This window comes from Lygodium microphyllum, chromosome 5 (assembly GCF_053477565.2).
Source record: "Lygodium microphyllum isolate KBCC chromosome 5, Lygodium_microphyllum_v1.1.10, whole genome shotgun sequence".
In the NCBI taxonomy this organism is placed as follows: domain Eukaryota; kingdom Viridiplantae; phylum Streptophyta; class Polypodiopsida; order Schizaeales; family Lygodiaceae; genus Lygodium; species Lygodium microphyllum.
The window spans coordinates 25,991,806-26,063,894 of NC_141139.1; positions in this window are offsets into that span (position 1 = coordinate 25,991,806).

The following is a 72,089-nucleotide window of genomic DNA, read 5'->3' on the forward strand; positions in this document are numbered from 1 at the left end:
TCAACATCGGAATCATCCTCGATGATCATGCTAATCTTCATATTTTTGGCCTTGCATTTGGACTTATGATCGGGTGACCATTTCTCTCCACATTTGTAGCATAGACCTTTAGCATACATATCTTTGAGCTTGTCATTCGATACATGTTTGCCTTGAGTAGGGACTGAAGTTTTGGCATTTATATCAGTCCTCTTTCCATCAAATCTATTTTCAGCATTAGGTCTGAAATTACTGCTTTGTTTTGACCCAAACACAGTAGGAAAAGTGGGTATCTTGCTGTAGGTATTGCTGAAAGTATTTGATGGCTTCCCAATATGCTGAAAATCAGTTTTAGCATGCCCATAATGGCCTGATGTCCTCGAGAACTGCGTAGGCTGAAAAGAATGCCCTGTTTTTGGCTGAAAACCCTTGTATTTCTGCCCATAACATTCAGCCAATTGAATGGCAGCTTGTAGGGATGTAGGATTCATGGCTCCAACTTCAGAAGAAAGAATAGGTTCCAAACCAAATATGTATTTATTCAACTTGGCACTATCGGAGACCCCATGAACATACATCGAGAGGTTCAAAAACTGATTTGAGTACTCTCTAACCGAGAGACCACGTTGCTCAAGTGCATACCACTTTTTCTCTAACCGCTCTTTTTCAATAGGGGAAACAAAGACTTCAATCATAGCATTTTTCAATGCATCCCAAGACAAGAAGTCATGTCCCATCCTCGCCATATATCTCCACCAAGTGTGAGCATAGCCTTCTAGATGAAGGGCTGCAAATTTTACTTTGGCATTCTCGGGCCTTGGGTAAAGGGAAAAATACATCTCTAACTTGTCAAACCACTCCTCCAACTCCGTGGGTGAAGGGTTCTCTCCCTTGAAGTTTGAGATAATTATTTTCTCCTTGTACTCTCTCTCGTATTGAGGAGGTTGTCCATTAGGGTGCTGCTGCCCACTATGGTTTTGTGGCCCAAAAGAATTGCCAAAAGGTCCTTGCCTAGGATATTCATTATTTCCATGCCCTTGTGCATAAGGAGTTTGCTGTCCATAATGCATACCATGACTTTGTGGCTGGAAACAATGTCCTTGAGGATGAAAGTATGTGTTGCTCACATTGGGAGGTTATCCATGCATCGGTGAATTGAAAGGTGGTTGCTGCCCATTATTTTGCTGATTCCAACCATGATTTGACATGGGACTTGGCCTATTGGCCTGCACTTGAGAAGAGAAATTATGTTGTGGCTGTCCAAAAGCATTTGGGGCTGAATTCACATGTCCATGTGGCTGCCCATAAGAGTTTGGGGCTGAATTAACATGGCCTTGCTCATAGCCACCAACATTTGCTTGAGGGTAAAATTGCTTGTAAAAAGAGTTGCACCCATGGATGTCTTCATCATGCTTTGAGTTTATTTGCACTCTTTCTTGAAGATCCTGCCCATGTGGCTGAAAGTGACCCTTTTGTTGATGGAATTGTGGCTGAAGTGAAGTGGGATGAACAAAATCCTTAGCTTTAGATGATTCTCCAACTTCAAATTGACCTACCACCTTAGGAGTAAGTGGTTTAGGTGGTTCTTCAGCCCTATGCGGGTGTGGGATATTAAGACCAGCTGTAGGCAACATTTTCTCACCAAGAAGTGCTACAAGCTTGTCAATACCCAACCTCATACCCTCGAAACCTGATTTCATATCCTTTATGTCATTTGACAATTGTTGAAAACTGTTTGAATTCATTGAGATATGAGACGTCTCTATGGGTTGATTGGTAGGGGAGTGAGTGGAGCTTGCATCGACCTCATCGTTCTCATAATGCATTCGGTAAATGGCATCTTGAGAAGTGTCATGATGTTCACCCCTTTCCTGTTGATGTTCATCCCTTTCCTGCTGATATTCCTTCAATTCTTCATTGATAGTATCCAAAACAGGGTCTCTCTTCTTATTCCTGGCCATGGGTTGATAACTGTACTGAATTTCCTGCAATAGAAGAACTTGATTATCTTCACTTCTAGAGCTCCAAATTACGAGGTCTTTGGCTCTGTTCAAAGCTTGAAGAACCCTCTATCCAACGATCTATCAAGTGCAGAAAATGGATGAGTATAGAAATTTCTGTAAGGGATTTTCTGTTGCTGTCTGAAAATTCCTGCAGGCAGTGAATACCCTGTTCTAGTCAATTAATGGCTTGTACCATCAATACCAAGTATGTACCAACTTCATAACCTTGTAGGAGAGTCTCATACGTCTGCCCATACTGAAAATGACCTCAGTAACCAGTAAAATGGTTGTCTGACTCAAAGTAGACTGCAATCTTTAATGAGGGTATGTATACATACTCTGTTCCAATCTTTCAGGCTGAACCATAGTGTCTTTACCATAGGATGCATACATTTTACTGTAGCCATATGTCTTCATACATTTGCCATACCATTCATTTGCCAATATCACAAAAACTCACTGTCCATAACTCATGCTGTAGGCTGATTTCAAGTGCCTTTGAGATTTGTACCTGCACCTAAACTTGAAAATACGTGGGATCCGAGACCCGAGGGGTTTGCAAAGTTCCCTCTCGGGCCGGGTTGCGCTCCCCTTCAGGGTCCTCGTCGGTAGGGGAGGGTCACCTCTCTTTTGTCCTACCGACTCGCCTGGCATCCACTTTTCCTCGTGGGCAAGTACATGGCAAGTGAATTCTAGCTCTAAAAATCAGTATGATATGCATGGAATAGGAAGGAAATACAATTGCCTTTCATTTGCCCTTTTCATGATATGCAAGATTGGAATTGAAAAGGCTGAAATGTAAATGAGAAATGGGGAGGTATTTACCTCTGCAGTGACTCACTGCTTACAAAGCTTTTCTCACTTACCAGTTGGGTAATGATTTTCTTATGATCAATAGGCAAAATAGGCAATCAATTTCATGTCAGGGTTAGGCAATAAAGGTTGAGTAATGAAGCTCGAGAAATTACTGATTTCAGTGAATGAAAGTAGATGGGTAATGCTCATTCATTATGGAAGATTTTGAGACATTTAGAGATGGCCATTTCAGTAAATTGAAGAGGTTTAGTAAAGACAATGATTGAGATAACCTATAGGCTTCATGTAATGCATTAGGCTATGAATGAAAACTTCATTTAATCCTCTTATTTCTCTTCAGCAATTGGAAATGAGATCAGCAATTGGATGTAAAGAGAAATTAAGAGTGATTAGAGTACCTCATTTAATTGATTGGAGAAGAGCATTGTTGATGGAAAGGCCTTCAATCCATAATGCTTGACATAGGTGAGTTGAGCTTGATAATCCTTCTTCAATCAGTCCAAGAGATCTTCAATATTCAAGAATAATCCCTTCCTTGATAAGCTTCAGCTTCATGAATTCCATGAAAGCTCCATGACTCCATAAATGCTCCAAATGTGGGTTGATGAAGACCAATTACCTTCTCTACTTGAAGTAGGTTGCAATAGGTAATAGAGAGGGCTTCAATGTGTCCAAGAAATCCCCAAATTTGAGAGGGAATGCCAAAATTTAATGGCATAAAAGCTTCATGCTGTCCATTGAACACCTAGACCTCCATTGGCTTCAATCTCTTCAATGTCGGTCCAATGTTGATGGATTCTTGAGGGGGAATGGTTGAGGAAGCTTCAGAGATGCTTTGCCCACAAAAGCCCCATGAATTGCTTTAAAAATTTCAGGAATCTTAATGCTGTCCCAGACTGTTACACATAGAGTTTGCAATCTCCATATCCAAGCTCCAACAAAGCTTCAAGCTTCAAGATTAATCAATGTTGGTACTAGGATGTATGTAGAAGCCTCAGGGAGTATAATAGAGCAAAAACCCTTTGATCTTGATGAAAAAAATCTGAGAAATTTGAGTGCTGTCCAAAACTGTCATAAAACTCCATAACCAGGGTTTTGAAGAAGAGGGAAAACTCCAAACTGATAAGGATCTTGAAGAAATTGGTGAGAGATCTCTTGCCCAAGGCTTGAAGATCAATAGCAATGCTCAAGAGGCATCATCACCCTGAAATTTCTCACGTAGTATAAGAGTATGTACTGGCGGCGCAAACAGCGTGAGTACATACTCACGTACCAGAAATCAGCAATGGTGTTAAGTAGCTACATTAGCTACTCCACTTGAAGCTCTTGAGGCAGGGAAAAAGGTCATCCAACACATTCTCATGATAGAAGTGAGAAGGAGAAGATCTGATGTTGTCTTGGCCATGGATTCTTGTGGAAAGCTTGAAGAAATGAGGAAAGGGAAGAAGAAACCCTTCCTTCTCAAAAGTAACCACAGTTAAAATGTCCTGTAACCATTTGTTTGTACATTTACCCCAAATTTTGGCTCAATCTTGATCACGTCCTGCTATTTTGGCTGGAGCCTTCCATTTCTTCCATTGGTAATGCCAAGAATCACCATCTTCATCCTTGTTTGTAGCAGACCTTCACATTTAACTCCGGTTTAAAATCTTCATGTCCTGTCAAGTCCTGTCACTCAAATTCCTAACTATGGTTTGCTCTCTCTAGCCTAGGAAACTGAATCTAGTACTTGAAAATGACTTCTGCAAGGATCTAAGCTACAGCTCTGATACCAATGTAATGAAAGCAATCAACCATGGAATGAAATCTAACTGAAATTGAAAATTAACTAAGCTACAACAAAGAATTAACAAATCTATTGCACCAAGACATCCTCATCATGTATTAATGGTTGGGGATTCAAGAATACATGACGGCCATGGCTGAGTGCTTCATAGGCTAAAAGAAGCTAACTCCAAGAAATGGTAAAGCCAAGATTATTGAATGATCAAAAGATGTCTTGCCTTTGGCCTCTAGTCCCTTTTATTCTAACCCTCTTCCAAACTTAAGGGCTGTTCACACATGTACACATAGGCTAAAGCTAAATTTACAAAGGCTGGAATTAATCCAAAGTGCAAATATTAATGTTGTATTTTTCCTTCATGACACTGGAGAGTTAAAGCAACAAGATCTTCCCTTGTTTTTTTCTTACCTTACTTGGAGCTTCTTTCTTCTCTTTAATCCAAGATTGCATATATCTACTGATGCATCAAGGATTCAATAGGCTTCCTAATAGCCCCTACATAATCTGCTTTCTCATGTCTTGAAAGTTGTTCATTTTCAGCTTCCCACTTTTCAAATTTTAGCTTAGACACCTTTGAGTTTTTCTCTATTAGTTTAATGTCTTCTTTGTCCTCATTCCCTCCCATGTGGAATTTTTGTATTTCTCTCTCTCTGATTAGTTTTCTTATTCCTTTTCTTGTTCTTGTAAGCTGGGTGTTGGGTAAGGTATGATGTTAGCTCTTGCAACGATGCCAAGATGAGACAAGACACCATCATAATTTATGATGGTGTTCTTTGCCTCCATGATATTTATTTTAGAGGTTGTACCTCACCCATAGTCCAAGTGCGTCTTGGTGAGAGACTCAATTATGCATTCCAACCATAATGCATTCAGGTCTTGATTTATAATATGACTTTTACTCCTCATCCTATACACCGGGCAATAGCATCCTCTTTTGGATTACAACATGGTCCTTCCATGGTTATTTGGTACTGCTACTAGCTCCCGTGAATTTATATATTTCCCTAATTTCTCTTTATGCCCACATTTTTTCTACTATTTCCAAGGTGAATTCAATGATAGTCTCCTAGAAGTATCCATTATTTATGTCAAATTTTAGCTTGAAGGCTTTCTTTCCAAGGAGGTAGTAGCAGATTGTGGCTTCACATGTGATGTGAAATGGATGGGGTTGGATGAGACTGTATCATAGGTGCCCAATTCACATTTTGCTATCAATTCTCAGAGTCACCAGTGTTGTGTTATTAGATTGTGTAGACTACTTGTACTTTGGAATTGAATGTATCTCACTCTATATATGCTTACTTTTATGCCAAAGTTAGTTCATTGCAAGAAGGAGAATATATTATTGTCTATGTTGAGAGGATCTTTGATGAGAATGGGCTTGCTTTCCTGATTCTTGGCTATTTTAATTCTTGTAAAGCCAAAAGAAGTATTCATGAGTTATGTTTTTTTCGTAAAATCTCAAATCATGCTTCCATATTCATATGTGAATTAATTTTGTATCAATACTCCATACATGCATATTATTGGGCAATTAAAAGTCACAACTTACCCACCTCTTACAATCTTATTAGAATCATTTTTACTTGTTTGGTAGCCTTTGATAAGTTTCTTGTTGGTCATTTATCAACATGGTCATTGGCACTCAGTCTCCCTTCCTCTTGCAAAATTGAGTCAAGCTTCCCAACTTGGAAGAAGTGGTCAAGTGTGTGTGATAAAAGTTTTTAAAGCTTTTGATTATTATAGTGTTATTGTTATATATAAAAGAATGGGTGGTTTTATTTATGTATAGTAGGAGAGGAGTTCAAAATCCACCAATCATAGAAGCCCATATTATACTCCAATTGGGGAAGAGAGTCTAAGGCGATAGGCTAGACAAGTACCTCACAAAGGTATGAAGTGAGGTCATCCAAGAACAATGTTCCATTGAAATGGCTTATGATGTGAAGCTCTTCCTTGGCCAGCAACTTGTCAATGAGCGGGTGGCAAAGCAGCTCTTTTGGCAAAGTTAGAGAACGAGAGTTGATGATCATACAGAGTGATATGGTCTCCCTCGTCAGGCCATGCTTTAAGATGTTGGCGATCTTTTGGTGCTTTGTTGTGGTGAAAATATTACATCTGAGGGTCACAACTTCATGGCAAAGTGTGTACCATTTATTCAATAAGTAAGTAATAGAGCTTCATAGTTGATGTAAGTTTTCAACAAGCAAGAGTCCTTAAGGATCATATTTTTCATATAGGAAGTATTCAACACATTTTTCATATAGGAAGGAAGTATTCAACACATTTTTCATATAGGAAGGAAGTGTCAATTGATCCAAGACTATAAGACTTTTGCAAAAGAGGTTCTCATGTTCTTTCCATGTATTGAGATGCAAGAAAAGCATGTCTATTGGGGGTAAAGGTGCATGTGCCTAGCTGCCTGTGTATTACTACACTGACAATACCTACATACTTGTACATTGTAGATGGCGAGTGTCCAACATTGTCACTCCATTCTTTATTCTTTTAGTGACATTTGAATAAGGGAAGATTGGTCACACATTGTGACTATTGGAGTTTCCACTTCTTGTATCCCTCTCTCTCTCTTGCTCTTGCTCCTTCCACCATAGCTCTTGCTTCCACTCACGTGCTTCCACTTTGGTTCACTCCCTTCAATCAATATTAGAACCATTGCATCAACACCAAGGAGCTCTTCCCATTCTATTTATTTACTTCATCATACATTTGAAAAGCTTCAACTCTTCAATGATGGTAGCCATGGCATCACTTTCAATGGCATGCATTTGATATTTCCTCCCTCTTGGCTTGCTCTTGCCTCCTAAGGCTTGTTCCAGGGTTGCATTGGGCCTTGTCTCTCAGTGTTTGAGCCACCAAGGTGGTCAACACAATCAGCAATAGGACCAGCACAGTTAGCATGATTTGCACCTACTATGTTGCCCATCTTCTCTGACATGTTGTACTTCTTCTCCAACTCTTGTGTGGCATTTGGCACTCTTGGACACTTCAGGCACACCTCTCATCATAGGACACTTGATTTTTAGAGCTCCCAACTTCCATTACTTATTGTAATATATAGCAGACCTACTATATACATAGGTCTAAATAGGGTTTTGTCAATCATTGGAGCTCACTTCAATCTCTACTAATGCCCGTATGTATATGCATTGATGCTGGGAATTTCAGCAAATGTCTTGAGGAGCTAATGGTTGGATTTGAGCTTACATTAGTTCGATTTTAGTAGATATTTCACTGATGTAATACAACGGATAGCAAGCTTTTCTCAGGGAACACTAAATGCTTATTGCTTTAAGATGTCATTTGGGTGCTTTTCATATAAATGTATCGATGCTTAGTATTGGTCTATGCACTCCAGTATGCTATGGGATGTTCTTGACCTTTGATTTTGAGCTTGAAAACATTCATCTTGACTATGCTTATATGCCTTGGTTCCTTCAATGACTTATGCACTTATGGGCTTGAAGAATATAGTGGATTTTATGCTTTCGGATGTATGCTATATGGATCTTGGATGTATGGATGCCATCATCATGATGTTTTTAGCTTCACTTGCTCATTTGGCATTTGACTTCTATTTCAAGGACAGCTATTTGGATTTATATATTGAGCTACTTACTTGACATTGGATGTTCTATTGCACATTGGATTGTAGTTGAACTTGAGCTCTTTATAGTGAGACAGTGGGATCTTCAGTTCATGCCTATGCTCTCTTCATGTTGTATGTATGCAATGGATGCCTAGTGGGTTGATCTAACATTTGCCTTTAGACCACCGGCACCTACCTTTGTTAGATCATTATCAATTATGCATACACCTAACATGGCTATGTATTGAGCTTCTAGTACTATTTCTTAGTTAGTTGTGCCTTTGTTAGGTCTCTTCTATTACCCATGAGACCTACTATATGCATCATTGTTATGCCATTGGATGTATCTCCCCCTTTGATGCTTTGAGGTTGATAGCTTTGGGTATTGGTCACATGTTTGCTGACTGCTAGTTTCTCGTACATACCCACATTGTGCATGATATACGTGGAAGTTACAATTTAGAGTTCATCAGTAATAGTTCATACTTGGCTTTGATTTCTTACTGTTGTACTCTATTTTCAGCATGCTACAATTGCAATTCTCTGTACTATTTATGAGAGCAATTACCTTGTCTTGATAGTTTCTTGACTAAGTTTATGGACAACTCATTATTTTGTCAGCACCTCTCATTTTTGGCTTGATTTAGCAGTGGTTTTGGGGCTGATTTGCAAAAAATTACAACAACCTCTTTTTCCCTTCTATGCACTTGCTTGGTCTCATTATGGTGGGTGATTCTCATGATAGTGCTATCCTCAATATATTGAGAAATTGGATGAGACCAACTACAACTGCTAGAAGACCCAAATATGACATGTTTTAGTGTAGAAATTACATGTTGGACCACTCAAAAATGAGGGTGCCAAACCCAAAAACATTGCGGCCGTGGATTAGGATGAAGTGGATAAGCTATGCAAGTCCAATCATTTAATCACTCTCTAAGCAGTTTAGTACAATATTGTAACTAAAAATCAGATTGCATATGAGCTTTGGACACAGATTAAGAATCTTTCTGACAAGCAGAGTCCTACATCTCAAATGTATTGGCTAAAACAGTTGATGGACCTTCTCATGAAGGAAGGGACTTCTATGTTTGTACACTTGAATGAGTTTCACTCCATCATTAGTCATTTAGTTTCACAAGAGATCGAGTTCAAGGATCCTTTGTATTCTTTATTTCTACTTGGTACTCTATCTAAGTTGTGGGACACTTTTTGTATGACTTTATGTGCTAAGGATGGGCTGAAATTGTACGATGTTGAGAGTGCCCTCTTGACAAAAGAGGTGAACAAAAAGAATGTGGACGCTTCCCTACATCACATGCATTGACTGTGAGAGGCTGGCAAGATAGAAATGGTTGTGGTAGAGACTCTAACAAGTCTCAACTAGGACACATTGACAATATTACAGTAAGTCTCATGGCTGTAAGTCTGGTCTTACTTATCATTATTGTGGAAAAGCAAGTTACATTCAGCCACAATGCCATAAAATGCGTGAAGAAAAGCACAAGGAAAAGGAAAAGGGTAAAGTGTTATAGGAAAAGAATGATGATCACATCATTGTACCTAGCAAGACTAGCAGCCTCTTCCTTGGACACTTCACAGTCAATTGACTAATGCTTTGGCTTCCTTTCATATTATTCCTCATCATAGAGAAAGATTTTACTCCTATTGCAATATGTCTAAATCTATTCATTTGGATAATGACCTAACATTGGAGATAGTTGGTATTGGTGATATTGAGCAACATTTTGGTTTTTGTAGTATGTTCACTCTTCATGATGTACATCATGCACCGGCTCTTACGACGAAGAGATTTATCTCTACTGGCACCTTGGATGATACAGGTTATGTTATCTCTTTTGGTGATTCCTCGTGGAAGATTACCCATGGTAATGTTGTTATTACACGTGGTGCTAAGACTGCTTACAAGTTTGACATCCCTCCCCAGAATGGCATTGTTGAACAAATAAATAGGATGATTCATGAGAGAGTCCACAGTATGCTTAGCCAAGTAGGCTTACCAAAGCACTTTTGGGTTGAAGTAGTTACTACTGTACACTTGATTAAAAAGTCCCTTTTCACTGCTCTTGATTGCCATGTTACAGAGGAGGTATGGATTGGAAAACCTCCATCGTATGTTTATTTGCATCTCTTTGGTTGTGAGGCACTTTGCCATATTCCCAAGGACAAGCCCAATAAGTTGGATCCTAAGTCCATGAAATGCATATTTCTTGATTATGGGGATGTATGTGAGATGGGCTATCACCTATGGGATCTACAAGCTCACAAAGTTATCCATAGCCATGATAACATTTTCCATGAGGAAAAGATGTGTAGGTAGCCTGAGCACATAGTTGAGGTACACAGAGAGGAGCCGCTTGCTCCCATCTAGCCCATTAGATAGCCTACCATTATTGATACTCCAATGGCCCAAGATTTTCTTGTTGTATAGGATCAACCTGATTTGAGATACTCTACTAGAGCAAGCCATCAGCTTGAGCGCTTTTTGCCCTCCATAGATTATGTTATGGTGATAGATGTAAGTGAATCTCTCTCTATGGTCACTCATGGGACAGGGCTATGCAGTTAGAGTTTGACTCTTTATTGTACAAAAAATATGTGGGATTTGGTTTCTTTGCCTAGTAGCAAGAAGGCATTTCCATGAAAGTCGATATACAAGTTGAAAAGTATCCCTAGATGCCCCAAGCCTGCTTGTAAGGCCAAACTAGTAGCTAAGGATTTTAGAGAGGAACATGGTGTTGACTTTGATGAAGTCTTTTCTCCTATGGTCAAAATGACAATCCTACACTTGATACTAGCATTGGTTTCTTAGCTAGATGTGTGGACCTTTATCAAGTGGATGTAAAGGCAGCTTTTCTACATATAGAGACTTGCATGATGAGATTTATATGTAGCAGCCTAAGGGCTTTGAGGACAAGGGTAGAGAACATCTAGTATGGAAGTTGAGAAAGAGCCTTTATGGCCTTAAGCAAGCACCTAGGGAATGGTACCACAATTTTGATGCTTTTATACACCCACATGGATATAGCCATAGTGCTATGGATTCCTGTTTATACATGAAGAAGGCTCATGGTTGTAGCCTTATGATTTTGGTACTCTATGTGGATAATATGCTTATTGCTAATAGGAGAGCTCGTGATGAGATTGATGCCTTTAAAATTAGCTCAAGAAGAGCTTCAAGATGAGGGATATGGGACAAGCCTCACATATTCTTGGGATGTGCACTATGTGCGATCACTTTAAGAGGCTCCTTTACTTGTCACAAAAGGAGTACATCCAAAAGGTCCTTGAGCGGTTTCATCTACATGATGTTAAGCCTATTGGCTATCCTTTACCTTCTCATGTGAAGGTTATTCAAGCTAATTGTCCACAGCCTGATAAGCAGAAGGCCGAGATGGCCAAGATCCCTTATACATTTGCAATGGGCAGTTTGATGTATACCATGATAGCCACTTGCCATGACATAGTATTTGCAATGGAAGTTGTGGCATGCTATATGGCTATACTTGGCCAATGGCATTGGGATGTTGTCAAGGGTATCATGAGATACGTGAAGGGCACAATAGCTATGTGTATTGGTTATGGTGGACAAGATACTAGAATCGTGGGATACACTAACTCTGATTATGCAAGACATGTAGACAACAGTAGGAACTCCACCTCTTGCTATGTCTTCACCTTTGCTAGAGGTGTTGTTTCTTGGATGTCCAGGGTGCAAAAATGCACAACCCTCTCTCTACTAATGAGGCTGAGTATATTGCAACTACTGAGGCTTGCAAGAAGGCTCTCCAAATAGGTATTACTAATGTAGTCCCTACATTGCATTTGGATTTTATGAGTGCTATTCAATTGACCAAGAATCCAATCTTCCATGCGAAGAAGAAACACATTGAGGTACATTACCATTTCATTAAAGAGGTCATTGAGGATAGGTTTGTTGACCTTGTCAAGATCTCAGATGAGCAAAACCCTACAAATTTTCTCATGAAAAGTCTCTCCTTGAAGTGTTTTGCCTTCCTTAGGAAGTTAATGGGCGTCGGATGAGATGACATCTTTTCTCATCCTATTGTACTTATGTACATTTACTTTGTCACTTTTTTTCTTATTCTTTCCTCACTAGGGACACATTCACCTTTAATTGGGAGGTTTTTGGGGGTAAAGGCACCTATGCCTAGTTGCCCATGTATTACTACACTGATAATACATGCACACGTATACACTACAAGTGGCGAGCATAGATCAATGTCACTTTATTCTTTATTCTTTCAATCACATTTGAATAAGGGAAGGCCAACCATGCATTGGGACTATTGGAGTTCCCACATGTTCTCTCTCTCTCTCTCTCTCTCTCTCTCTCTCTCTCTCTCTCTCTCTCTCTCTCTCTCTCTCTCATGCTTTATCTCACATGCTTCCACTCTGGGCTCACTCCCTTCAATGTCTGTTGGATCAACTAAGTTCATGAGTACAAAAATCCTGGCAAAGGTACCGAATGTTGAGTCCAATTGCGCAAACTAATCTATGATTGATTTTCTAGTGAGTATCAATAAGTCCTCATCCATTTTGTAGAGTGACTGGCATTGTTGCAATCTCTTAATGTGGGCTAGTGGAGGAGGTTGAAATCAGCTTATCCTATATGGGACAGATGTATTGATTTCGAGAGAAGGATGTCCTCTACTGAAGGTAGTGTATCATTTTGCAAGCTCATATGAGAGGCATGTTTTGAGACAATGCAGAAGCTTGATGGGTTGAGTCCTTTTAGAAGGGTTGTGAGGATAGAGGAAGGTGAGGGAGAGAAGAGACTAAGGGGGAACCATGCTTCTTGGTAGGAGTGTGGCATTAGGGTTCTACTTGCATTGGGATGGATGATGTAGTAGAGGGAAGGTGAGGGAGAGAAGAGACTAAGGGGGAACCATGCTTCTTAGTAGGAGTGTGGCATTAGGGTTCTACTTGCATTGGGATGGATGATGCAGTAGAGGGAACCAGTCTAGAGGAAGCTATAGATGGTGTAAGAGTTCTTGATCTGGGGGCATATTAGGTAATGAGAGCATGCAACAGCCCTCATAATAGCATTGTGCATCTAGCAAGGGTTTTGAGATCCAACAATGTGTGATGCATAGGTGGTAGCATGGTAAAAAAATGGCAGCTTTGGTGTAGTTACCTTCACCTGGGTCTCTAGGAGGTGAGATGCAAAGAAGCTTGTGGATGGATTTTTTTGGGTCACAAGCATTGTAGTTGCGAAGGGGGTTTTTGGTGGGGTTGATATGTCAAGAGCTAGGTCACAAGCATTGTGATTGCAAGGGGTGGGCGACATTGTGGGGTATGGGTGGACTAAGGTAGTGCCTTCTTTGGAGTAAAAAATCATTATCACATGAGTGTCCCTAATTTGAAGGGAGATACCTTTGTCAACATAGTTGGCATTCTGATTTATGATAGGCTTGAATGTTTGGTCTAGAAGGATTTCAGTGCCAATGCTCTCAGTGTTTGGAACAACGTAGAAGAGGAGCAGGATGCTCTTAGTCTCAATAGTGACCATCAATTTGCACTTCCCTAGCAAGGAATAAGGGTATCCCTCATATTATAGGTTAAACTTTGCATTGTTGGCTACGATTGTGGTTCACTCCACTAGTAGTAGGGAAAAAAGTTGTAATCAAAACCCTCATCTATCAATGCATCAACCATAAGGGTTGAAGATATAGTGAGGCACAGATGAAGATATGCAACCAAGATAACAAGTTTGCCATCCATGTCTAGACTTGCAATAGTAATAGCTCTGACATGGATTGTGGTGGGGGAAGTTTTGAAAGGTGGTGGGGAAGCATTAGAAAGTGGTAAGGAAGGATAGTGTTATTGTTATTCAAACTGCTCATAGAAAGTTTATTCTATCCACAGTAAGGGGTTGCCTAGATTCACCATGGGTGATTCATGCAAGGGATTTGACATCATCCACAAGGTTATTTGTCTCGTAGACTTGTTCAAAATTTTTAAGAAACTATAAGGATTGTCACACTGTCTAGTTCTTTAGCTACTAAAGGAATCTTTGCTTGGTCCTCTTTGCACAAGATCGAAGAGGGAGTCTTGTGATGAGCCATTTGCTTCTACATTGAACAACATCCAAGGAATGCTATCCATTTCTACTTACATAGTGGCAAGTTGCAGCTTGGTGTCATTGTTGAGATCAACCAAGTGGTTGAGGGCAAGTGTTCCTTGTCCTTTCAGCTCTACTAGCTTCTATTGCAATGCTTCAAGAGTTGTGTTTGAAACATCAAAGCTTGTAGCTTGCTAGAAGCTATTGACTATAGCCTGGAAATAATAAAAACTACCTCCCGAGTTATCCATAGTGTTTGGATGCGGTCCTTGTGGTCTCTAAGCTGACTAGGCTGTTGATGTGATTTATGAGGTCATACACATGTGTGTTTTCTAGGCTAAGAGTGTGACTAGGGATTGGGTCCCTATTGATATAGGTGGAGTATGAAGCTCATGAAACTACTTCTCAAGTACATGCAAATTTTGCGCGGATCCTAGTCCATGGGTTCAAAATGTGTAGCGGTGATTGTCACTTTGATTGTATATATTGAAATGTGTGAGTTCTCTATATGTGCGTTGGTTTTTTTTGTTATTCTCTTTTGTTGTGTTTATTAGTTTTGTGGTTATTTTACTTTTTCTAATTTCATTTTCTTTGAAATAAATTAAAGACAAGAAATCCTTACATGATACACTCTAATTGTGATGTGCAACATATAAGTGTGTGTGCATTGTACAATGAGTGGTTGTGGGTTAGCATGGTGTTGTGCATGTACCAAGGTGTGCAAAGCTAGAAGGACATGCAATGTGTGTAGTGGGTTTACAATGACTATTTGTGGATGCATATGCATGCACATGGATAGCCGTAGATACATTCACATATGCATAGATGGTCACAAGGATACACAAGTGCACAATTGTAACCATACATGTATACTAATGCTTACTCATATTCACTTGTGCCTATAAATGCACCTAAGTACTCGTAGGTATGCAAGTAGGGTGTGCTAGGTAAATTACCCTAAGTGTAATTGCATGCGCTAAGCCTTTAGTACTGTAAGATGAATGCATGGTGTTCATGAGTACTTGATGAATTATGCAAGTGTACTTATGTGTGTGTCATGATGTCTTTATGTGCAAAGTGAGAACTATATGTGCTATGAGTCCTAGAGTGGATGTTGGCTATATACATGAACAAGTACCCACAAGTATGCACAAATGCACATACATGGTTACTAGTGTTTACTTATGTTCAAGAGTTCACCTTAAGTAAATGTCATGGTGCAATGTGCCTATGTGCACTTTGTGTTACTAACGGGTATCATAGTGCATGCTTGACGACTGAAGGTGGATCTATACATGTTAGAGGTGGGTCCCAATTGTGATGCAATGTGGATGGTTTATGCATGTGTAGGTGTGTTAGTGTATGCACTAGGTGTATGTAGGGGGTGAGGATCCTTGGTACACACTTGTGCATGATTTTTCTAGGTGTATCATCCCTAGTAGAGAGGACATATGGATGCATTGTATGTCAATGGATGGATGCATTGTGTACAAGTAGATGTACACAATGGGTAAATGCACAATGCAGAGAACTTGTGGGGTGTGTCACATAGATGCCACATTGGGTGCCCTCTTCCTACTTCACTCCCCTAATATCCATCCTTCCAGTAAGTTGGATGTTGGTTTGTGGAGGAAAAGGGTCTCTAGGTGCACATGTGTGCCTATGTGCTCTTATATGTGCATATTGTATCGTAAAGCAATTATATATGTGTGTATACAAGTGTGTAGTGCAACACAATAGGGTGAATCCTTTATAGTGTACATGGTGTATCATCACATGTGTTTGTGCAGTTATGTGAAATCATCAATATGGGAATTGAGACACACCAATATGCTCCATGTATGCCTTGAATCTATAATATGTGTAAGGTGCCTTTATCTCAATCTACAGTGATAATTTATGGCTATGGCTACCACTTACAATTTTCAATCGAAAATTGTTGCTACAATACTACCATAATTCTAATCATATCTCATGAACCCAAAATCTTGACTATAAAACCCAAATACATGTTTGAATCATGAAACATAATTTTAACTACTTAGAGGCATTTCAAAGTTGGCACTGGTATCCCCTCCTATTCTGCAACCACGAAGCATGCAAGCAACTCCATGGTCAATACGTCCTTGGCTGTGTTAATGGAACCAAAATGATGTGCTTCATACCCTCAATGTATTTGGGACATTTGGACACACTACTATTATTTTAGGAGCTTCAACCACTTAGTCAACAACTACCTCTCACATAGCCTTTTGCACACATGAACATGAGATCCATTTGTAGTGAATGTGTAAAGCATATCCTCAATGATGAAGGATACTCATAGCACACTTTGCAATCCAAGATGCACCTTATAGGTTTCTCAAACCCTTTACAGCCTTTGTCATGCTAGAGGAGATCATGATAAGGCATGACAGAGCACAAGAAAAGATGGAGGCTTCACCTTCTTGATCCCTCACCCTCACTCTCACTCTCTTGCTCTCAATCTCTCTCTCTCTCTCTCTCTCTCTCTCTCTCTCTCTCTCTCTCTCTCTCTCTCTCTCTCTCTCTCTCTCTCTCTCTCTCTCTCTCTCTCTCTCTCTCTCTCTCTCTCTCAATCCAAAAGCAAGAAAGTAAGAACCAAAAGTTGACCCACATATGAATAGCATTTTCCCTTATTTTCCAATCTTTTTATACAAGAAAGTAGCGTTAGGATTTTCCATATGCCCTAATGCATCTTTGCGTATCTTTTGGAACAACAACTAGTCTTCTCCCCTTTCATGCATTGAAATCCATATTCCTATGCTAAGCGATATCAATTTTGATTACAACTTGTACAAGAGGGAGTTTGGCTCTCATTTAAAACAAGTGATTTCTTTTCTCAAAGCATAATAATTTCCAAAAATTTTGAGGCTTCCATGTTCTTCTATTTCTTCATGTCTTCAAGTCTTCAAACTAGTTAACAATCTTGCCTTGGTTTTGTTGTATGAGTAGAGAGCTTATTAACATGCAAAGCCAATACTTTGTCATCTAGTGTACACTTCTTTAGACCACTTATCCACATTGTGCAACACTTTGCATTCTTTAAAACATTTTCTCTCCTCTTTAATGACAATTGTCCATGCAAGAAGTCCTTCTCATAGCCTTGAAAAATTTGTACTATCATTTAAAGAGGCCAAAAATGTTGTATCATTTTACCAAAATTATCACTAATTTGGAGTGGGGCGTGTTTTGCTTTTTGGGGGCACATCAATTTATTAGTCCCTTTATAGCCACACCATGCCTAGGTCAAGAACTTGACCTAACGTGGCGTGGACTTACGTAGGATTATGGCCACACCACAATTACTAAAGTCGTGCCCCTCACTTCATATCCCAAATGGAGCCCATACCTCTCTCTCTGTAATACTTCCACACAATTAAAAGTTAGTTGGTTAGTTCGAAAGTTAGTTAGTCAATTAATATGTTAGTAAGGTTACTAACTAAAGACTAATTAAAGTAAAACCTAACGAACGTTAATAATTAATTATTTTTATTTAATTAAAAAAATCGAGGATCGTAATCCGACATTTTTTTTGGATTGACAAGGATTGTAGCCACCCATCATGGAAGTTACCACGTGAACGAGAGTTATGAGCCAGATAAGTCACTAATGTTAATGTGTATAGTATGGATGGTCCAAAAATATTAGGTTTTTGGACAAAACTAGCAAATTCTAGATATTATTTATTGTAAATATCCTCAATAGCTATGGAATTTTCTAGAACATGATGTCATGTAAAAAAAGCAAGTGATTTTTTCAGCTTGTTTTAGAGATTTAATGAAAAAAAAAAGAATTGGCAAAATCACACGCATCGCGATCGCAATTTACAGGTAGCAAACAACACTTCAAACATGGAGAAGAAGAAGGAGTGATCTGAAAGATTTCTAAGAAAGTATCTTGGAGTTTTATCCCCCTTTTGGAGCTAACGAAACTATCATATTTGTGATTTGAGTATTGCTGATTTTGCTAAGATCCCCTCGATAAAGAGCTCTTCTTCTCAGCCACAACCCTTCTTCTCTAATTCAGCCTATATATAAGAGGCATGGGGAGCAGTTTCAAAAAGCACAAGGAGACCCCAAGAGGCTGTAAGAGAGAGGTAGAGAGAGGGAGGTAGAAGGATACCCCTCCAAGAGGCTATGAGAAGGAGCTTGAGAGAGAGAGAAAGAGAGAGAGAGGAGTTACCCTGAGAGGCTGCGAGGGAGAGAGTTAGCTCAATCTCCCCTGTCTTGGTCTTCAACTAAGCTATATTCTGTTACACTCTCCCATCTCAAATTTATTCCGCCTTCCCTATCTCTCGAACACGCTTCTAGACGATGGCTCCAAAGAGAGACAAGGTGAAAGGACCATGGGAACCACCCCAATCAGTCAAGGTATGGATATTGCTAGAGGTATGGGAGTGCCTGAGGTTGCTAGAGTTGCCACTACCAATGGAAAGCACGAGTAGTAAAGGTGAAATTCCCAATGCGGTCATGCCAAACCAGGTTATTCATTACTAGGTTATTATTTTGCCACATAAAATAATTACATAAAATATTAGCTTCTATATTTTACACTTACACAAATTGATAGTCTCATCTAGAAAGCATACTAGTACATGCATAAACAATTAATTGCTATGATTTGTAGTTAGATTAAGTGAGATCCTAAATCATGGAATCATGATGAAAATAGTTACAAGAGGTTATTGCACATATGACTTTATGCGCACTCAAAATTAGTAAAATAAATTGATATAATTATTTCCAAATGCGATAAGGTTAAGTGTTGACTAACAGTTAAAAAGTGAAACTCTATTTAAAGGTTTTGTAAGTCATCTTGTTAAGTTATTGGCACAATATATTTCTTTAAGGAATTTTGCTTATGTTGGGTAAGATAGCCCGAATGGGAAATTCATGCCTTGCTTAACATGTTGTAAGAGATGTACTCAACACTTCTTTATGGGGAGGAGAATCCTCACTAGAATGTAAGGTTACCTTAGGGTAAGGTCTACCTTAGCTATGGAAGTTGTGAACTGCACGATGGTGTGATTGTCATTGCATCATTTGATATATGTTTGAAAGGACTATTTGTGTTTGTTGCTAGAATCTAGATCTCTAATTGAAAACATTGACAAACAAGATAAAAGGAAAGGTCGCCCCAAGCTAGCTACGAGACCCTACTCCAAGGGAATCATGGTTATCACTTCGAGAGGCTTAGACCGCTCCATAGAGTGAAAGATCTATCCATAGGGATAGTCTCAGACAATAGGAAATGTGGGTGTTAGGGGGGGGGGGGGGGCTCTGGCTATAAATCTTGCATTGTTCCTAGAATCTGATGAGCCACTTCGTGACCCAAGATGGGATCTTGAAGCCCTAAATACTAGTTACAAGGGTGGAATCTTGGTGGATAGAATACCCTCATGGAATTTTGTATATCTTCCGTAGGGTCAGAAAGATGAAAATTGTGATAAACTTCCAATATAATAAAGAAATTTGTTTTACTCAAGGGTTGTTTGGATTGTATGCATGTTTGTGAGATAAATTATATGAAGGAACGTGTGATTTAACAGACTAATTAAGGAAGCTAGTTATATATGTTCCAATAAATGTGTTGTAGGTAATTAAAAAACTAAAGATGATTGTGTCATTAAAGGAAAGTGGGTGGGCATAACCTCGATGGGTTCGTCCAATGGTAACATGGTCCCGGTTAGCTGGGAGCTTTTCTAAATTGGCAATAGAAATAGGAAGTTGATAAATTAACCAACTAGTCGTTCGTAGGTAGAGCCGATGCATTATTTTAGGGGACCGGAATGGGATTTTGCCTTATGGGTAGGAGGGTTGATGTACCGCACTCCCCTCCATCTCCCATTCTCTTTGAACCAAGTGGAATGGCAAGTCCGCTTCAGATTGAGTAATCCTGTAGAAGTGGAAACTCAAAATTACTTATGCTAGCTAGTTGCTAGGAGACCCCTCTGATTTTAGGAATTAAAAAATTCGGGTCCATCCTAGTGGGTTCAGCTGGAACTCTTCCGTTGCGATGTAGACTCTGTGGGATCTAAGTGACAAACCCGGTGATGTTTCCAAGGAGTGCCGAGAGGTGTCATTTAGAAAACCTACATATGGACTACAAAAAGGTGTGCCTTGGAATGAGTCTGACAGATACCTCACACATATACAAACACACACACATACACACACACACACACACACACTCTCTCTCTCTCTCTCTTGTTAGAATATAGGCATGGGAATCCACCCTAAGCAAGGGTCTGTAAGGGTAGATGTATGTGAATGGCCTTAAGGGGAAGGGAAAACCCTAACCCTAGCTTGGCAAAGGCTATATAAATAGCCTATGGGTCATGGAGCCCCAAGAGAGATACCAAGGAAAAGGGGATTCTACTACAAGAAAATCTATCTTGTAACATCAACAATCTTTTATTTCATTCTTTTGATGACCAAAACAAAGAAAACTGCAAATCTTCACGCAACATCGTAGTAAATATCTCCCACGGTTTTGATAAAATCAACCATAATCTTCAACATCTTCATAGAATCAATCAATAGAACAAAGAATATAAAGAATACACCATTTTTTAATGGAAATAAATCACATAGTATTCATCTTCAATGTCTTCATAGTTCTCTCTCAATCTCTCATATACAAATACACTGTTTTGATAGAATTGGCTATCTTTGACTCTCTCTCTCTCTATCTCTCTCAATAGTACATCATCTCCTCACTACAATACTCAATAATGGCTCTCAATAATCCTTCTTAGGTCGTGGATACATCTCCCAAGAGGTATGGGAGGTATGAAAGGGCACCAGAGCCACTATAGTAACCCTTCATATCTCGCTTCTATCTCTATCACTCCAGTCTTCTCTTCAGTCTTCAGCAGCTGCTTCTTCCATTTGTTTTAGCTCTTTTGAACTTAGTTTTATCATTTCCAAAAGTTAGAAAACCTTACCAAAGTCACACATACATTCTACAGAACACTTACAAAAGATCTACAGAACAAAATAGAACAGAAATAGAGCAGAGACAGAACGGAGACAGAGGCTCTACAAAAGGTTTACAGAGGGTTACAGAAGGTCATTAGAGAACATCAAATCCTCATAACACATACTAAAACCATTCCAAACTATAAAAAACTATTCAATAAGCTTTCAAAAGATCTCAACCTTCATCAATCATTAATCCATGCTTCATACAAAAGAAAATCAGAACAAAATAGAAGCTATACAGAAGGTATCAGAACCAATCAAAACCTCAACAGAACCTATCGAAACATCACAGAGCCTCGTATTTCCACTAAAAATCATCATGAACTTCCAAAACATAATCAATATCATCCAAAAAACTCTCAAACACTTCCATTAACAACCATACATCACTGTAAATCCATTAAAAATCAACCATTTAGACCTCAAAAACAACAAAAATCAGTCAAAAATTCAATTTTTTCCCACTCTCAACATATCCCCACACTTAGAAAGGAAGCATCCTCGCGACCTAAGGAAAAGAAGAATGTAATTTCAGGTAAGAGACAATTTGATCTTCTTTAGTATCTTCAACAATCACTCCACCACGACCCCAACTTATCACCTATATATCTAGAAAAGAATACTACTAAAGGAAAACTTCGCTATTCATTAACACATCTGATAAACAATAAAAAGTCATAACAAAATTGTAAAGGATATAAGAGGTTCTTTAGCTTTCCAGCGTAGGCTTGCCATCCACCATTAGTATCAATAGTTGAAAAGAGAGCTCTCGAACAAATTATTCAACCAACACGAACTCATCACATACAAATTAATACAACACACACACAAACACAACCATCTGAATGGCACCTCCAAAAGATGTCTCATTAAGAAGCATAGAAGATACATTCAGGGATATCAATGAAGATGATCCCTCTTAAAAGCTTGATGATTACGAAAGCGATCCAGGGATAAAGACTCATCTACAAAAGATTTTGGAGGATTCTGAAAGAATTGAAGGCAGCACATCCGTTCTAGCAAAACAAGGTATCTGCTAGGTAGACAAAGGGCATGAAAATATAGGACATCCAACTATTGGGAATCAATATTCACATTGACATTCATACAAAGCTTTGGAATGGCCTTTTGATCGTTATGGGAATGCCTATGCATATATGCTAAGTACCAAGCAAAATGGGCTGTCAATCTCACTGAAGGATCAAGAGATTGTGAATATTGTTGAGAAAAATGGAGGTAATTTTGGTATGCTTGACTAGCAGTTGTCTAGTCCCCTGGAATTAATGGCCAATTAATCTGTGGTCCCGTGAGAGAATCAGTTGAGCTCCATCCTCTTCTTCTCGAAATTTGCTGATTGAATCCTTCGTATCCACTAACCAACTGAGGGGGTTAAGAAATAGAAGTGGCAGGAGATGGAAGTGGAATAAGTAAAAGAGGATGAAGAGATGGGTAGGCAAAATCATAAAATGAGGAATAAGCTAAAGAATGAGTGGCTGAAAATTTAAGTGAATAAGTTAGGAAAGGTGTCAATTGATAAGTAGGAAAAGTAGAAGGTATATGGATAGATGGAGAAGGGTATGGCAGAGAAGGGAAAAAGACTCAATCTTCAATGAAAGAACAATAGGTAAAGATTGGAATTTGAGGAAAGCCCTGAGGTTGGAAAAGGAGAGGTAAGATAGCTGCTGAGTTGGATTGATAAAGGGAAAAATAAGCATCATAGAGATGGGCCATTTGTTGACAGTACAATAAGCTAGGAACAGAGGGACCTAAAATAGATTGTCAATGGTAGGCATCAAAGAAGGATGAATCAAATGGATGGTTCTTGGAAAGATAAGCTAGGAGATCCACTCTCAGTTGGTTAGTGCTCTGCACATAAGTAGAAGCTGTATTCTGGCGTTGGTTTAGGACTATAGAATCAATCATTGAATGCCATAAAGTGTCAATGCAAGTAGCCACTTTAGAAGAATAGCACTGCAATATGTCATCTATCCTCAACTCCAAATGGTTGACATATAAGGCAGCTTGTAAGACCACATCCCCCACATACCAAGCCAGATCTACATCATCTGAAATTAACATATCACCTCGTAGATACATATAAGACAACAACATGGTATCCATCATCACGGAATCTTCAAAGACCATATGGACAACTTCTGTAAGAAAATCAGAAGACCAAGCTCCACTCCAACCATCTTCTGGAAGAGGGAGATCCACTTTATCTTGAAATAATGGACATAATGTGGCCTGTCTCTAGAGAATTGCCAAGTCCTGCTGAGATATAGAAGGAATCATAGGAACACTGGGACTTGGAGGAATGGACCATGACTGCCCTAGTTGGTCCTTCAACTATTTAATCTGGGAAGCTTGGGATTCCAATATATTGTGAGCAGTCTAAAAAGCTGACAGTGTCGTATCTAAAAGAGTCTTAAACTCTTGAGCTTCTTTAGATATTTTCTCTTTCTCTTCCAAAAATCTAGTGACCTCTGACTGAGTTTTCAAAGAATATATTTTTTCTCTCTAGGTCTCAATCATTTGTGTTTGTTGCTCCATCTGCTTAAACAGATCGGCAAGAGTGTCTTTAGCAGAGGCTAACTCTCTGGTTGCCTTATGCATCTGGTCTTTGGATTGCGTTAATTCTTCATAGAAAGAAGCATATAACTGTTGAACACAAGCTGTCACTGAGAGTTCAATAGAACTCTGGATGTCGTTACAAAGGAAAGGAATGGCACCTCCTGACACTAAACTCTTCAGCGAAGGAATTGATATTTCCAAAGAACCCTCTCGATGTGCCCTGAATAAGTTGTTGCATGTGAGGTAGGCAGGGAGGTCACTTCCAAAGGTAGCAGGAACTGTTACTGAAGGAATGACTGGTGGAACTTTCTCTGCTACATGCTTCAAGCACTTCCACTGAATAACCAATGGAGGAGGGGAATCAAGATCCTCTATCTCAATGGGTTCTGAATCTTCTGAAGGTGGAGGGGGAGGTACTGGATCGGATGGAGGAGGGGGTAGCACACCCTTCTTAAGGCTTGAATATGTCAAGAAAGCATATAAATATGAACCATAAGTTACGTTGGTAACATTCCCTCTAGTCACTTTGACAAAATATTGGTCCATCTTTGTAAGAAGGTAAGTACTCCAGTCAATGGCAACCCCTTTTAACACCATCCTGGAAGCTGTGAAGAGCTCATTGGACAAATAATGAGATGGTGTCTTGGCAAGCATGAACTTGTCTTGGAAAAATTGGCAGACTAACTTCCAGATAGGATCAGTGATCATTGAGAAAGACACTCCTGAAGTGTTAATCACCTTCTTGACATCGAGGACCTCTTTAGTCTACTTCTGTAATAGCTTGAGAATCTCATCATTTGAGAATAATTGTCTGGATGTAACAAAGGGTTCTCCTTTGTAGGGAAGAGACAAAGCCTTCCCTAACCCTCTAGGTGTCAGAACCATGGAAGTACCATGAATCAAGCCTGATTTCTTACTGTATGTTGCAAGAAACTCATCAGATAGGGATGGATCGTCTAGAATCAAAGGGAGTGAAGTAGCCACGAAAGATACAAGACGAGCTTTCGCGATAGGCTCAAAAGTCAGTAGGGAAGAATAATCCTTACTGATCAATGGGACATACAGAACAGGAGAGGAGGAACTTGAGGCGCCATTCAGATGGAATATACACACACCCCTACCAGGCAAAAACATGGAGCCCCAAGAGAGACACCAAGGAAAATGGGATTCTACTACAAGAAAATCTATCTTGTAACATCAACAAGCTTTTATTTCATTCTTTTGATGACCAAAACAAAGAAAACTGCAAATCTTCATGCAGCATCATAGTAAATATCTCCCATGGATTTGATAAAATCAACCATAATCTTCAACATATTCATAGAATCCATCAATAGAACAATTCAACATATTCATAGAATCCATCAATAGAACAAAGAAGATAAAAGAATACACCATTTTTTAATGGAAATCAATCACATAACATGCATCTTCAATGACTTCATAGTTCTCTCTCAATCTCTCATATACAGATACACTGTTTTGATAGAATTGGCTATCTTTGACTCTCTCTCTCTCAATAGTACATCATCTCCTCACTACAATACTCAATAATGGCTCTCAATAATCCTTCTTAGGTCATGGATACACCTCCCAAGAGATATGGGAGGTATGAAAAGGCACCAGAGCCACTACAGTAACCCTTCATATCTCGTTTCTGTCTCTGTTACTCCAGTCTTCAACAACTGCTTTTCCATTTGTTTTAGCTCTTTTGAACTTAGATTCATCCTTTCCAAAAGTTAGGAAACTTTCCCAAAGTCACACATACATTCTACAAAACACTTACAGAAGATCTACAGAACAAAAACATAGCAGAGACAAAACAAAGACAGAGGCTCTATAGAAGGTTTACAGAGGGTTACATAAGGTCATCAAAGAACATCAAATCCTCATAACTCATACTAAAACCATTCAAAACTATCAAAAACTATTCAATAAGCTTTCAAAAGATCTCAACCTTCATCAATCATCAATCCATGCTTCATATAGAAGAAAATCAGAACAAAACAACAAACACACAAACCAATAAATCAATAAATAAATCAATAAATAAAAAACAAACCCCACAAAAAAAAACAAAAAAACAAAACAAACACACAAACAAAAAAAACAAAAAAAGAAGACCAAAAAAACAAACCAAACAAAACAAAAGCCAACCAACCCAAAACCCAAAAAAACAAATAAAACACAATAATCAATTTAACACAAAAAAAAACAACAGCAAAACCACACCCACATGACCCATAAATGTTATTTAAAAAAACAAAAAAAACTTTAAAAAAACCAAAAACCCAAAAAAAAACAAAAGAAACAAACGACCAACTACTTACCTGTCCTACGTCAATCGCCATTCCCTCTCCTCCATTCGCCTCCTTCATCATCCATCCCATTCCCTCTCTCCATTCGCCTACTCCATCATCCATCGCATTCCCTCTCCCTCCCTCCTCATCCGCTACCTCTCTCCATCGCCATCTCCTCTCCCTTTCGCCTCCTCCGCCACCTCTCCCCATCGCATTCCCTCTCCCCCCTTCGCCTCCTCCATCGCCTGCTCAATCGCCATCTCCTCTCCCTCCCTCCTCTGCCACCTCTCTCCATCGCCATTCCCTCTCCTCCATTCGCCTCCTCCATCATCCATCGCATTCCCTCTCTCCATTCGCCTCCTCCATCCCCCATTGCCATATCCTCTCCCTTCCTCCTCCTCCGCCACCTCTCGCCCCGCCACTTCCTCCTCCTCCTCTTGCCGCCTCCTCCTTCCTTCTCCTTAACCTAGTTAGTTAACTAACCTAGTTAGTTACACTGACTTAGTTAGTTAGCTGACCTAGTTAACTAACATGACCTAGTTAACTAACCTAACCTAGTTAACTAACCTGACTTAGTTAACTAACCTAACCTAGTTAACTAACCTGACTTAGTTAACTAACTTGACCTAGTTAACTCACCTACCCCTAATTTAACTAACCTATCCTGGTCACACTAACCTAACCCCAGTTTCCCCCCTTCTAGACCCTTTTCCTACCATTTCTCCATTACCCCCCTTCTAGCCCCCTTTCCCATCACCCCCACCCGTCGTCACCCCCGGTTCTTATGGGTCCCTACACCACTCCACCCCACCCTCCACACGCAGGCCACTTGCTACCCGGTGGTTCCGTGTGTGCGCGTGTTCGCATGGGTGCTGCGGCTTATTCGCATGATCGGGAGCTGCCAGCAGGTGTTCACGCGCGAGGACGCGCATTTGGTCTTATCCGTGCGGTGGTACATGCGGTCCTCAAGCACACACAACTGTTCACACGCTGCCCGGGTATCTCCTTTGATTTTCCACAAACCCGCGAAAAATACCTTTAAAATACCTTAAAACTCTTAAAAACATTAAAAATTCATAAAAAATCAATTAAAAAATAAAAAAAACCAAAAAATTCCTTACTAAATTGGATAATTTTTCGGTTAATCTTGCTAATTATAATATAGAGAATTAATTGTAAAAAAATTAAGAAAATTTAAAATTATTTTTAAAAATTCACTAAAAATTGAGAAAATTTCATTCAAAATCCTTGAAAATCAAAATTAAATTAAAAAATCACAAAAAATTCCATCAATGCATTTTAATGCTTTTGGAATATTTTCTAAGCTGGCAAAAGCCTTAGCACATGATCATCTTATTATTTTTGGACCCAAATGATAAAATTTTAATCTAAATTCATTAAAAATGTATTTTAAATTTCAAAAATAAGCAACCAAATTACAAAATAATTAAAAAAATTACAAATCCATTGTTAAAGCCTGATGGAAAGTACAATTAAAATAATAATAATAACAATCTCACCCAAACACTAATCAACATTACCTAAACCAAATGTGATCCCACTAACATTGCCTTGATATTTATTTTATTTTTTAAAAATAATAATATGTTTAATTTTTTTTCAGTCTGTGGTTTTTACTTTTTTGTTGGATTCCTTGCATTTGGGACTACTCTGTGCGCCCTCAATCTCTTGCATACACACCCCTACTAGGTATCTATTTTTCATGCTTTATTTATTCTTGGTCATCCCTTAACCACAGTTAATTGTTAAAATGAACTTTAATCACCCACTTTTTCACGCACACTCGCGCCAAACACACATTTCTCTAATAAATTAAAATCAACCTGTCGTTCACTTTGCACGTGCTATGTGCGCTTTAGAGGCACTTTAATTTTAAATAAAAACGAACCAATCGTCACAAAAATGCACGCGCTGAAAAAGAAGAGTGTTTTAAACACATTAGATTTTTAATCAATGAATATGCATTTAGAGACCTGAGTTTGGGGATTGTAGTCCGGTTTCGTTAAAAGCACCGTTTCACATTAATATATTGTAACTAACAAATTAAAAATGAACCGCCATTTTCTTAGTAAGGTTTACAACCTAATAAAAATTTAACCATTGTTAATAATTTATTTAAAAAAATCCTTCCCTAAAATCATTCCCCTCACTGCACTTTTTTTACCTTTTCAATAAATACGCTTCGTGGGATGGGTACACATAGTCCTTTAAGCTGACATTGTTTATCAAAGTTCTGGTTATGTCCTGATTAGATTTTTGAGATATTATGGTTTGATTGTGTGATACGATTACGGGTGCGATTTGTAGTTTTCTTTTTTTTGCCTGATACGGGATCTTGGGTGACTGCTTGTTGCATAGCATGAAGATTTCGGTCGCGTATGTGTAGGGATCATGCCGAATTTTTTCTAAGATGTGGGTCGTTTAGGGTGGTTAGTTGGTTAGTTACGTCTGTGTGTGCTTATTTTGATCGATTTCTTTTTTATAGCTATTTTATTATTTTGCAGGCATTCTCTATGATTGTCTGTGTTTGTGGAATGGCACCTCAAGTTCCTCCTCCTGTTCAGTATGTCCCATTGATCAATAGGGATTATTCTTCCCTACTGACTTTTGAGCCTATCGTGAAAGTTGGCCTTGCATCTTTCGTGGCAGCTTCACTCCCTTTGATTCCAAACGATCCAGCCCTATGTGATGAGTTTGTTGCATCATACCGTAAGAAATCGGGCTTGGTTCGTGGTACCTCCATGGTCCTATGACAACTAGAGGGTTAGGGAAGGCTTTGTCTCTTCCCTACAAAGGAGAACCCTTTGTTACAGCTAGATAGTTATTCTCAAATGACAAGATTCAAGCTGTTACAGAAGTAGACTAAAGAGGTCCTCGATGTCAAGAAGTTGATTAACACTTCAAGAGTGTCTTTTCTCAATGATCACTGATCCTCTCTGGAAGTTAGTCTGCCAATTTCTCTAAGACAGGTTCATACCTGCCAAGACACCATCTCACTATTTGTCCAAGGAGCTTTTCATAGCTTCTAGGATGGTGTTAAAAGGGGTTGCCATTGACTAGAGTACTCAAAGTGCCTAGAATCCATCAATAGAACAAAGAATATAAAAGAATACACCATTTTTGAATGGAAATCAATCACATAGTATTCATCTTCAATGTCTTCATAGTTCTCTCTCAATCTCTCATATACAAATATACTATTTTGATAGAATTGTCTATCTCTGACTCTCTCTCTCTCTATCTCTCTCAATAGTACATCATCTCTTCACTACAATACTCAATAATGGCTCTCAATAATCCTTCTTAGGTCGTGGATACACCTCCCAAGAGGTATGGGAGGTATGAAAGGACACCAGAGCCACTACAGTAACCCTTCATATCTCGTTTCTGTCTCTGTCACTCCAGTCTTCTCTTCAGTCTTCAGCAGATGCTTCTTCCATTTGTTTTAGCTCTTTTGAACTTAGATTCATCCTTTCCAAAAGTTAGGAAACTTTCCCAAAGCTACACGTACATTCTACAGAACACTTACAGAAGATCTACAGAAGAGAACAAAACAAAAACAGAGCAAAGACAGAACAGAGATAGAGGCTCTACAAAAGGTTTACAGAGGGTTACAGAAGGTCATCAAAGAACATCAAATCCTCATAACTCATACTAAAACCATTCCAAACTATCAAAAACTATTCAATAAGCTTTCAAAAGATCTCAACCTTCATCAATCATCAATCAATGCTTCATACAGAAGAAAACCAGAACAAAACAAAAGCTATACAAAAGGTATCATAACCAATCAGAACCTATCAGAACATCACAGAGCCTCGTATTTCCACTAAAAATCATCATGAACTTCCAAAACATAATCAATATCATGCAAAACACTCTTAAAAACTTCCATTAACAACCATACATCACTCTAAATCCATCAAAAATCAATCATTCAGACCTTAAAAACAACAAAATTCAGTCAAAATTTCATTTCTTCCCACTCTCAATAGGTCACTATCGATAGAGAGAGAGTGTACCCAAGTTGTACTCTAAGAAACTTAGTAAGCAAAATTTTGTTCTTGTACTTTGAGCTCTCATCTCCCTTGTGCACATTCTTCTTGTTGCAAACTTTGATTTTTCACACCTCTCTCTCTCTCTCTTTCTCTCCCCTTTGTATTTTTCATCACTACTTCACATGCCATTTTGGCTGGTCAACCAAGCACAAAGTCAATGTGCCACCACAACAACTACTATAATGAACTTTGCATGGCTTGGTGATTGGACTACATGGATGCCTCTAAAGAAATGGATTTGCATCTACATCAACCTCTCTCTCTCTCTCTCCTCTCTCTCTCTATTTCTTTCTCTTTTTTTGAGGTGTTTTTAGGCAAATAAAATGCACAAACTACATCCACTATGATGCAACCTACAAATCTCCTCAAATGTCCTCATTCAAGACCATATATGAGACAATGATCTCTCTCTCTCTCTCTCTCTCTCTCTCTCTCTCTCTCTCTCTCTCTCTCTCTCTCTCTCTCTCTCTCTCTCTCTCTCTCTCTGTGAGATGTTTTTAGGCAAGTAAAAATGCACAAATTACATCCAATAAGGCACACCCACTAGTACTTATTGCATGCCACCTACAAATCTCCTCAAATATCCTCATTCAAGAGCAAATATGAGTCAACTATCTCTCTCTTTGTGTGTGTGTGTGTGTGTGTAGTAAATTGCTTGATTCTCTACCTCTCTCTCCCTCTCTGTGAGAACGTGAATCTCTCTCTCTCTCTCTCTCTCTCTCTCTCTCTCTCTCTCTCTCTCTCTCTCTCTCTCTCTCTCTCTCTCTCTCTCTCTCTCTCTCTCTCTCTCTCTCTCTCTCTCTCTCTCTCTCTCTCTCTCTCTCTCTCTCTCTCTCTCTCTCTCTCTCTCTCTCTCTCTCTCTCTCATCATGTGTAGTAGACTCAACACCTAGAATCCATCTCACTCTCTTAGTGTTTACTAGGATCTCCTTTGAATCTCTACATATAAAACCACCAAATCACAAAAAGTCTATATCTACCTTTCTCTATCTTCAATGAACTACTTGATTGAACCTCTTGATATCCTTTCAAATTTAATAGCCAAATCTCTTCATTGCACCTTTTTCCAATGGAAAATATTCCCATTCTTCTTAGGTGCCAAACAACTCTTCAAACGATGCATGCCTACAATTAATCAATGTAAACACATAGAAATCAACTATGATGTGCACCATGAGCTTCACTCTCTTGACATGTCTCCAAAATTTTCTACCCTTGATGTTTGTTCTTAGTTGAGATCTTGATCTATATGTTTAGAATCTCAAATCTTTGGAAGAGGAAAAAGGTGATGATAACAAAGAATTTGTCCTACATCAACCTCTAATAATGTGGATTGTTGCATGCATAACAAAGCTTCATTGCCTCTAGCAACCTCTCATGTCTTTGTATGTTTAACTAAGATCTTCCATCAACTAGTGGAATCACTACATGTCATTTGCCCATGTGGATGACAGTAGTTTTTTAAGAGATTTTTCACCTATCTATGGCATATTTGAGCTAGTATGCTCACTAGTTCAAAATGACTTGTGATTAGGCCATATTCTTGTCTCTTCACAATATCCATGGTAGAATATCCATAGTGGATTAGAAAGTTACAATCGCTATTCTTTAGATTTCATCATGGATACAATACATACATGTGTCCGATAATTTTGGACATGGGCACTCAACTGTTTCCAAAATCATCATTGAATGTGCATCTTTCCTAAGTAAAAATGGCAAACATTTGTTGCAGTGACCTCAAACAAAGTCCAAAATTATGGAGGTCAGAGTGGGTTTCCAAGCTCTCCATTCATTTATGTGCCATAGATGCCACTCATCTCAAGTTGGACTTTCCTTCCCTTGAAAGTGGCATAGATGCCACTCATCTCAAGTTGGACTCTCCTCCCCTTGAAAGTGGCATTGGTTGATACAATCACTATGGATACTATACCATGATTGTCCAAGGAATTCCAAGCTCTCCATTCATTTATATGCCATAGATGCCACTCATCTCAAGTTGTGTTGCAGGTAAAGGCGCCTCTGCCTAGCCACTTGTGTATTACTACATTGACAGTACCCGCCACTACACACCGCACGTGGTGGGCACTCGTTTATTCATAATTCTTTTAGTGACAGTTTGAATAAAAGGCATGGTCACACATTGTGACTGTTGGAGTTCCCATTTGGTCTCTCTCTCTTTCTTGCTCTTGCTCTCCCACCATAGCTCTTCCAAGCAAGCTTCAATCCTTCTCACCTTTTAACTAGTATCAGAGCATGGATTCATGACTACTCGAGCTTGGTTCATGGAGTCTTCAGCTTCTTGTTGAATCCCTACATTCATTGGGTCTCCTTCCTGGGCAGCCATGGCTTCTTCCACCTAGGTATGTTTGTATGCTTCCATTGCTTCTTAGCTTGCACCAGCCTTGAATAGGCTTGATCTGCCACTTGTGTGGGCTTCTTTGAGCATCATTGGTGTCCCTCCATATGCCCCATAGCCCTCAGCATAGGCAGCGGCAAACCCAATAGCAAATGGTGTGTTTGTGCTTGTTTGAGATGCTGCCTCCCCTATTAGATTTCCTCACTCCCAGGCCCCTCTACAACTTGGAAATGGTCCTTGGCACCTTGACGATGATTGTTGAACATCCCAGTATTCATCCTTTGGATTTGAGCTCAATTTTGACATGTTGAGCTTCAGTCCTTGACTGTGGAAACAAGGCAGATTGTTGTTATACTTCCAGGACAATATGTTTTGTTATGCCTTTGGCTTGCATTATGCTGTGGGGATGCTATTATTATGTATGGACCTTATGTTTATGCTTTGGAGCACTTGTGGGATGCTCTGAGCCACTGATAGCTCATTTTTCACAAGATTTATGGCTATATACAGTTCTGGACAGTAAGCATTTACAAGTGAGTTTATGCCTAATGCCTACAGTTATGGTTTGGGAGCTTCATGATGTACCCATGTATGTGGAGTATGCCACATGTTGCCTTTTCCATTGGATATTGATTTGAGCTTGAATTGAGAACTATTTAGCTCAGTTTTGGACAATGATTTCAAGTTGTTTACAACAAGGCTACTTGTACTTCTCAGTGAATATTTAATACCTCTTGGATTCGGGCTATATCTTGGATGTGTACATTGATGTAGTAACTCTCGGGGATTGACATAGAGCTTGGATTTTCTCTTGGATCATTGGTTGAGATTGAGCTCACTTCGCATAGCATTTTGGATCTCCATCTTTGATGTACCTATGGCATGTACTTCAATTATATTTGACCGGACTTGACATGCTTGGCTATGCCACTACTACATGCCCGTCACATTTTCTAGAGCTGGATGCTACAGAGTCTTGATTTGGCTTGACCGGAGCTTCCTTTGGCTATTTCTTGGCTTGCCAAAGTTACAAGTTGGATGTACTTGATGTCTGTGGATGCTATGTACAAATGCATGGCCTATATGCTCATGAGGTCTTATTGATGCTTGATCTTGGATCTTCTAGAATTGGTGCTATCATATGCCCTTATTGAGCTTCTTTGCTTGATATTTATGGATTTTTTGCCAATGGGAGCATCTTGATACGCTTGACAAACATTGAGTAGGTGGTTTATGCTACTTGAGCATTCGCATACTTGAGACTGGGATCTTTACTTGGATGTTGCATGGTTGATATGTCATGGTCCTCACAGATGTACTTGGGTTGATTTGGGCTTTGCACTCCCTAAGCATACACCTATTTGTGTCAAGTCTCTTGCCAGCGTTGTGTATACTTTGCCCTATTACACAAGGGGTGTGCCAATGTTAGAAGATAGGCATAGGAACCCACTATAAGCAAGGGAGTATAAGGGTAAGATGAGTGTGAATAGCCCTAGGGGCAGGGGAAACCCTAACCCTAGCTTGGCAAAGGCTATATAAACAGCCTATGGGTCACTATCAAGTGTGGGAGAGTCTACCCAAGTTGTACTCTAAGCAACTTAGTAAGCAAGATTTTGTTCTTGTACTTTGAGCTCTCTTCTCCCTCTTATGCACACATTCCAATGCTGCAAATCTAATTTCTAACATGGTATCAGAGCCATCTCTTATCTCCTCAGCTTCCCTCAGCCTCAGTCACTAAGTGCACATGAGCTATCATCTCTTTCACCTTATCCTTCTTTCCTCCATAACTGCCTGCAACCTACCTCCATTGGAGGACTTGGGGAGGACAAAGGAGGCCATATCTCCTTCTAATTTCTTCTGGGGACTTCTTGCCTATCCCAGGGTGACTCAGCTTGGCGCAACAGAGGTGGACATTAGTCGACGTAGGAGCTGACATTGCGTGTTTTCACAAGTGACTGGTTCGCGAGCTAAAGCTCGTCTGATACAAGGCGCAATAATGCCAGCTACCTTGGGGCTTTGATAGCCCCCCTAGTGGGCCATCCTCCCACGAGAGGGCTTCTGGAAATTCCTTCCACAGAGAGAGATCTCTGCCAAACCCTAACTGTGTATCTTGTGGCAGCCATAGCCAGCAAGCTCTAAGCTTGGCATTTTTTACTTTTTTCACTCTGAGCTTTATTAACAGTGATTCTAATCACTGAAGCATATTCTCTTAAGCTTATTCCAGATCTAAAAGCTCTTGGGCATGCTCAATGGACATTACTAAGTGCATCAGGAAGCCGACTTCCAACCAGGTTTCATTCAAGCATTTCACTAAGCTTGACATTAGTGTTTCTAAACACTAATCATTAATCATCTAATCATTTGCTTGCTGGGTATTTACTAAAATCTAGTGAGTGTTATTCCTCTTCGTATATTGTTGTAAGGTTATGTGTACAACTATAAACACATAGACCATCATACACTAGAAGTGTATTGCATACCTTGAGTGACTTTGTTTCAAGTACACTGGTCAATGAAATCAAAAGGATGAGTGTCATTGTACTCTCCTCGAAATCATTAGCAACAAGCATTGAGATCATAGACCAACCTTGTCCAACACAAGCTTCATCCATTAAGCCATACCACAAGGAGGAGCCTAAAGTCCAGTCTAGGTTTACTTCATTAAAACCTAAAAAAACTATTAAACCTTGGAAGAAGTTTGCACATAAGAAAGGACCACCACAGTCATACTTTGAAATATTACATTTGTATGATTTTAAGCCTTTCTCTTTATTTCAACTTTGATTTCAAATTGTCTGATTTGCTTCCGCATTCAATGGAAAATTTGTAAGGGACTAGACACTGCCCTTGTCCTAACAAGTGGTAAGACCTTCCCACCAATGACCACAACATATGCTGATGTCCGTCCTCAAATTTGAAAGTTTGATGGCAAAGATTTCCACCCATGGCAGGTACTTATAAAATACAAAATGATGGAGAGAGGGTATTGGCCTCTCATTCAAGGCAGTAGAGTTGTAAACTCTGCAAATCTGGTTGATATAGAGGATGACCAACGTGCTCAAGCAATCATAATGTTACACTTAGATGAATCCCTGATTCATCATGTTGATCAACTAAACACTGCTAAAGAAAAATGGGATGAGCTTGAAAAGCTCTATGGAGCCACTGGTAAAAATACTAAAATCTTCCTTAAAATTGAATTCTTTAGCTTGGAATATCGATCAGGAGAAGATTTGGGAAAATTCATCTCACATGAAGGGACTTATGGCACATCTTGCCTATGTACAAGCTCCAATACATGAAGAAGATGCTATTACTATTCTCCTAAAAGCTATAAAACAGGTGTTTCCTACTCTTGTAACCACTCTCACCAACATTTCAGATCCTACATTGGCAAGTACCATTCAATCCTGTTTGGATGAAGAAAAGAGGAACCACAAAGAAAGCAGCAACAGTCAGGCATCTTCAACTTCCTGTGATCAAGTATTGGTACATACAGCTCTCACTAGATGTTCTTTCTGTAAGAAAAAAGGACATCTTGTAAACAACTGTTGAAAGAAGTATCCCAAGAAGATGAAATGTAACAAATGCAAGAAGACATGGCATATCACTAGTAAATGCCCCAACACTCCTGATATACCCAAAGAATTGGTGGCCAACTATGCCTCCAATTCATCTGAAGATCGATTGTTTTAACTCTTTAAATCATCTACCTAAAACAACCTTGTAAGCCTGATTTATAAAGGCATCCCAAGAAGGGGAGGGAACATCTTACATGCCTTGTAATCCAATGCCACCCTGGCATTGAGGGGGGGTGTTAGAAGATAGGCATAAGCAAGGGAGTATAAGGGCAGATGAGTGTGAATAGCCCTAGGGGCAAAGGAAACCCTAACCCTAGCTTGGCAGAGGCTATATAAATAGCCTATGGGTCACTATCAAGTGTGGGAGAGTGTACCCAAGTTGTACTCTAAGCAACTTAATAAGGAAGATTTTGTTCTTGTACTTTGAGCTCTCTTCTCCCTCTTGTGCACACATTCCAATGCTGCAGCTCTGATTTCTAATAGCCAGCTTACTAACAGATTCATTTGACATGCTTGGTGTTTGCTCGATGTCCATATGACAGTCACTTGCTGATTTATGCTCACTTGATGCCACTTATGCTTCGGTTGAATTGGCACATTCATTTTGCCTGGCGGTAATTTATTATAGCAAGCAGTTATGCATGGACTGTGATGTAATTTTCATATTGAATCATCTTGATTTTATGTACTTCTGATGGTACTTTGTGGGCAGTATCATTAGATATTAGTTCGTGGTCAATTTGCCTTGGTTTTGGTGAGATTTTGGTTGTTTATAGCAGAAAACAAGCAGTTTTGAACTGTCTGCACTATTTTGGACTGCAATATGGCATCTTCTTCCACTGACAGTGCTATTTTCAACATCACTAAGCTTGATGGTACAAATTATGCCTATTGGAAGACCAAGTGCCTTATGTGCTCTTGCTACTATTTTGAACTTGCCTAATGTAGAGAGTGCTCTTCTGCAAGAAGAGATCAACTGTAAGAACTTGGATGCCTCTCATGTGTCACATGCTTTGATTGTTAGAAGAAGAGATGGTAATGGAAAGAATGATTATGGGAATGGCTGTGGCAAAGACTTGTAGAATTCTAGGTCTAAATTGTGTGGTAAGTCTCGTAGCAAGTCTCACGGGAGAAATGCAAATGTGACATGTCATCATTGTGGCAAGAAGGGTCACATACGCCCACAATGTCATGAGTTGCACAATGAGAAGTGCAAAGAGAAGGGGAAAGACAAAGTACAGGAAAAGTCCTCTGACCGCAGCATGGTACCTACGAAATCTAGTGTGAAAATCAAGGAGATAAATGTCATGCATACTGATGACTCCGATGGGAAGTACATACTTGCAGTTAGTTCTTGTGATGCTACGCCATTGACCGAGGTTCACTCTATGTATGCGCATTGCTAGCTTTTGAATTCTAGTGCTTCATTTCATGTTACACCATGCCGTGAGTGATTCCACTCCTACTGCACTATCTCTGGTTTAGTTTACTTGGGTGATGAGAGGTCACTTGCTATTGTTGGCATTGGGGATGTACGGTTGCAGTTCTCTACTAGCATTACCTTTTTGTTATAGGATGTACATAATGTACCTGCACTTACATGCAATCTCATGACTGCAAGGCAGCTTGATGATGCTAGATTTCATGTTTCATTTGGGGATTCTTCCTAGAAAATCACCCTTGGAAAACTTGTGCTTGCTAGAGATGCAAAGGCTGGCAGCCTCTATCCTCTTGTAGTTGATGGATCCTTTGTTGATCATGTTTTTTCAGTGGGTTCCATCCCACATGTATCTCTTTGGCATGCCTGTTTGGGCCATACATCTTTGAAGGGAATGAAAATGATTTTTGGTTTACCACCCCTTGACTATGCATGTTTTGATTCATGTGAGCATTCTCTTTATGACTGATAGACTAGGAATACACATAAGAAGTCCGGTAGGACACGCATGAGTGAGCCCCTAGCATTGGTACATTTAGATGTTCGTGGGCCCATGCCCTATTAGTCTATGGGTGGGGAAAAGTATTTTGTGACGTTTATTGGCGATTTTTCATGTAAAGTCTAGGCTTATCCCATTAAGCTTGAGTCAGATGTCTTGGTTGTGTTTCAGAGAGATGGCTTGCATTGGTTGAGAACCAAACTGGGCATAGGCTTAAATGCCTTAGGACTGACAATGGGGGAGAATATGTGTCACGTGCCTTTGAGCAACTATGTGATGAGAGGGGTATTAAGTGTCAGTTGATTGCCCCCTATACCCCACCCCAGAGTGGTTTGACTGAGCAGATGAATAGAACCATCCAGGAACGTACACAGTATGCTTAGCCATGTAGGCCTACCACAAAGATTTTGGGCTGATGCAGTCAGTACAATTGTGCATGTCATAAATAGATCACCTTCTAGTGGTTTGGATTTTTAGGTTACATAGGAAGTATGGATAGGGAAACCTCTATCTTATGCGCATCTACGTGTCTTTGGATGTGAGGCATTCTACCATGTGCCCAAGGACAAGCGTAGTAAGCTGGATCCTAAGAGTGTCAAATGCATTTTCCTTGGCTATGGAGATGCAGATGAGATGGGTTACTGCCTTTGGGATCCGCAGGCATGGAAAGCCATCCGTAGCCATGATGTAGTCTTCCATGAAGACAAGATGCATTGGTAGCCTGAGAAGGTGGTAGAGATATGTAGCGTTATATTCCAGGAGGAGCCACATGCTCCTGCACAACCAGTTGGATAGCCTACAACAACAGTTGGTACACATGGCCATGGTGTTGGACAGGATACTAGACATGCAACAGAGCCTACAGTGAGATGGTCTACTAGAGCTAGACATCCACTTGATAGATTTGAGCCCTCGATGCATTATGTCTTGGTTACAAATGTAGAAGAGCCTCTCACCTATGATGACACTATGCACAGGGGTGACAGTCACTCCTAGGAGAGGGCTATGCAGTCTGAGATAGACTCCCTGCATAAGAATATGACTTGGAATTTGGTTGCATTGCCTCAAAGAAAGAAATCTTTGCCATGCAAATGGGTATACAAGCTGAAAAGTACCCCATGGACACCCAAACCGGCTTATAAGGCAAGACTTGTTGCTAAGGGTTTTAAACAGGAACATGGAGTTGACTTTGATGAAGTCTTTTCTCCTGTGGTCAAGATGACCACCCTAGGCTTGGTTTTGGCCTTAGTCGCACAGCTTGACTTGGACATGTATCAGATGGATGTCAAGATTGCATTCTTGCATGGGGATTTTCATGATGAGATATACATGGAGCAGCCTAAGGGCTTTACAGAACCTAGCAGGGAGCACCTAGTGTGCAAGTTGAAGAAAAGTCTTTATGGCTTGATGTAGACACCTAGTGGGTGGCATCATAAGTTTGATGCCTTTATGCAGTCATAGGGCTATAGCAAGAGTGCTATGGATCCGTGTCTTTATATGAAGAAAGCCAGTGATGGCTCATTGCTTATTTTGGTACTTTATGTGGATGATACGTTGATAGCAAGTGTGGGAGCTTTCACTCAACCGCCAAGACCCACAGACCGCTTATTGTTTCAAGCGTTCCAAGCCGAGCACTAATGGCTACCTCTCACATAGCCGACGCGCAATGCATACCTACCGGTGTAGTGAGCTTACCTTGATGCCGTTCGAGTTACCTCCTCTCCCACACACTCCGGTAGCTCCACGATCCAAGTGCAAGCTTCAAGCAAGCTCCATCCTCAAGCTCCACGCTCCAAGCTCCATTGCCGCGAGCAAGAGAAGAGAAGAGAAGAGAAGAGAAGAGAAGAGAAGAAGAGAGGAGATGATGGAGAGCTTCTCCTCCTCGGTCCCTCACCCTCACACACTCACTCCCTCACACTCTCACACTCCCTCCCTCAAGCACAAGCTCAAGCAAGCAAGCAAGAAGAAGAAGAAGAAGAAGAAGAGGAGAGCTACTTTTGGCCACACACAAGAATGAGCTTCTCATTCACTTTTCAACTTTATATACAAAACCCTAAATCCCTTTTGGACGGTCATCCCCTTTTCCCCTTTTTACATGGCCGGCCGTAGCCTAGGCCCTTTTTCCCATTGTCCTTCTATCTTCCTTTCTTCCTTTCCACCGCCCGTCTACCTTTACAAATTGCACGGGTGAGAGCCCGGTGCTCTTTTACAAGATTTCAGGGTGCGCCTTTTTATTTTAAAATGCGCCTTTCCCCTTTTGCCTTTGCCTTGGACTTTTAAGGTTGCCCTTACGCTTTTGGCCTTTTCTCCTTTTCTTTCTTTAGTTGGGCTACCTTTTTTCCGCCTTTGCCCTGCGTCTTTTCCACTTCTTTTTGCTTTCTTCGTGTTGGGGTTAACATTACCCCCCTCCTAGACGAGTGCCAGTCCCATGGCACTCACCGTCGTAGGTAGCAGGCTGTAGCATGCACCGAAGACGTGGGTGGCAAGGACGCCTGTGGTTTCCGTGGAGGAGTGTGGGTGGTGGTGTGGAAGAAGGTCCTGGGGGCCTGTTGGTGGCCAAGGTGGTTGGTGGAAGGTTGTTGGAGTTGATGGTAGGGCTATTTTGTGTTGGGGATTGAATTGATGGCCAGCACAAGTGGTAGTTTGTTCGGGATTCTGCATATGATGATTCGTTGCGGGCTTGTCAAATGGTAAGGGATAAGTAGTCAGATTTTGATGAAGAGCGAACAACACCTTATACCTGCAATTGGAAAACCTCACATGTGGTCTCTCCTTAAGGGGTAGTGCTAGTCTTCTTATCGTGCACAAGACATATTTGATTAGTTTGGGAGACAGGTCGAACTCTAAGCAAGCTGAGAGTATTTCCCTGCACTTGAGGACCCAAACTGTGCATATACTTTGGTGCAGATATTATGTAAGTGCTTGTGCATAGTTAGATATTACGTAGTTAGAAGACCGTGGGCTAGTTTCTCATAACAATGTGTGGATGAAGCAAAGTTATCTGTGTTGAGAAGAAGTACACGTGAAGGTATATGAGACATCCTTTGCATTGTGACTGTACGATGGAGCATAATTGAATACAGGGACACCGCACTTTCAGTAGCTGGAAACTATTGGACTTGCTTGATGAGTACGATGTACTTTTCATGGCCAATTGTGCGGTGCTTATCACCACTGATTGCAATGGTACTAAGGCAGAGTGCAAAAGAAAATTGTGCAAGTGGGTCAGGGTGACATGTCTAACCCTAGGCGAGACAAGCTCTCCAGGTATGTCCTGCCCTTGATGTGCCCTGAACAATTGTGGGTGATTGTAGGGGGCTAGGGGACTAGGGACGAAGCCAGTCGACCAAGGTCACCAGACGTACCTAATTTGAGGACCCCTAGGTGCTGTGCTATGATCGTGGGTGCTTCTTATTTTTCCATTCATTTCTTTTCCTTTTCTTTTTCTTTCTTTTTGTTTCTTTTTCTTTTTCTTTTTCTTTTTTTTTCTTTCTTTCTTTCTCTTTTTTTTTTTTTTGCCTGAGTATAACCATTACAATATGTTGAGGCCATCAGCCTTTCAATGGGTTGGAAAATGTCAAGCTTCGAAGGCTCAGAAAATGAATAGTACAATGATGATGGTGCCCTAGCCTCATTGTTAGAGAAGCAGTTGGCGAAAGGGGGAGATACACTTGAGATATTGCAACCCTCCTTGCGGCACATGCGAGGTGGGTACAATTGAGGTAACGACTGCCATGAGCCAACTATAGAGCTTGACCCAAAAAGGGGCGTGGCCCAGGAATGTTTTGTGGGCCATGCAATATGGGCGGTTGGCAAGGGTGCTTTCGGCAGCGTGTCTTTGTCGCGGCTCGTTGTGGGGTTGTGGGTGTTGTGGTGATTGGGTATTGAACATTTTCGCACAAGGACCTGTATTATCCTGCATCCACTTGTCGCTTCATGAGAGCATATGCATTGTGTATGCCGCAACTATAATAAACCAGTGCAATGCAAGGAGACATCACTTATTTGAATTCTATGGTGTTGACTAGACATTTATCACCTGCGCTTGATTAGCTTTTTCTTTTGCTAAAGGCGTAGCATATATTAAACGCAGATATGATAAGTTCATACAAGTCAGGAACATGTCAACACTTAACAAGTCGGGAACACTCAACCATTTAAAAACAAAAAAGTCCTGGCCAGTTATCATTTGATAAGCCCCTTATGCATTATGGGCTTCTCGATTTGTACGAGGCGGGGCGAGTCTGGATGGCCGGGTGATTGGGGCTCTGCTGGTGTGGGACTCCCGCGGGGGTGAGCAGGGAACATGTCGGCCGGGACATGAATGGTGTAATCCCGGCCCGCTACCGTCTCCAGAATATCTTTAAATAATTCATTAAATTCTTCTTTTTCCCGAGCGGCCCTTTCTGCCTTTGAGCGTCTGGGGCCCGAGCAGGAGCTGGGAGTGCGTACTACTAGTGCTGTGGCCTGTTGCAGGTTTCGGGTCTCGACCTTCTGAACTCGAGGGTTCTTCGGCCTTCGCCCTGGGCAATGTCGCTTAGGGCCCCGCTTCTTGGCATACCTCTTGATGGTGGGCACATAGCGCTCTGGTGGAGGGGCGCGTGCCACATGCTCCCGCCTTCTGCGAAGAGCGTCTTTGCAAGCCAACTCTTCATGATTCTCCATGCGTTCCGCCAAAAAAGGAAACCTGCAAGGTGTGAACCAAGGGTTAGACCTTGATACAGGGTACAATCGTTCGAATGGAAGGGATTTTAGTGTGGTTTATCAAGCGCACATGACAAGTAAATGTGTGATGAGAAGAGGGCTTGAGGAGGTTAGCCTGTTAGAACCAACTCTTCTCCCTGCGCTTGACTATCATTACTTGTGTGTGTTGATATTGTTTATACAAGGTGACACAAAAATCAGTGTTTATTTATATACATATCTATGAATCCATGTCACTTCACGAGGATAAGAACCAAGTGTAGAACTCGGGGTTGTACCGGAGCATGGCACACGCATCTAGTATTCGTGGCAGCTTACTCAATACTGATAGATATTTTGCCACATCGAGTAGCACGGAACCTTGTCCGAGTCTACTGGCAATATGTAACTCCTCCTCAGTGAGAACCTTATCAAACAGAGCGTTCTCTTGGCTAGTTCTAGCTAAGTCCATACCCCGAATGGCAGTCAGCACTCGAAGGGAAGTTGGTGCCACATAGGTTGGGTCCCTTTGGGATCGCCATTTCGCCAATCGTTCCTCAGAGACTGTCATGATCTGAGCCCCTAGTTCGGCCATTACAACGCGGTTTTCGCACCAACGCTGCTCAAATTGACCCTGGCCTGCTAACAGTCGCTTTAGTTGCTCTATGTCTATGAGATTCGGTCGGCAGAGCATTTCATTGAACGTGACGGATAAGCGCAATTCGTCAGCCTCCTCGTCAGGGATGAGTCGCATGCGTTCATGCAGGAACCTGTCGTAGTGCCCGTTAAGATGTTCTTGTTCTTCCCATGTTAGAGGAAAGGTCAAGTAATCTCCAAGCTGCTCCTTGGGAATCGTGCCCACGTCCGCAAGGACGTAGACACGCGCGACCACTTTGAGCTTAGCCTCCAACTCAGTTAAGCATTCTGCGACATCTCTATGTTCAACGAGGGCTTGCTCGGTTACTATCTCATACAAAGTCCTAAGAGTTTCCTTAGGCTTTAGCATGGCTGGGGGCTCAGGCCTAGATGAGCAAGATTGGTCAACGCTAGGATTCCTTGTGCTCTTGGGGTTCTCACGTTTCTCCTGAGGTTTTGTTGTTATTTCGTCATGGTTCTTCTCGGATGTGACTAGTATAGATTTGTCACCCTGTTGTGACAGCGTTGTATCCACTCTTGATTGATCAATGTGAGTTCCATTGTCAGTGGATAGAGTGTTGCAAGCAATTGTTGATGGCAACTGTTGCTTTGGTTTCTCAGAACACACGGATGTGTCTAGGGTTTCACCGCTATTCGGAGAGGCATCAATGAGTTCATTGGTGGATGGACTTGAGGCCTTATTCATCGGCTCTTCGGCGCTCTTCGTCTCAATGTTCTTGGGGTCCACAACCACCTGCAACTGTTGCTATTTTCTCTGCTTTCTCCTCTTTTTCTTGGTCAATGAAGGTGCCTCTCTCAATGACTCAAGACCCTGGGCTATATCAACCGTTGATGTGCTTGGTCGGGCCTCAGCATTTCCCTTCTCTAGTGTGTCCTTACGGGACATAGCCGTGGTTTGCTGAATAGCCTTGCCCGGTTGTGAGGGCACAACTGTCGCTCTTTTCGGAGAGTCTAGCTTTTCAACCAACTCCCTTGCGTTTAACTCCTCCAGCCTAGGCTTTAGGCCCTTTGAAAGTGCTGGAGTTGTTGAGGGATTTGGTTGCGACACCTCCTTCACAGGTAAACTACTAAGGACACATTCCACAAGGGGCATTGTCACGGCCAAGGGCTGTGACTGCTGTGATCCCGGGTTGGAAGTAGTAGCAACTAGTTCAGTAGGCTCGCTACCCTTGGTGGATTGTGATGTCAAGTCCTTAGGGCGATCAGAAGTGGTTGTGTCTTTTGTTGGCCTTTGAGCACTCATTTGTGTAGATTGAACATGAGTTGATCTAGTCGCATTAGGTGGCTCAGGTCGAGAGCTACAGATGGCATCATGTCCCACCTCCTTGACGGTTGGAAGCTTAGATGGAGATAGAGATTGGAATTGAGCAGTCGCCCTAGACAACTGCTGTAGTGCTTCCTGTGTCTGTTTGGGAGAAGAGGGCGTAAGAGATCTAGGACTCTTGGGTGGACTTGGCACTCGCTGAATGATTTGCTTGAGGTTACTAGACGATTGTGCCATTTGCTTTGTTGAGCAATCAGCCTTGCCTTGAGCAATGTTGTGCCTAAGATGTTTGTTCTCCCCTTGGGAAATCAAAGGCTCCTTGGGCACTAATGATTTTTGTGCATGCTCAGTGGCTGCATCTGATGTCCGCTTGTCAAGCACACTAGGCTGAGGATCTACTTTTTGATAGGCCATGTTTGGTTTCTTGATTTCAGTAGTGATGGGCTCAATCACTCCAATATGTTTGGTTTGGAACTTGGCCGTTCATTTAGTTTTCCTCCTACGCCTCTTTGCTTTGGGCATAGTTTGGGCTTCTGATAGAGGTGGCCTAGCAGGGAGTTTGGGCACCCAAATCCATTGGTTACCTGCGTAGTATCCTTGAGCACGTAGCAACGCTTTGGATATCCATCGCGGTGTTGTGCTAACTCTCCATCGACGCCTCCGTCTATAAGGCTTGGGCTTCTTTCGTGGTCTTCTACGATATTTGTAAGTCCAAAGCCCGTCCTTGGCATTGTCTCTTGACCTTCTTGTTTTAGGCCTGGCCTCACTCACTGGTTCTCGTTGTTCGACCTGTGCTTGTATCAACTCTTTCAACAAGTCCTTGCCCTCGTTTGTAGGCTTGACTATTATGTCATCACCTTCCTTGCCTTTCCCTTGAGGTTCGATGAGGTCACCCTTGCTAAAGGTGGTGATTATCCTCACACCCGGTAGTGTCAGGTGTATCCTTTGTGCTATATAGTCAGCCTCACACTTGGTCGCCCTTTTGAAGGGTCTTCCTAGGAGGGTTTCTTTCCTGCAGCTAGCACTTTTTTGAGGAACATGAAATAGGATAGGCAAGCTTTCCGTTTCAATTGTTGCAAGGATTTTGCACTTCCCTATGAGTGCTTGTGGGTATCCCCCATAAGGGCGAAGAGTTGCACTAGTCGGTGTGAGCTCTGGTTGGCCTAGTTGGGTCCATGATTCATAGGTCAAGATATTAAAATCTGCTCCTTCATCAATTAGAGCATCAATAGTATGCTCTCTTTTTGCGGTGAGTTTGACCCTAAGATAAGCAGGTGGTACTATGTCTTCATCTTCCGGGTCCTGGCTTGTAAATTTAAGCCTTCTGACAGATGCCCTTGAGCTCTCGACTGCACGACCAGATGTGGATTCTCCACTGCTGTCTTGGATCGTCAGTGCAGTACTATTCAAGGTACATCTCTCGTCAAGAGTGCCATGTCTAGTCATCTTCGCATTTGTAGCTTGCTGAAGTTGCGTTTTGCTCCGACTAGACACGGTTTGAACACAATGTTTTTGTGTTCTCGTGGTGTGGCCTTTTTGCCCTTGATGGCTAGATTGGCCCATTGCTATTCTAGGGTCTCTGTTTGTCTCTATTTGGGTATGGGCTTTTGGTTGCTCTTTTGCAAGTGAGCATCCATGCTTGTGTAGAGCCATTACTTCACTAGGGTCCAATTTGGGAGGCCTGTCACGGCACGCGTTTTCTCTCCAACCTACTCGGGGGAGGTGCGGAGGGGGCAGAGCCCCTCTACGGAGGTCCGGGGGGGGGGGCAGTCCCCCCGGCCCGCAGGGCCATTACGGTAGACGCCATATGCAATTTGGAGGACCGTTTATAGCCAAATTTTGAACTACGTGCTCTAAATTCTAGCCCAGTTATGGATCTGTGATGTACCTTCAGCTCTACGTAGCTTTAGGGGTCGATCTCGAGGTTTAGATGTATCAGAATTTCTGTTCTAGACACTATCCGATTTTGACAGTTTTTTGTCCGATTCTCAGATGTCCGATTTTCAGGAGTCCGATTATTAGAATCGGACGTCCGATTTTGGGTGGGTCCGATCGGACCAGTGGTCCGATTTTGGTCACGTCCGATTCTGGGACTCGGATCGGACAGGGTGGTCCGATTCTGTCTGGTCCGAGTCTGGGACTCGGACGGCCTGGTCCGATTGTGAGTGGTCCGATTATGGACTCGTCCGAGTGTCCGAGTCGGACGGATTGGTCTGAGCGTCCGATTCTCAAAATCGGACGGGTTGGTCCGAGTGCCACGTGGCACGTCCGATCGGGCTGGTCCGATTCTGGGAATCGGACCACAGTGAGTTGGTCCGAGTGCGTCGACGGGCGGACACGATTCCCGCGCGTTTGTCCCCTTCTCACTGTCTGGTGCACAAAATCACCACAGACTTTCTAAATCTGATCAGGGCACTTGTTGGAAAACATCAGACTCACCTGGAGCAGCACGAATCACCGATGCCTAGGAATCGGGGCAGCGCTTCCTCGTCCTGTGAACCAGAAGTTCTCTCTCTCTCTCTCTCTCACACAAGGCAAACCAAGGAAATGAGGTCTGTCCTGGCCTCCCAAGCCTTTTAAGGTCCTTCCCCAGCACTGCAGAACCTCACAGCCAGTTCCCTGTCCCTGCCTTCCCAGAACTTGAATCTGGTCCCCTGTTTCCCTGTTTTAGCCTGTTATACAGCAACAGAAAACCCTGTTGTTTGCCTGTTTTTTTTCTTCTTTTTCTTTGTTTTTTCCTACCCTAAATGCATCCAAATCACAAAATAAATACCTATGCTACTCCATTCCACAACATAAATCACAGAAAGCAAAAAACCTACTTGCCAAGGAGATCGAATACCATCTTCAACCCCCTCGCTTCCTACCTATCTCAAGCACCAGTTCAGGGAAACCCTTACTTTGATACTCGATTCGAAGCGCGCAAGCGCTCAAGGCTTGAATCCGTTGGTCCCGGCAACGGAACCAAAATGTGGGAGCTTTCACTCAACCGCCAAGACCCACGGACCGCTTATTGTTTCAAGCGTTCCAAGCCGAGCACTAATGGCTACCTCTCACATAGCCGACACGCAATGCATACCTACCGGTGTAGTGAGCTTACCTTGATGCCGTTCGAGTTACCTCCTCTCCCGCGCACTCCGGTAGCTCCACGATCCAAGTGCAAGCTTCAAGCAAGCTCCATCCTCAAGCTCCATGCTCCAAGCTCCATTGTCGCGAGCAAGAGACGAGAAGAGAAGAGAAGAGAAGAAGAGAGGAGACGATGGAGAGCTTCTCCTCCTCGGTCCCTCACCCTCACACACTCACTCCCTCACACTCTCACACTCCCTCTCTCAAGCACAAGCTCAAAAAAGCAAGAAGAAGAAGAAGAAGAAGAAGAGGAGAGCTACTTTTGGCCACACACGAGAATGAGCTTCTCATTCACTTTTCAACTTTATATACAAAACCCTAAATCCCTTTTGGGCGGTCATCCCCTTTTCCCCTTTTTACATGGCCGGCCGTAGCCTAGGCCCTTTTTCCCATTGTCCTTCTATCTTCCTTTCTTCCTTTCCACCGCCCGTCTACCTTTACAAATTGCACGGGTGAGAGCCCGGCGCTCTTTTACAAGATTTCAGGGTGCGCCTTTTTATTTTAAAATGCGCCTTTCCCCTTTTGCCTTTGCCTTGGACTTTTAAGGTTGCCCTTACGCTTTTGGCCTTTTCTCCTTTTCTTTCTTTAGTCGGGCTACCTTTTTTCCGCCTTTGCCCTACGTCTTTTCCACTTCTTTTTGCTTTCTTCGTATTGGGGTTAACAGCAAGGAAAGCTCATGATGAGCTGGACACTCTTAAATCTCAGTTGAAGAAGAGCTTTGAGATGAAGGAATTGGGACAGGCCTCTCACATTCTTGGTATGCGTATTAAGCGCGACAGGCATCATGGACTACTCTACCTCTCACAAAGGCAGTACATTCATAAAGTCCTTGACCATTTCTACATGCAAGACATGAAGCCTATTGCTATCCATTGCCTTCTTATGTGAAGGTCTCATAGGTTGATTGTCCACAGATGGATGAGCAGAGGGCGGGGATGACCAAGATCCCTTATGCATTAGTTGTAGGGGCAGTTTGATGTATGCCATGATAGCCACTCGTCCCGATATTGCCTTTACAGTTGGTGTTGTGGCCTGCTATATGGCTACACTTGGCAAGAAACATTCAGATGTTGTGAAGGATATTTACTTGAAGGGAACATTAGATATGTGTATTTGCTATGGCAGCAAGGATACAGGAGTTTTGGGGTACACAAACTCCAATTATATAGGGGATGTAGATAGTAGAAAGTTCACTTCTGGTAATGTATTTGCCTATGTTGGAGGTGTTGTCTCTTGGATGTCCATGGTTCAGAAGTGTACAACTCTCTCTACCACTGAATCCGAATATGTTACAGCCATTGAGGCTTGCAAGGAGGCCATATGGTTGGGCCGTTTGGTTCATGACCTTGGGGTTGATACTATACCTATGTTGCATTTGGATTCTATAAGTGCTATTCAGCTAGCCAAGAATCCGGTCTTCCATTCGAAGACAAAACACATTGAGGTGAGGTATCTCTTCATACGTGGGATCATGGAGGATAGGTCTGTTCACCTTGTCAAGATCTCCACTGACAAAAATCCTACAGATCTGCTCATGAAAAGCCTCACTACTAAGTGATTTGCCTTTCTCAAGAGATTGATGGGAATTGGATGAGATGACATTTTTCCTCATCCTATTGTACATGTGTACATTGTACTGTCTTTTCTTTTTCTTTTTCCTTTCATTCCTCACTGGGGAAGATTCGCCTTTAAGTGGGAGGTTGTTGGGGGTAAAAGCGCCTTTGCCTAGCCGCCCATGTATTACTACACTGATAGTACCTGCCACTACACACTGTACGTGGCGAGCACCTATCACCATCACTTTATTCTTTATTCTTTTAGTGATAGTTTGAATAAAGGAAGGCTTGGTCACACATTGTGACTATTGGAGTTCCCATTTAGTCTCTCTCTCTCTCTTGCTCTCCTACCATAGCTCTTCCAAGCAAGCTTTGATCCTTTTTACCTTTCAAGTTGGACTTTCCTCCCCTTGAAATTGGCATTGGTTGGTCTATGGATACTATAGCATGATTTTCCAAGGGATTGTTGATGTAGGCATGCATTTTCTACATGTCAATCTTGCTGGCTAGGTTTTGCTCATTATACAAGAGTGATGTAGAACTCCAGTGCCTGTAAACTTTGCCATAGCCAAAGAAGACTGATCGGTCCTCCTTTTGAATTTGGTCATCATTGTATCATAGAATACATTATTTTTTATGGAGGTTATCATCTACTTCCTTGGTTAATAACACCTTTTTAAAGGCATGAGTTGAATACTAATGACATGCGAAACTATAACTATATGCAGCCCTCTACAAGGATTATGGTGAAGAAGATTTTGAGAGATTGAAATGACCTTCAATCTATATGGGAAAGACCATATAGAACCCTAACTTGCATTCACTATCCAAGATATATTCATGTTGTATTTTACACAATATATTGATTGACTATGAGGAGGAGGCAGAGGCCATTGACTAGGTGGCTTCAAATGATTCTCTAGTAGACAAATAATAATGTTTATGGCTTAGCTATAGCACTAGAAATATGTTAGGAGGCTAATGTTCTTAAATAAAATATTATGTTTTGGATCATTAATGCAAGATAAAACAAGAAACTCTAGCTCTCTAAACCATAGCAATCAAGAAGAGGAGTTGAAGGCATGGTCATACCTAGAAAAGTTTGTGGATGAGGGTCTCTTGATTGTTGATGTAGGGAGCAAGGTTGTAGGCTACTCTAGAAAATAGAATGAGCTACCAATTCTTCAGCATGTGTGGAAAATTCTTGTCTCTTTCTCCCAACATCACAAAATGCATGCATGTAGACCAAGCTTAGGCTTGGGCTCTCTCTTACTTGCTCTCTCTCCTCTTTGTTCTCACTCTATATCTATCTCTATCTATCTCTCTCTCACATGAGGTTTTGCGACATGAGGTGGGAGATAGAGCTACAGGTGCCGAGGCCTTTTAGAAAGAGATGGGAAAAGTGACATTTCTCCCTATTTGACTATAATGTGGCAACAATGAAGTAGGCTAATTGATTCCAAGCACCACTATTTTTGGTACTACTGCATGGATCATGCTGAGTCTGAGATTTTTGACCAGAAGTGAAATTCATGCATGTGGTATTTAACTCCATTGACCTAGGTGTGGCTTTGCTCTCACCCTACATTGTTGCGGTTTAGAGTTGTGTTGCCACATAGGGGGAGTGTGGGTATTGGCTACTACCGAGTTAATGAGCCCTTTGCACGCTGGCACAATGTGAAGGAAGTTGACACTTTCTTAGAGTGCTTTTGCACACAAATTATGCCAGTTATGCGGTAAATAGACCACAATTTGTGGAAATTTGGTTTGATATTTTTGGGTTCACATGCCACAAATTGCACTTATGAAAGGGTCTAGATTTTATCTACTCTACAAACCGTCGTCTTTAAAAATTTGTGCTTTGCCTAAGGAGGACAACATATGCATGTGTAGTATGCACCCTCCTCTCTTCTTCTTGAATGCCATTTCCACATCATGATTGTTCTATTTTGAAATGTGACTGCTCCCTATCCCTTTGCGGTTCTCCTTTATAGTCCTCTTCTTGTTCGACTCAAAAGATGAATCGCTCCTTCAATTTTCTTGCAAGGATGTCACTGGGCTTGTCTTGACCAACCCCCTCATTGTACATGCTCGCCACCTTGCCACCTTTCATTCAACATATCCCTTGACATAGGGCTTTCAATTCCAAAGTGGTAAAATGTGATTTTTCATATGCTTGTTTTGAAGTGCACCATCTTGCTAAGGAGATCATTAATCCAATTTGATTGGCATTGCTTAAGGGTTCTAATGTTAGGGTGGCCTTCGTCTAGCAAAACCAAATGGCATATAGGGTCACAACATTACTTATTATTTACATTTCCCTACTCCATCTACTACTGCAAAGTATTCAAGATGTGATCTTTTTGCAAAAAAATCTTCTATCCACATACACAATCCCACTGCTAATTGGTGATGACATGGACTCCTTGATGGCAATTATTGCCTCCTCCTTGTCAACCATGTGTTATACTTTCACCACCACTCCTCAAATGCGATAGAATGAACCTTGGCATGGCCAATAGTACACATTGTTGGTCAAACTACGCCAATTAGTGTATTGAAAAGAGTCATTGGTCTCAATCTTTCTTTTGATTGCCTCCTAGATTGTTATGACATATATCTTAAATACTACATTCATGGCTCTGTCAAAGAAATATTCCAATAAACTTACTCCAAGTTCAAGGTTACCGGAGCTAAAGGTTGCAAATTCTTCGATGTAGCTTGCAACAAGATGCTCCTACAAAGGTCATTTCTAAGTAGCTTGATTGTGGTATTTCAATTGTCTTGGAGATAATCAACTATTTATTGATGCATTGCTTCCTTTCTAGAATCAATTCATTAGGTGGCTAACCACACCTAACGAGATGTCTCTTTTGAAGGCATGCATGCAACAATAATAGGGACTATCTAACTACTGCAAGGCAATAGTTTGTATGCACATTTGCATGCAAAAGCTGGCTCATGAATTGTCAACAAATTAGAATGATTGCAAGGCCAACTACTCCATGATTCTTCAAGGGATCATGGATTCCAATTTGAAGTTCATTAATATTTACACAGCTTTATTTGGCTCCCAAGCGTGTTCTACAAAATCCTTTTTTTCTTCCATCTCACACAATCTAACTCTCAACTAAATGGCCCTCATTCAATTAGCCTTTTTGCTACATCATTCATGAGTACATTATTGGGGATAACGGGTATTAGCAAGTCCTATGGTTGCTTATTATTCCCTTCTAGGATCCTCTTGCACCTTCACAATCATGATACAACTAATGCCTATCTTCAACATAGATGGTTGCTAAGCGTACATTTGGACAATTGAAAAATACATGGTGTGTTCTGAATGGGGTAATTCCGAATCCAAACATCTATCAAGTTCCAATGTTGATAGGCGTTTATTGCATCGTCCACAACATGGCAATTGATCATGGCCTTTTCATGTTGAATGATTGTCGATCAAGCATTGGCAGCTTATTACATTGAGCAACATGATCCTGATAACACTTATGCTACAATCAACAAGGAGGCTCTCACCATGTACCTTGATGAGCTTCATGGCACCTATGAGTGACCATATCCTTCATATTCAATGATTATACACATTGCAATATTTTGTATATTGGTACTTGCAATTGAAATTCAATTTTTCCATGCAATACTTTTGTCTCCATGATCATTAAAGTTGTAGTTATGATGCATTGATTTACCACAGGTGTCTTATATTTTTAAGTAATTTTTTACTTTCTTACAAGCATGTGCATATTGTTGTTGAAGTTGTCATTATTGTTGTCGAATCTCATGTGTTCCAAAACTCGTTTCTTATGTGATAAAAACATGTGCTTCAAAATATATGCAAAATGAATTATATTAATTTGAAGTAGGACTCGAATCTAAAGAAGGGATACTAAGAACTTCTAAAACCAAGCCATGAAAAACTCATGGATTATTGAAATCACTGCATGGAAAGTTTGAGAGGCCAATGAAACTTTGATAACACCAATGCAGAAAATATAGCTAACCAAATGGAAGATGACATGGAAAACTTTGCCTATGGCTACTGCTGCTGAGCATGCTGTTGAGCAAGGTACTACTCCTAAAACCTTGTTATCTACATGAGGGTCTTCTGTATGCCATGCATTTGTTCCACAACAACTGTTGTAAACCACTCTTGTGCAATTATAAACTCCTACACCTACATCCTCTTCTCCTGTGGATGTTGCTACAAACATCACCATAGTATCAAGCAAGTTCTCGCTGATATTGTGAAATTCTTTCTTCATCAAATTTGTGCAACTTTCAAGCTGGGTCCTCTTCTTTGCAGTACAATTCACATCAATACTTGCATTACCGCATTTCTTCTCTGTTGATGCCCTTGCACTTGCAATTGAATTTTTTTTCTCTTTACCCATTCCATTCAAAGTCACTAGAAATCAAAGCATTATAGATGAAATGTTCAAAGTTAAGATCTCCATTTAAGTACATCCAAATAAAATTGAAAAAGTATCATTTCAAAGAATGCAAATGATTGTCATACATATCCCTTTCCGTAGAAGAGTCTACCACCAAATGTCTTAGGTCTACCTAAACATCATCGGTATAGCCAGCATTGATGATGTGGATATCTTCATTGAATGTTTTTGACAACCCTCTTTACTCTTGCTCATCCTTGTCCACTTGATCCCATCTTATGCACCCTGATGGCACTCCTTTATCCAAATCATGGATCTTCTTGTACTTTGGAAAAGAATTGTCTCACAACATTGAAGAGGCGTTATCTAAAAAAATTTACAGGATTATATTTATAAAATGGATTTTTTAATTACAAGTTGAAAAAACTGTAAGTTTAGTGAAGTAAAAAGGGTCATTTAAGGCCTTATAGCATGTAAAGAAAGTGTATTTCTTAATATCCTTTGAACACATGTTATATAAATAATTTCTTCTAGGTGGACCCCTCGAGATTCCATAATACACTTCCATCAATCATTCAACGACAAGATTTGTTGTGAGACTTTGGTAGATGCCAAGCCTTTTTTATGCATCCACAGGCACATAGAACTACTTCAATGACCAAGAATCCCTAGTGCCATTTGACACATCAAAACCAACTAATTTTTGGTATCTAGCCTTCCTAGCAATGTGCTTTTTGAGCTTGCACTTCATTGATAGAGAGGATCCTTGTTGGGCTGGGGATTTTGAAGTGGGAGTTGATTGGGGTTAGGAGATAGAGGGGGGGGGGGGGGGGGGGTGGCTATGACTTGTTGGAGATGGGTGTATGAAGTGATTAGTATTGCGAAAGAGAGGGGGGCAATGTGACTATGGAGCATGTGATTTAGGCTTCGAGACCCTATGGTAGAAGGGCACAACAAACATCGGTATGCAATACAATGAGGGGGGGAGGTGAGAGATCATATTGATCATACAAGATGGTTGTGCTAAAAAGGGTTGAGTGAAACCAAATTGTGATGTCATTGAGGGGAACATAGGGCCTAAAGGATGATGCAAAATGTGGTTGTATGGGTAACCCACCAGAGGGGGGGGGGGGGCACTTGTAATATTTGGGACCATGTGGCACCATTGTAGTGTGTGGCCTCCTCATCTTTGGAGTTGATGAGAAGGTCTTAGTAAGACAACATCCTTACTACCTGCATATGCCAAAGCAATATACTATGCAAAATATACAACTTTAGTCTTGGTACTAGCAACTATAAGATCAAAGGAGCTTCAATCTTATATATGTATGAAATACTTGCTCTACCATGTTCAAGGACTGTAATGTTCATGTAAATTGATTCTACCTTCAAACCCTAAATCTATTACCTAATAAAATGACATATTTATGAAGCAACCATAACAAAATAGGCAAGCTTGTTTATTTATTACACAAGCTTGTTTATTTATTACCACTAACCAACCAATAACCTCATAAATAACCTTAGGACCTCTTAAAGCAACCATTAAGATCTTCTAAAACACCATAAGACATTTTAAAGAAGTAAGCTTGTTTATTTATGGACTAACTAATAACCTTACAAATAATCTTTAGACCTCTTAAAGCAACCATTAAGACCTTATAAAACACCATAAGACATTGTAAATAACCAATAATTTTTATGAAGCAACCACAACAAAATAAGTAAGCTTGTTTATTTATGACTAATAATAACCAATAACATTAAGACTTGAAAGAGGAGAGTTAGATGGGTTTGGAGCATTACTTCTTCAAAACGCCTTAATTTGGTGTTATGGAAAGTACTAATGAACAAATTTCCAACACGAGAGAGGCTTAGCAAATCTAGGAAGATTATAAACCTTTGTGCCCTTGCATAAGAAAGAAGGAAACCATCAAGCATTTACTATGGAAGTGTGTAGAAGCTTGTAGGATATGGAAAGAACTTCAACACGATCCACACTGTAACCTCAACCAAAACAACATTTTTTGGAGATGGGAGCTCTATGAATGAGAGCCCATTGCAAATGTGGAACATCTCAAAGGCAATACGAATTTGGGTCATTTGGCACCACAGGAACAAGGTCTTTGGAAATGTGCTTAGGTGGAAGAATCTCGAAATTCTTCTATCTTTTTCCCTCCTTTTTTGTTTTTTCACCCCTTTCCTTTCTCTCTCCCCCTCTTTTTTTCTTTTTCCTTTTCACTCTCATGTTTTCTCCTTTAATCTCTATTTCTTCTTTTCTCTTTCCTCTTTTTTCCCCTCTCTGTCTCTCCACACACACACACACACTTTGCTTATCTCTCTCTGCTTTCCTTTTCTCTCTCTCTCCATCCCTAATTTTTGTTTTCTCTCTCCTCTTTTTTCTTCTCTTCTCTTTCTTCATTGCTTTTTTCTCTCCTCTCTTTTCCTTCTCTTCCTCTCCTCTTTTTTCTTTTTTTTCTTTTCTCTTTTTTGTTTGTTCTCTCTCTCTTTCTCCCCTCTTTCCCCTCTCTCACATTTTCTCTCTCCATGGTTTTCTCTCTCTCTCTCTCTCTCTCTCTTCTTTTCTTCTTCTTCTTCTTCTTTTTCTCTTTTTTTGTTCTCTTTTTTTCTCTCTTCTCTTTCCCGTCTCTCATATTTTCTCTCTCCATAGTTTTCTCTCTTTCTCTCTCTTCTTATTCTTTTCTCTCTCTTTCTCTCAATTTTTGTTCTCTCTCTCTCCTCTTTCCCCCTCTTTTTTTAATTTCTCCCCCTCCCTCCCTCTCTCTCTCTCTCTTATTCTCCCTCCTCTCTCTCTCCATTTTTCGTCTCTTCAAATTTTTTCTCTCCCCCTCTCCTCTCTCTCTCTCTCTCTACACACACACACACACACACACACACACACACACACACACGTATTGGAGATCCAGAGAGTCAGAGCATCCCACCTAGCAATAGATATAGTGGATAGAGCACAACAAGCAATCTTCACAAGGTCACGGAGCCGTGCCCATTAGGGGATATATAGATTCAAGGATGGGGAGACCAAAAGGGTTGTCACTACAAAGAGTACAAGAGATTAGTGCCGGACGACAACCCCAATGCATTTAACATGAGGCCATACTCCCATTGGTGAGAGGTCATTAAGATTCAACAATGGTATGAGACATACATGGCCCACCAAGCGAGCACTTGCCTCTAGGAGATAAAGGGAATGAGCCCTAAAGTGGAAGCAGGGAGTGGAAGCAAGAGCTATGGTGGAAGGAGCAAGAGCAAGGGAGAGAGAGACACAAGATGTGGGAAGTTCAACAGTCACAATGTATGACCGGCCTTCCCTTTATTCAAATATCATTGAAAGAATAAAGAATAAAGTGACATTGATGGGCACTTGCCACATGAAATGTGCATGTGTGCGAATAGCTAATACAGGATGTGGGTACTGTCAATGTAGGTAATGCATTGGTGGCTAGGCACAGGCACCTTTACCCCCAACAACCTCCCACTTAAAGGCGAATGTGCACCTAGTGAGGAGAGAACAAGAAAAAAGTGACAAAGTATAGATGTATATAAGTACAACAAGATGGGGAAAGACATCCTCCCATCCAACATCCATCAACTTCCTAAGAAAGGCAAAGTGCTCCACCGAGAGACTTTTAGTGAGTGGATCTGCAGGACTTTGGTCAATTGAGATCTTGACACAAGCTAAATGGACTTATTCTCAACGATCTCTTGAATTTAGTGGTAACACACCTCAATGTGTTTCATCTTCGCATGAAAGACCAGATTCTTGGCCAACTGAATGGCATGTATAAAATCCAAATGCAATGTAGGGATCTCATTGATAATGCCAAGGTCTGTCACACCAGATGGCCTAACTAGAGGGCCTTCTTACAAGCCTCGGTAGGTGTAATATAATCTATCTTTGTAGTAGATAGGGCCATGTATTTCTGCACCCTAGACGTCCAACAAATAGCATTACTAGCAAAGATGAAGACATGGCTAGAGGTGGGACTTCCTACTTTTTGCATGTCCTACATAATCAGAGTCAGTGTTGTTGAGATATTTGCAATCACACCTACTTTAGTCCCTTTATGAGAAGCAATGAGGGCTCAGGACCAGAATCCCATATGCACAGTAGGAGAAAGTACCACCACTCAATTCCTATAAAGCACTGTACTTGCACTCTTTTTCTAATGTAATGATAGTACTCTTTTCTTTCTAGTAAAGTGTCATGTCACTGTCAATACACAAGATTGTGTTTATGAGTCCAAGTCTCAATCTTGGAACCTAATTACTTGTGTAACAATTTGTCCTAGTCAGGGTCAATGTCTTCATGAGTTTCTTTTTCCTCTTTCAACCTCCATAGCTTCCGCATCTGCCATGCTCTAGATCCCGCATATTTCACATGGTATCAGAGCTTAGTTGAGCATGGCCCAACTCTCCTTTCACTCCTCTCAGCTCCTTTCCATCTCTTCTCAGCTCAGTTTGAGTACTAGACCCTATCTCCAACTTCATTTGCATTCCTACCTTCAATGAACCTTCCATGGCAACCATAGACAGCAGCACCCTGTCAGTTTGAAGCTTTCATATATCTCTCCACAGGCCAAATCTCTCTGAATTTCCTTCTGGAGAAGTGTTTCTCTACTTCCAAAGCTCCTTCTTGGCACCTCAATCATTGAGATTGGGAAACTATAGCTTCAGCATTGCCTCTTTTCACAGTTGCTGCCATAACTGTGTCTGTGGATATCACCTACCTACCTATGTTGAACCAACCATATCTCATCAACCGGGCCATATCTCTTCAAGCTTTCTTCTCGAGAGTTGTTCTTCAGGTCAAGGCGCAACTTCTTGGCACAAAAATCAAGGAGATTGATGCACATCATGCCCCATTAGGGCCAAACACTTCCAAAAATGCACTTTTGTTAATCACGGGATTAAGAAATAGGCCAAAGAGAGTTTACCACGTTTGCAAGTATATGGTATTCTTGTCTCCTCTTTTTTAGAGATAGTGGAGTCCATTTCGTGATTCTCTCTTCTTTTTTAGCCAAAATCCCTAAAGTCTGACATGTTTTGGAGTCCCAAAGATGTTATTTACTCACAAATCTGACAAAATACCTGACAGAGATGTGATGAAATTAATAATGAGTTTTTCGAAAGTCGAGAGATCTTTCAATATTCTTTTTGGCACCCAATACATACTCATTTGTGTTCTTGGCGCTACTTTTTAGTTCATTCACCCCTCTTTGAGCTTCTTTCTCTGCGCTTTCATTCTTTTCATGGCTTCCTCTAGGTGCCCTTCTCGTTTAATACACTCTTCCACAGTCTATAGCCAGGGAGCATATGGAAATTGGGAGCCCAAAGCCTTTACTGTAAACGATTGGGTTACTATGCTACCATCTTGCAAGGGCTCTCATAAGGTGAAAAGAAGAAAAGAGATGATATAAAACATCACTGGAAGGGCGTATCATTGCCTTCAAAATTATGCCCGAAGGGTGGTTTGTCAAGGTGCAACATGTTTGCATGGCCAAGGATATGCACTTGTCTCCAAACGAACGTGTTCCCCAACAAACACATTGTAAGTTATTAGTTGAATAACGTATGTAATTCTTTTCCATTTAGGCAAGTACTAACAATCAATTCATCATTGCAGATATCTTTTTGTCAACAAGTATTGAATGGCAACCTGTGGAAAGCCTAAGTGGGACTTTCCATGCCATTCATAAGGTATTGGCAGACATTATTTATGCCGATCAAACTGTGTCTTTTTTTAGTGAATGCAAGGTTTTTATATATTATGCACAGTATGTGGTTCCCTCTAAAGTGGATAGGTATAGGAATATCGAAGATTTGCCATTGCCAAGCCTTTTATCTCTAAACTGGGAGATTCCTTACAAGGTAACGGTGCAGAGTTTCAAATTCAAAATATCTCAGGATATTCAAAAGTCCATGACAGCTGGAAGGATATCAAGAAGAATACGTTTATCATGGTTTGTACCCCTCCATATCTTCGTGGCTTGCTTCAAAACAGCAAATTTACAAAGAACGAAGGTATCCTGGCTAAGTAGAAACTTTTCGGAAGAGGATTTGGACAACACTATAGGGACGCTTTGAAAATCTAGAGAGTGCGACCATAAGGGTGATATCTTGAGGTGCAGTGCATGCCCTCAATCCTTGGCTTTGGCTTATAGTATCCCTCGCCAAACTCTTGCTTTGGGATTTGATTACAGGAGATACAAACTAAGATTGGGTATTTGGGTTCCCTTGGATTCCAATACAAATTGCACACCATATAAACTTGCGGTGCACGTTTTGCCGCATGAAGAAGTAAAGAAGGTGAATGTTACTTCCAATTGGAGTCTAAAAGATGTGAGGGATACCTTGGAATTGGTAGACAATACATCCCCTAGATATAAGTTCAAAGTGAATGGCGTAACAATTGGTAAAAGAGCCGAGCGCTCTTTCTCTTGTACGAGTTGTTTGTCTCCCACAATTGTGAGTTTTGAGCCTTGAGAATAAAAACTTTGCAGGAATTTATCTTAATTGACTGTCCTTAAGATATTTCTTAGTGGGAACTCATAAGCTATCATGAAGCAAGTTGCCTTTCGAATGTATAGAAATAAATGTATATTACATTCGATTTATAAGTGAAAAAGTTCATTACATCATGAGGTACAAAAATGTCATATAAATGTACAAAGCCAATCTAAGGCTTGTGTATGCTTATGTTTGCTCTTTTGATCCTTTATATGCTGCCTTCTCCTTTGTTGGCTTTGTTGCTTCTTTATCGATTTCTTCAAAGATGTTTTTTCTCACAGGGCCTTTCTTTGATTGTTGAAAGAATTTCACCTTTACATGTACTCTCTTTTCTTGGGGTTTAAGAGGGGATGGATCAAATTTCAGAGGAGAAAGCATTGGCATTCCTTTTCTTTTAGACTCTGCAGTAGTGGTCTTTGTGGTGGCTGACTTACCATTGCCATTGCCTTTGCCATTGCCTTTACCCTTGCCCTTGCCCTTGCCCTTGCCATTGCCATTGCCATTGCCCTTACCATTGCCTTTACCCTTTCCCTTGCCCTTTCCCTTGCTTGTGCCTTTGGCAATTGAAGTTTTGGTAGGAAGAGGGGAGTCAGGATCATATGGTGTGATTGCCTTGTCCAAAATCAGCTCGATGCATCTCTCCCTTATCCACCAAACATACGAATCAGGATAGTCTCTACACTGTAAGAATAAATGTTATGAGTTAGTGAAAAGACATCATGATAAGGGTTACACAAAAATCAAATGAAATTAAGTTGCATTCACTCCTTCTATTTGTTACAACTTTGAATCCACTGTTCTGCAAATATTTGATATAACTCTCCATCCACAAGAATGCACATCGCTTTGCAATGGAACTTCTTGTAGAAGAAACGTATAAGGCTTTTGAAGATCAGCAAGATCCTCGTATGTAGTATCCAAAAATGTAGAAACAAGTCTACCAGCACTACAAAAGGAAGCTTTGTAAGTTCAAAATATTTTTTGTAAATATAATCAAAGCAAGTAATTTTCTTTCAACATACATTCGTGCTTGGCCATGAACACCTCTAAGAGAGTTCATAAAGATAATTTCTCTAGTAAGACAGTTAATATAGATAAGACTCCAATGCCCTCTGCAAATTCAAAAGAGAGGTGAGCAGAAGGGTGAAAGAAAATGAATATTAATTTTCCTCTACAGAAAAGAAAAATACATTTCTACATAAGGGAAAAAGATGTGGTAATTTGTCACACTATCAAAAGTACGAAAGAATGGTGCAATATTCAACCCAGATCTTGCAAATTGTTCCACTGAGAGAAGTGGATCAACAACATATATGGCTCTATGGATATCGAGGGTGAGAGAGGAGACGAATGCCCTGCAGTCAATAGCAAAAGCTATTTGAATCGATCAAAATCAATACAAATTACATATAAAATATACTTGAACCTATAAGCCTTACCTTATGCAACAAAAAACAACGGAGTCAAATAGTTGGACATCCCTTTTCTCCAACATGGGCTTGTCCTCGAGAGATATACTAAGGTAATCCTCCTCAGGTTCCACAGAAACATTCACAACTATTTGCCCATACACTTTACCCATCCTCTCGTTGTTGACAGGAGCAAATGATGCGACTTTCCTCTTGTAAACTTTGTCTTCAATTTTCAATACCTCCTAAATTTTTTCACTCAAGATAGACTCCTGCTGAGTGGCACCCTTGTAGAGTAAAGATGAGTTACATCCTCAACCTTTAGCTTTTTCCCTTTCCTGGACAATTTCGGGGGAATGTTAAGGATTTCAAGGGCTTTTTGATTGTTGGAAGGCAAGGGCCTCAACACTTTATCGAACCTATACCTGATTCTGTTGATCATGCTGAAATATTTATTCATAAGGGTAATTCTATGAGCATGCGCAGCAACAATGTAAGCATCGTTCATGAAATCAATAAGAAAATATTCTTCAGCCTCTTGTAGAGCAAGATTTGCTGAGAGTTACCACTTCTTATTTAGACCAGAGACAGTTGCCACTCTAGACAATCTGTCAGAGATCTCTTTAACAACTCTTATGAAAGCAGCCTTTGAAATCACGTGCTCTATAGCTCTCTGGGCTTTTCTAATCTCACTGAAACACCTCTGCATGTAGAAGAACCGGGACCTCCTCTTTTTCTTTTGTGGCTTGGGAGGCTCACTGGCTCCAGCAAAAGTAGGCTCAGGTGCAATTGGAGGGGATGAATCCTTCACAGGCCAAGTCTCACCCTTTGCTTCTTCAACTTCAGGAGAAGAAACATTCTCTGTACTGAAATGCTTTAACTCCATGGAAGATGCTAGGCCAACACCTGGTGTAGGGGGGATCTCTATTGGCAAAATGCTCTGGGGCCTCTGATGGCCTAGCCTCAGCAATATTTGAAGAGGGTTCCTCCTCAGATTCATCAAATTGTAACTTCCTTCTACCCCCACTATCCTTCCTATCCACATAAACTTTTCTTGCAGTTTGCTTTGTCCTTGCCATACAGAGGAGAAAATGGAAGAGCCAGAAAGACAAAAATGATATAGAACACAATATTAATAAGTTTGGGAATCTCCTAATTCCCATTTTTTGAATACTAAAAAGGTGGCACCCGAATAACATGCCCATAAGTTTCTCAAACCCATATGATGTGACCTATCATTGGAAAACACTTGAAAAATGGAATCTATTGAGCTATAGGGCGCTTGATTTGGAGTTATAGTGTACAAGTTATGACAAATCCAAAGATTTGACCACGTGTCCCAAACTTATGGGAAATTTCCATATTCCCCAATATGGTGTTATAGGAATTTTCTCGAAAATCTGACAAGAACGCAACAGGCACGATACGGCGTGAGAAGGAACAAACGAATAAGACGGATGGTCACATTCGCGCCGTATCGGAGACGAGGACAACGAGATAAAAAGTCCGATATGACACGAGATGGAAATTACAAAGACCACCGAAGGCCGCCCTTGCTCTGTATCGGGCCACCGAGGGAAGGCCACTGAAATGAGGAAATCAGGAAAGAGGCAAAAGCACACTTGCTCTGAATCGAGCGATGGGAACCGATATGATGCGAGACGACAATTACGCAGTAGATGCTACACTGGGATCTCTCCGTATCGGCAAGCAAGGCATGAGAGCTTGAGAGAATGTAAAGTGTACACATAAGCAAAACAATCCCTTATATACCCTCGTCAACCATACCACATGTTAGACACGTGTCTCACATTGATTGTGCCACGTGTTTGCCTAACGTCCATATGCCACGTGTCGACTAACGATCGGTCCACGTGTTTGCCACGTGTTTGTCAGCCACGTGTTGGCCAATGGCTAGTGCCACGTGTTGAAGCCCAACAGCTAGTGCCGCGTGGCATTATTGCACACCCTACATAAGGGGGTGTCCCTCATCCGTACGGCTTTTCGGCTTTCTTTGTGGACTTTATATTCTTCTCCCGATATGGCGCGAGAGCGAGTGTTCCTGTTTTGCGCTTTTTCCTGTTCGCGTCGTTTCGGGCTTACCTATTCTTGTCTTCCTTTGGCGTGGCGTTTGTTTCCAAACTCCTAACCCGATACTGTGCGAGGGCGCGTGATCACTTATTCTGGTTTTGCCTTATCACGTCGTTTCGGTTGCGTCCCTTTGCTTTGAGTTGTTCTGGTTTGCATTACCGATACGGCGCGAGTACGAACATCCGTGTCTAGCGTTTGAGTCTCATCGCGCCGTATCAAGAAAAAGTTGGAAACATGTCTGAACCTACAGATTTTCTGGGCTCCAAGGTTTTGCCAGGAACTGGGAAAAGGAGAAGGCTTTCAAAAGGCTCAAGGGCTTCAACATGTGATGAGCTTATGCATTCTATTTCTTCCCCATGCTCTGCCACTAGTGTCAGAATGCCAAGCACATCTCCAGGGAAGCGAAAGTCGGCAATGAGAGGTCTTGGAGTATCAGAGCTTACTGATGTCACTCCATCAGAGAGGCTTCTTGACTTTATCCTTCAGAATGGCATGGATCTCTCTTTCTATGGAGTTGTTCAGAATGTCTTTAATCCTGATTGGGACCTTGACAGTGTTTTGAAATATTGTAAAAAATATTTTTTGGAGGAGTTTTTGGAGTTTGAAAATCTAGCAGGTCCTTCTATTGAAGTTGGTACAAAGCAATATGTCCATGTTCCCATTGGGTCAACAGGAAATGAAAAGTCAGTGTTTACTAAGAGGTGTGGTGCCCACTCTCTGGACAGGTTTTATGCAAGAGACATATTGTGATCCACTCATTCCAAGAACTGCAAGATTATGTCAAAGTCTACTACTTTTATTTGTTTTCACCCTTGTCAAATATCCTCTGAAAGCTGATGAGCAACAGTTGGAAGAAGCAAAGTCTGCTAGCTTTTGTATGTTAGATGATCTGGCAGATGAAAAGGAAACAGAGGAGGTTGTAGATGCAGATTTTGAGGCTTCTATTGTGCTGAGAAGTTGGATGTTGCTCACGTCAAAGCTGAGACCATCATTGAGGAGAGCCAAGGAGATGCAAACCCTGCAACTAATGAGAGTTCTCACCATACTGTTCTTTCTCTACCATCTATACCTTTCAAGGAGAAGGAGTACATTTTAATGTCAGATATTCAAAAACTTTTTAATCTTAGGGAAGATTATTGACTAGCCATTATTGCAGAGGCTTCTGATGCTGCAAATGGGATAGTTGACACAGAGAATGAATCAAAGGAAGAGATACTCAAACTTGATAAAGAAACTGTAGACGATAAGTTTATTGATGCTGGTGAGGCCCTCTCTCTTTGTTTTGAAAAGGCAAAAGAAGCTGAGAAAGAGTTGAGTATTACTGATGAGGAGTTCGATCGCATGCAAAGCCAACTTGGGATTTCCAATTTTGGAAGAGAGGAGTCTGAATACGTTAAAGAATTGATTAACACCAATGAGACATCATCATCAATAAATTTATGGAATCCAGTTAAATTGGAGTACGATGAAAACCAAGTGGTAAGATAATTTTGAATTTGCTTTTACACATTGGTAGGTTTGAGTTTCATGCTCATTCAGTATGGGTTTTATTTGCAGTTGGAGATTGCTGATTCAGATAACTTCTTGGGACGTGGCAAAGGATCGAGAGCTGGTGGTAGTACATTGAAAGACATTGCACTCGGCCACTACTTGGCTAGGATTGACCCTAATTCCTTTTTAGTACTTCATAGTAGTTTCTCAAAGGATGCAGCATGGCCCATACTTTATATTAAAGCTCTTACAAGGCTTCTAGGTTTCTCAGGATTACAATATAATGCCCACAAAGTAATGTTTTTGGAAAAGACTGCAATAGTTAGGATTTTTTGCTATGGTCCAAGTTACTTTGCTTCTAGAGCAGGATACTTTTTGGCGTTCACATCCTACGCCTTGGCTGCAAACCGAATTGATGTAAAATCTATAGCTGGCTACAAGAGAAGAAAATTTCTACGTTATAGAGGAAAGATTCCTGAGGAGGAAGAGAATGTGAGAGTTTTGGAAAGCTAGCTTTGTATATATTCTTTCTTATATATAAAAGTGCGACTGCTCATGTGTCATTGCCATCTTTTATCTACATTCTTTGAAGTTGTCGTCGAAAAAACCAATTGAATAGCTCCTCCAAAGCATTGCTTTTTGTAACTCCTCCCCCATGCCTTGTGCTTCAAAAATAACTTGTGCATGCTTGATAGTGGGATTTTTTCATACCTTGGTTACTATAAGTTGCTAAAGGGGCCATGCTCCTCCACAAAGTAAGGCCCATGAATATGAAGAATATGCTGCAATACAAAGTAACACTTATTTTATACCAATTGAAAAACCTCTCAAAATAAACCCATATTAAATAATTGTTACTTTACCAGATAAAAAGTGATATCTTTTTCTCCCCATGCCTCTTTTATCACGTGAACAAGATTTGTGATTGATCTTTTGAACTCTTCCGCATATGTATATGTTGTCTTATGTTGCCTGAGGAGTTTTAGAAAAATATCAAGGTGTATCCAAACCTCCATTCTAAGAAACGCAAGCCTTGGCATGCTTGCAACATTTGTTGTGCTCTCACATAGCTCTCTCCAATACTCCCAAGCCGCATTCACCTGCTTTCTTGAATGGTTTCCTAAGAATCGTCTAGCTTTTGAGCCTCCCATAGAGACATCGGCCAAGATATCTCTTGTTTTTCCTGAAAGTATTGGATCCTTTCTCAAGTGAACTTGGCCTCCATGAAATCCCATTTTCGATAGTAATGCCTCGCATTTATCAATACACTCATCTGATAAAGATAATGGTTTAATGGAATATGCATAGTCAAGATGCAACCTAAGAAGGTTATCGATTATTCTAATCTCTGCATGCAAAGTAAAAATATGAACATTCTTAAGAGAGATTGAAAGAATGGGATCCCAGATGTCTTCTATGTTTTTAAATTTACTCAAATCTATAGAGTCTCTATTTGGGGCTCTTCTTACTGGTCACAAACTACTCCAATCTTTGGATCCAATACTTTCCATGCAATAAATGCAAGGATATTTTGCATTTGCACCATTACATATTCCAAGCATACATTTGATAGTTTTTAAATCAGCACTCATATGCCATTCCACATTAAAATTACCAACCCCATCAACTACCAACATTTCGCCTTCACTTTGAGACTTAATGATATTTGGAATACTTGTATGGTTGAACAACCATTTCAACGTTTGATGATTTTCAATTGGTACCTGGGCTGCACCAATCCACCAAATCTCCATCTCGGATTGGATCTTATGCAATGGAGCTTGGCCCTCGCCATTTCTATGGTCCAATGCCATGTTCATGAGGTAAATGCTAATTCTTTCCATCTTCTGTCCCTTTTGAATCTGAGCTTCATCCAACTTCAAGGCAAACTTTAGAACACCATAACTTTCTTCTACTTTGATTTTATACATGTGAACCATTGCAATTTGCACCTTTTTTAGATCAACCCATATATTGTTAAACGCATTGTAATCAAAAATTGCCTTTTTTTTTTGTTTTTCATAGGACATAGACCTTTCGATGTGAATGTAATCTCCAAAAACATGTGGAATCTTGCGATTCATGGCAATTCTTGCAGTCGAAACTACAAGGGCTCGGGGCAATCCAAATATAGTTACCCTATTGTGTTTAAGATTTTTAAACCATAATCTAGAGATAGCACGATAACCTTTTCAACTTATACCCACAGTATCACACGTCTCTACAATTTCATTTGCTTTCACCGTGCCTTTTAAGTCCTTCACTAACTCTTTGAGAGTTGGACCTCTCAAATCCGCATTTTTGGGTGACTTAAGAATCCTCAAATTATCTTTCTTATTCATGGTTTCCTTCAAAAGTTTGATTCTTTCCTCATTCTCTCGGATATTGATGCCTAATATGTTAGAGACATATTTCTTTGTAAGATTTAGTCTCCTTTTCTTTGCTCTCTCACACAAGTTAGTTATATTTTTTAAATGTCTCTTCCTCTCTCTAAATCCTACTGGAGTTTCTCTCAAGCGTGTTAGCTTATCCTGCAATGACTTGTTAACATTTTTCAAAACATCAATCTGACTTGTCAACTCTAAAATATTTGTTTGTGTAGTTTCTAGTGCTTTTTTCATTTCGTGCATTTGACCTATATATGTGTAAGATGCAAAGTATAACCTCATACAGTAGCCAAGCATCCCATTGTAACCTTCTCCAACATATCTTATATAGTCATGGACATTGAAAAAAGGAGGTGGTTTACCTGTAGAAGGATCCCTGGGATAAATATTTCCGTCCACCCACAAATCTATATGCTTCATTCCTTGTGTTCGCAACCTATTGGCTTCAATCTCATCTATCAATACTCGATGATGTATACTTCTCCAAGATGTGTAAATCGGATCTAGCTGAACAGTTAGCTTGTATTTATGTGTGCTTGCACCTATGTTATTTGAAGAGGTATTGCTAGACATTTTAGAAAATGAACCGAGCAAGAATCTCACAGTGATAGGAAGCAAGTGCAACAAAAAGAATGGCAAAAGAGAATAGTTTATAGAAAGAAAACGCGGGAGCAAACAAATGCGAATTTCGTACAAAAATCTTGAAACTACAAAATCTCTCGAGTTCCAAGACAAAAACGGTCGAAAAGGTGACCCCTGACCTGGATTAAAAGATGAGGGCAATTAATGGCCGACCTCTTCAATGAACCAAATATTCTCTCATTAATCACATCTGGACAACCAAATTTAGAGGTTTTATTCTTCCTAAACCTCAACTAATTAGCAACTTAATCACTTTCTTACAAGTGCCGTTTTTGAAGCGTTTTTGGCCCTAATGCGGCATTTGCATTTTCCCAAATCTGGGTGCAGTTTTGATAGCGACCACTTTGAAGGCTTAGATCTCTCAACTGGAGCATAATGAGTACAAACCAGACCCATCAGTGAGGGTCCGCCATCTCAAAGGGTTTGAGCAGATTCAACCTATGGAGTGCGTGGGAGCTCATTTACCAGTTGCTGGTCCTTGTTTTGACAGAACAATCATAGCCACTTACCTTTAAGCTCATTTTTCCTTCATTTTCTCTCTTCTGCCACTTAAACCAAGCCAAGGCTACTCTAATCTGAAGTTTTTAGCAAGTATTCAACCATCAAATCAGCAAGGAGGAAAAGCTATGAAGATTTTTTGAAGATCATCAAGTCAAACTCAAGCAAAAAACATCAAATTTCAAACTAGTATCTTTTGATACTTCACTGCCATTGCTTGTGTCTTTTGACACATACAAAGATCAACTCATTCCTGGTTATTCTCAGTCATTTGAAGCTAATTTGCTGCTAGTCTCTCAAGTCGAACATGGGCAAAGATTCTCCAACTGCCCATTTCAAAGGATTCGGGTTTCATGCCTGGTAGACCCGCATCAAATTGATCTTGATGAAGAAGGGCCTCTGGGCCATTACCAATGAAAAAAAAAAGCCTCGTGATGCGGATCTTTCTGTCACTTTGCAAAAGAACGATGATAAGGCTTAGGCCATTCTCAAATTGGAGCTAGACGACAGCTATATCCACCATGTGGATAACTATGAGACCTCACAGGATACATGGAGGAGACTTGACATCTTGTTCGGTGCATAGTCTAAATCATCAAAGTATGGTCTCCTAATTGAGTTTTTCAGGCTTGAAATGAAGTCCAACACATCACTTGCCACACATCTAAATTAGATGGAAGGACTTCTAACCCAACTTGCAGGAATCAACATTAAAATGGAAGAAGATGTTTGCATCGGTGTTCTACTTAAGAGTTTGCCTCCTGAATATAATAATGTATCCAAAACTTTAATCAACATGCCAAATCCTGAACTTGTTGATATCCAGGCATCATTGTTAGAGGAGGAAAAGAAGCTAAAAACTAAGGAAGAACCAAGTACCTCTAGAGATGAGCATGCATTATATGTTGGCAACAGGTACAAAGGCAAGAAGGATCAGCTCTTCTGTGACTTCTGCAAAAGGACCGGACACACCGAGAAGTTCTGCCACGCCAGAAAGAGGTCCCAAAAGGCCTATCTAGTTGCAATCAAAGAAGAAGAAGAAAATGGAGCAAAGGAAGAAGAAGAAGAAGACCACTAGGAGAAGGACAAACCTCATCAGTCCTTCTATTTAGATAGACTTTTTTAGTTTTGTATTTCCTAGCCCTAATGCCTCAAACATAAACTTGTAAACTTCTCAGTTATCCTTGTATTATAGCCTCTGTACACTTTGTGAGGTCCCTGCTACAGCCTCTGGATGTCCATCATGTTTGTGGTACCCACACTTAGCCATTTCTGCGACAGTCTTTGGTGTTTTTGCCATATTTATGGTGTGCCCACACTTTGCAGGTGTTGCTTTCACTAAAGCCTCTACACACTTTATACTTTTGGTTGTGATTGAGGAGGGATGTTGAGATATTTGCAATCATACCTACTTTAGTTGTGAGAAGCAGTGAGGGCTCAGGACCAGAATCCCATATGCACAATAGGAGAAAGTACCACCACTCAATTCCTATAAAGCATTGTACTTGCACTCTTTTTCTAATGCAATGATAGTACTCTTGTCTTTCCAGTAAAGTGTCATGCCACTGTCAATACACAAGATTGTGTTTATGAGTCCAAGTCTCAATCTTGGAACCTAATTCACTTGTGTAACAATTTGTCCTAGTCAGGGTCAATGTCTTCATGAGTTTCTTTTTCCTCTTTCAACCTCCATAGCTTCCGCATCTACCATCCTCTAGATCCTGCGTATTTCACAAGTGTATCCCATGACTCCAATATCCTACCCACTATGACAAATGCACATAGCCAATGTGCCCTTTAGGTACTTGATGATACCCTTGATGGAATCCCAATGCTATCAGCCAAGTATAGCCATATAGTGTACCACAACTCCCACTGCAAATCCTATGTAAGAGCTAGTGGATATCATGGTATACATCAAACTATCCATAGCAGATGCATAAGGGATCTTGGCCTTCTTGGCCTTCTACTCATGCGTATACTTATCCCAATCAGGAACAATAAGGTCATCCAAGATTTTGAGCAATAATGACCAAGCCAGTAGTAGTCCTCCTTAATGTTAAAAAGGGCTTGAATATCAATTAAAAGAACATATTGCCTTTCACCAATAGGGAATGTGGGAAGCAGAGTTGTAGGAACATCACCATCCTCCTCCTTAGGCTCTTACGCATCAATAGAACCCATCTTTATGTTCTTCTTTCTTAAATCTTGAGCACTTTTCTCCCTCTCACTAGCCACATCTACTAGTGGGGAGACCTCTTGTACCTCATCAATCTCCACTTCAATAGGCAGTTGTGTATCTTCTGGGTCTTGGACAGGCTCTTTCCCTTCATCCCCTAACAACACATTCAAAAAGCAAACAAACCCATGAAAGTACTCAACGGCATGACACTTTTGATCATGTGTAGGACACTGTAGATGTGCTTTCTTCATGCCCTTAGGAACCCTTAGCATTGTCCTATTAAACCTTTTCCTAAGGGGCTTTTTGCCAAAGACATCAATCATATAAACATATTGAAGGCCCTCAATATGAGCCTCTCCAGTAGATGTTCGAAAAGTGGTCTCTTGTTCCTCGAGGTAGAATTGTGAGGCCTCGATCCATTCCTCCACAATGGCAATGATAGAAAACACCTACAATACTTGTGGTAGCAAATGCTCTTGTCCCACTCAAGAAAGGAAATCTAAAAGCATATCCTTAGGAGGACTACCTCCATTACTCCTAGGCTCTTATGCAGGAGCGTTAGGAGTGCCCTCACTCTTTGCAAGCTCTTGACCTCCCTCCACATGCTGTACCTTGGTAGCATCCATGTGTAAACACAACTATATGAGAAAATCCAATCAACAATGGGGTTCCACAAGGTGGACCCACACAACATGAGGGGGATCCCCCTGAAACCTTTAGGATCCCCCCTCACATTGTGCGAGGAGGGGAGGGGGACCTGCACAACACAAGGGGGTAGGGGTGTAAAATCTCAAGGTCCCCCTCCTTGCGTTGTGTGGGTCACTGGCCAGGGGGAGGGGAGACTTGTACAACATGAGGGGGAGTGCAAGAATCTCGAGTCCCCCCTTTGTGTTGTGTGGATCCCCCCCCCCACCCCACCCCCCATTAAGGACCTACACAATGCGAGGGAGATGGGCATCCAAATCTCAAGGCCCCCCCTCCCCTGCTACATTGTGGGGGTTTCTTGCATGTGGTGGGTGGGGGGGAAGGAAAAGA